General features: G+C 48.6%; 1 protein-coding gene and 1 long non-coding RNA gene across 2 annotated transcripts; both read left to right on the top strand.

Annotated features, from left to right (window-relative positions):
• The first annotated feature begins 20,845 nt into the window (after positions 1-20,845).
• On the top strand, positions 20,846-47,347 carry LOC126990585 (monocarboxylate transporter 3-like). Its single transcript, XM_050849222.1, has 3 exons — positions 20,846-21,286; positions 25,922-26,189; positions 46,626-47,347. The coding sequence occupies exons 1-3, from the start codon at positions 21,209-21,211 to the stop codon at positions 47,345-47,347; spliced, it is 1,068 nt and encodes a 355-aa protein (XP_050705179.1). The 5' UTR covers positions 20,846-21,208.
• Positions 47,348-48,014: 667 nt separating this feature from the next.
• LOC126990587 (uncharacterized) lies at positions 48,015-60,169 on the top strand. The gene is made up of 2 exons (XR_007744570.1): positions 48,015-48,122; positions 59,065-60,169. It is a non-coding gene; the product is annotated as an uncharacterized LOC126990587 (long non-coding RNA).
• The last annotated feature ends 11,728 nt before the right edge of the window (positions 60,170-71,897 follow it).

Below are 71,897 nucleotides of genomic sequence, written 5' to 3'. Positions count from 1 at the left end.
GGGTACGAAGGGGAGGAATTCTCCGGCGTTTGAGAGAAAACGAAAGATTACTAATATAGGAAAGTCATGACGGGAACAGTGTGAAACATTATTCAAACTGTCAAACATATTAATCACGCTTGTTCTCGTGTTGTCAAAGATAGAGGCAGCTCACAAAAGGTACCAGAACCTTCACACTCCCGCTAACCATGATCTTTACATTTCTGGCCGGAATCGTGCAAAATCTATTCTCCGACTTCCCCAAAACTCCTTCATTAATAGAAAATGCCAAAACCTTGCTTTTTCTAATTCTTCCCGGGACTTCTGGCATCTAGCCAAAAACATCTCCTCCAACTTCACTTCTCCATCTTTCCCTCCTCTCCTTTGTCCTGACGGCAACACCGCCGTCTCATCTATCTCTAAAGCTGAACTCTTCTCACAAACTTTCTCTAAAAATTCCACTCTGCACGATTCTGGGCCTATTCCTCCTACTCATCCCCCCTCTGACTCCTTTATGCCTGTTTTTAAGATTCTTAAGAATGATGTTTTCTATGCCCTCTCTGGCCTCAATCCTCAGAAGGCTTATGGACCTGATGGAGTGCCTCCTATTGTCCTTAAAAACTGTACTTCCGTGCTGACACCCTGCCTGGTTAAACCCTTTCGCCTCTGCCTGTCAACATCTACCTTTCCTTCCTGCTGGAAATACGCCTTCATACAGCCTGTGCCTGAGAAGGGTGACCGTTCCAATCCCTCAAACTACCGTCCTATAGCTTTACTTTCTTGTCTATCTAAAGCTTTTGAATCAATCCTTAACCGGAAGATTCAAAAGCACCTTCCACTTCTGACCTTCTATCTGATCGCCAGTATGGGTTCCGCAAGGGCGTTCTACTGGCGATCTTTTGCTCTCTTAACTGACTCTTGGTCATCCTCCCCAGTTTCGGTGAAACCTTTGCTATTGCGCTGGACATATCAAAAGCCTTTGATAGGGTCTGGCACAAATCTTTGCTTGCCAAACTACCTTCCTACGGTTTCTATCCTTCTCTCTGTACCTTTATCTCCAGTTTCCTTTCTGACCGTTATATTTCTGCTGTGGTAGACGGTCACTGTTCTGCTCTGCATCACTCAACTTCTTTTAATAGAAGACTCACCCAACAGGAACTAAACGATTCCAGGCTGGAGGCAGCAGAACGCTTAGCCTCAGACCTTACTACTATTTCCGATTGGGGCAAGAAGAACCTGGTGTCCTTCAACGCCTCAAAAACACAGTTTCTCCACCTATCCACGACATAATCTTCCAAACAACTATCCCCTATTCTCTGACAATACTCAGGTATCACCTTCTTCAACACTAAACATCCTCGGTCTATCCTTAACTCGAAACGTCATATCTCTTCTCTTACTAAATTAGCTTCTTCGAGGCTGGGCGTTTTGTACCGTCTCCGCCAGTTCTTTTCCCCCGCACAGTTGCTATCCATTTACAGGGGCTTTGTCCGCCCTCGTATGGAGTATGCATCTCATGTGTGTGGGGGGCTCCACTCACATAGCTCTCTTGGACAGAGTGGAGTCTAAGGCTCTTCGTCTCATCAGCTCTCCTCATACTGAAAGTTTATGCTGGGGTTACGTTTCATCGTCTGGGAACGAAGGTTTATTCAGCATTTAACAAGCCAAGACGTCAATGTTTTCTGGCTATAAATGAGCACCATTTGCCTCAGAGACAAGAAGATAGAACCGTCATGGACGGACTGAGTTCGTCCTCATTTTCTGGCTCACTCACCACTCTATACAACCCTCTGTAAACAATATAACCCTAGTCATAAGCCCCTGGTCGTATTACTCCCTCCTTTTATCTTAAAAGATTATAGTAGAACACATATATTTGTATATGACAACTCGATGCTTATGGAAAAATTACATACTTCCACTGAACAGACTGGTGAATACGACAAAGGAAAGTGGTAATTTTCACTTTCTTGTATCCGCATCCGGGGAGCCAGTGACGGGTGCAGGGCAAAGCCTATGGGACCCCTGCACCTCAAAGGAGGAAAGGCTCTCATCCCTTCCTTTTGTTTAGGGAGTGGCCGGGATGGTGCAGAGGCTGAGCCCGCCCGTAGAACCAGGTCCGGGGTTAACCTTCGGAGGGCTCTGGGTGTGGACTCCTGGAACGTCCGCAGCCTCTCGGATGATGATCGACTACCTTACCTATCAAATGAGGTCAAAAGACTGAGGGTGGACGTAGTGCGACTCTCGGAGACGAGGAGGCCTGCCAATTGCGAGATCAGTGAGGTGTGTGTAGGGGGTACATACTACTGGCTCGGCATGAGCAATGGCTTCCGTCTTAAGGGGTAGCTATGGGTATCTCCAGCCAACGGCAGCCATTTGTGATTCAGGTTACTCCGGTTGATGAACTTTTGATGCGAGTGAGACTGAAGCATTGGGCTGCATGTCATTTGTTACAGAGTAAGCTCCTGACGAGATATGTGAAATTAAAGAGAAGGAGATGTTCTACGCCAAACTCAACTCCGTATTAAACCAGTGCCCCCCACATTCATTGTCCTGGGCGACTTCAATGCTACGACTGACATTGATAAGGTTAGCTACGAGCTATGTGTTGATCACAATGGTTTTGGTACCAGAAACATCAACGTCTCTCTTCTCCAGAATTTTGCAAGATCCAGGGGGTTTAGAATTGCGGGCTCTTGGTGCCAGAGACCAGAGCTGCACCACTGGACTTGGAATAGCAATGCCGGCAGGAAGTACTCGTTAGAGGATTCTTCAGAACTGCAGGATTTTCCGGAGTGCTGAGTTGTTTTCAACTGAATATAGGCTTGTTATTGCAACACTCAAGCTTCATGTCAGGTCACGAAGAATCTCGAGATACAACAATACTTTGTTCCAGTTCGAGAGGCTGAAAGACCTAGCATGTGCTCAGGAGTATGCAGTGACAGTCTCAAATCAGTTCAGTGTGCTCAGCGCCCTTGAGGAAGCAATAGAACTGTGGGATACCTTCAAACGTGAGACTCTTCGAGTTGCCAAGGAGTGCATTGGAAAGCGCCTGAGATCTAAGCGTGGATTTGCCTCGGCAGAGACGCTAGAGAATATCGATGAGTCACGCTGCTTGACTTGCTGGGAATCGGTACCAATTTAATATAGGGCTTTGTCGCATAGGACTAGAGCTCTCCTGAGGAGAGGCAATGAGAGGTACGTCAGAGGTCTCGCTGAGGAAGTCGAGGGCAATTTAAATACAAATCACCTCCGACCTGCTTACCAAGCTCTGCTCCAAGTCTCCCTCTCAGGTGAGCGCTATCTAAACAACTGATGACTGCCTTGTGTCGGACATGGATAGGCAGAGGGCTCGTTAGGCTGAATACTTTGAGCAGTTGTACGCGCCGAACCCTCCAAGTGGGCAGATTTCAGTTACTGGGTTGCAGGTGGCGGATGCCGATCCACCCATCGACGAAAGCCCACCCTCTCTTGACGAGGTCACAGAGGCTTTGGCAAAGTTGAGGATTGGAAAGGCACCAGGTATCTGTAACACCAGTGCGGAGCTGCTCAAAGCTGGAGGTGAGGCCATGATCTACGGGTTGCATGCGGTCTTGACTGCCGTATGGCAATAGGCAATCATAGGCACCATAGCCGATCCAGGATTCAGTACGTTTCCTAACTAGTAGGCGATACTGTTATAACTGTATTTCGTAAAGAATCCTTATAACCAAAAACTAACGAAAATTATGAATATTTTTTTCTTGAACAAAATATTGAATAAACAACAGAACAATAATATAAATATACGTTCATATTTTATACGACAACTGGGGCCCGAGGTAGCAACGCACACCATTTTGCGGATATCAGATTCCATTAATAAGCATATTTTTACTGCGCAAAGCAGGTGATGTCACTTACTGTGACTTCGTGATCTTTCACATTTATCTATTTATATATATTTCATGGAAGAATAACTTACATAACCATTTTCAGTTTTACTAGTGACACGAATTTGTGACTGTTTATCACAATAGAATTTCACTCAATTAAGTGAATCAGACACCATAGAAATATTACCAGTGTGTGTATGAATGTATACAAAGATAAGCACATATATTAATTTAACTCTAGGATGTCTCGTGGATCATTTATACATAAAAATAAAAAATCCGGATAGGCTACTCTTTAGCTCACTACCGTTGCTCGAGGCACATAAACAGTCCCTCCACCAAGTTTGTACCCCACATTTGGTAATGTTACGTGCGCCTATTACCATTCCTCCTGAATGGAAGAGAGGTTTGGTCGTCCTTCTCTGGAGCGTCAGGACTGCAACAACTACCGTGGTATACACTGCTCAGTGTGCCAGGCATGGTGCTTGCCCACCTATTAGTGATGCGGATTCGCAGCCAACTGCTAAAGCTTCTGAGACCTGAGCAATCTGGGTTCAAGCCTGGTAAGTCAACAAGTGACCGTATCATAGCGCTTCGTGTACTGGTGGAGCGCCGACGTGAGTTTCGACAGGGTTGATTGATGCTTGCTGCCTATGTCGATCTCAAGAACGTGTTTGTCTCAGTGCATCGCGAGGCACTCTGGAATCTCCTGCGGCTCCGAGGGATTCCTGCAAGGTCTATTGGTTTGTTGACTGACCTGTATTACATAAGAACATAAGAACATAGGAGTCTGCAAGAGGCCGGTAGGCCTGTACAAGGCAGCTCCTATGAACCTAAGCTTCCGTGAATCTAACCCCACCTAATATCACTGTCCATGAATCTATCTAATCTATTTTTGAATGTGACAATTGTATTGGCACTCACCACATGGCTGCTCAGCTTATTCCTCTCATCCACCACTCTGTTAATAAACCAATTTTTGCCTATGTCCCTGTTGAATCTGAATTTATCCAGTTTGAACCCATTACTACGTGTCCTACCCGGTTCTCTTACCAACAAAACCTTATGAATATCCCCCTTATTAAAGCCCTTCATCCATTTATAAACCTCGATCATGTCTCCACGCACCCTTCGCCTTTCTAGAGAATGCAAGTTTAACTGTTTGAGTATTTCCTCGTATGGCAAGTTTCTTAACCCCTGAATCATCTTAGTCATTCTCCTCTGCACCGATTTTAACATTTTGATATCCATTCTATAGTAAGGTGACCAGAACTGAACCGCATAATCAATATGAGGTCTAACTAATGCTAAATATAGTTTGAGGAAGACTTCGGCGCTTCTGTTGCTTACGCTCCTTGAAATAAATCCCAGTACCCTGTTTGCTCGATTTCTAGCTTGAATGCATTGTGCCCTTGGACGGAGATCAGAGCTCACGAAGACCCCTAAATCCCTCTCGCACCCAGACCTGCTTATGAGAGTGTCATTTAAGCAATAGTTATGTGAGGGGTTGTTCCTACCTACACTCAGAATACTGCACTTCCCTACATTGAACTCCATCTGCCATTTATCCGCCCAGTCATACAATCTGTTTAGTTCATCCTGGAGAATACTAGCTTCCTGATCAGACTCAATTACTCTACCGATCTTGGTATCATCTGCAAACTTACTGACATCACTACTAATTCCTGTATCTAAGTCACTGATATAAATGATAAACAAAAGTGGACCTACTACCGAACCTTGTTGGACCCCACTCGTAATACAACCCCAGTCAGATCTTTTACCATTGATTTGCACGCTTTGCTTCCTATTGCTAAGCCACTCCTTGACCCAGTTCAAAACGTTACCCTCTACTCCGTGAGCCTGTAATTTAAGCAACAGTCGTTGGTGAGGAACTTTGTCAAACGCTTTACTAAAGTTAAGATAGATTACATCATAATTCTCATCTCTGTCTACCGCCTCAAATAATTCATTGTAGAAGGACAAGAGATTGGTGAGACATGACCTATCTTTCGTGAACCCATGATGCGAGTCGTGAATTAAGCTATGTTTCTCTAGATGCTCCCGAATGTTCCCGGCTGTTATGGACTCCAGCATCTTGCCTATAACCGATGTTAAGCTACTTGAGCGATAGTTTGCAGCAGCTCACCTGTCCCCCTTTTTTTAAAAACCGGCGTCATATTAGCTACTTTCCATAGGCTGGGCACATAACCAGTATTTACCGACATCTTAAAGATGTCGGTTAGTGGGTCACTGAGTACATCCCTGCATTCCTTTAATACCCTCGGAAATACCCCGTCAGGACCTGGCGACTTATTCTTCTTAAGCTTATCTATGATTATATCCCTCAATTTATCGCCATCCCCGCCCTCGTACACCCTGAACCCTTTCCGGAATAGTCGTTCGATCCTCTTGTGTGAATACTGAAAGGAAGTAGTCGTTCAACAATGTGCTCATATTTTCGTAATTTTCCACTAGCTCGCCTGTGATTGTTTTTAGCGGTCCAATTTTCTCCCTTGTTTTTTGTTCTATACATCTGAAAGAAGCCCTTAGGATTACTTTTCGCCTCATTTGCTACTTTAATCTCATATTTCCTTTTTGCTACCCTGGTGTTTTTCTTCATTAATCTAGATAGTTCGACATACCGACTGTGTTTCACCAATCTTTATTTTCTGATAAATTTCCTTCTTTAACCCTATCTCGTGTTTTAGTCCACGAGTCATCCACTTAGGGTCATAGTTTTCTTTTCTAAGTGTTCGCTGTGGTATATGCTGTCCTTGCCCCTCTACTATTACTCTAACGAAATTATTGTAAGACATTTCTACCTGGTTCTCCTGGCTCTCCAACCCACAGTTCTGGCCCTCATGAATCCCTAAATTTTCCCAGTTTACCCCCTCAAGATGTCTTCGAAGCCCCTCGTAATTTGCTCTTCTAAAATCTGGCACTAACACTGGGTTTGGTTCGCGGGTCGCGGGTTATCGCCCAATCTAAGCTAAAACGAATCGTTCTGTGGTCACTATTTCCTAACTCTCCGCCCACCTCCAACTCACGTAGCAAGTTTCCATTATTAGTTAGGACTAAGTCTAATATGTTATCTCCTCTGGTAGACTCAGTAACTACCTGCTTAAGGAAATTATCTTGTATAACTTCAAGAAAATCCTCGGCTTCCAGCTTGGCACACGGGAAACGTCGTTTCCGCCACAGCTGAGGAAGACAATGGGGTTCGATCCCTCGCTTGCCATACACGCCTCAATCATGTCTGATATATGGCCCACCCGTGCCCCTGGGAAACACACCCTCGTCCTGTTCTTATCCTTGGAGCAAAAATACCTGTCAACATGACGCACTAGGTCTTACCAGTCTATATTCTTATTATCAAAGTCCCCCATTACGCAGACATTTTTACTCGTACTCGCCCTGCCAATCTCTTGTAGTAGTATACTCGTGCCCTGCCTATTAAGGTTGGGTGGCCTATACAGAACCCCTAGAGATAGTTTTTCTTTCCCTTTGTAAAAGTCCACTCAAACTGATTCTGAATCCATGTTAGTTTTAACTGAACTGTTAACTAAACATTTAAGTGAGTTTTTAACATATAGCGCAACTCCACCTCCCCTTCTTCCCCTTCTGTCTTTGTGAAACAGCTGATAACCCGTTATTTCAAATTCCGATCTAAAATTTCTATTGGCAGTGTCTATCCATGTTTCAGTGATTGCTATCATGTCAAAATTTTCTACACAAGCTTCACCCCTTAGTATGTCTATCTTGTTTCTAAGCCTGCCGTTAGTATATATAAAGAAGATTCTTAGCCCGCCCTCTGTTACTTCCCTATAATCACTACTAAGCTGCCTGGTTGTATTTTGAGCTAGATGTCCTCTCCCATTACTCCTCCTCCCCTCGTCTACACTAAAAAATCCCTCAGGGTACTAAGTGCTCGCTCAAGGGAGTCTGAGAGAGCCTCAACATCCTTGAACGTCAAATGTATCCCGTCCCGGGCGTAGATGGCGTCGTTGCCAAAGAAGAGGTCCCAATTGTCAACGAACAGCCACCCATTGCGCTCGCAGTGTTCAGCAAGTCTGCTGTTCACTGCTATCGCCCTGGACAGCCATCCATCGCCAACGCCCCTCCTCGGCAGGACGCCACAAACTACTGACGACCCACCAGCGTCTCGTATCCTACCTAACAATTTTCTAAAACGCCGGAGAAGGTCCTCGCTTGGCACACGGGAAACGTTGTTTCCGCCACAGCTGAGGAAGACAATGGGGTTCGATCCCTCGCTTGCAGTACACGCCTCAATCCTGTCTGATATATGGCCCACCCCTGCCCCTGGGAAACACACCCTCGTCCTGTTCTTATCCTTGGAGCAAAAATACCTGTCAACATAACGCACCTGACTATCACTAACAACCAGCACCCGGCGGTCAGGAGAGGGACCAGAAGGAGGGGTGGGTGAAGGGGAGAGGGGAGAGCGGGAAAGGTGGGGAGGGACCCGCTGTGAAGAACGAGGAGAAATTGTGGAAGGTGTGATGGGTGGAGAGGAAGAAAGAGGAGAAGGAAGAGGGAGAGGAAGAGGAAGAGGGAGAGGAAGAGGAGGAGGTTGGGGATGAGGAGGAGGATGGGGTGGAGGAGGAGAAGGGGAGGAGAAGGAAGAGAACATAAGAACATAAGAACGTAAGGAGTCTGCAAGAAACCGGTTGGGATGAGGAGAAAGGGAGGGAGAGAGAGGGGAAAGGGAGAGAGGGGAAAGGGAGGGTGTGGGGGGAGAGGAGGGAGGGGAGGCTGAGGTGTGGGTGGGAGGAACGGACGAGGAGGCGGAGGACGAGGAGAAGGAGGAGGAGAGAGGGAAGGGGAAGGTGATGGACAGATGACCGAGGGCTGAGATGGGGGAAGACTGGAAAGGGAGGCTGAGAGATGAGGCTGAGGTAAGGGAGGGAGGGACGAACGAGGAGGAGGGGGGGTGGGAAGGGGGGAGAGGGGGGACGGAAGAGGAAGGGGGGGAGGAGGAGGAGGAGGATGGGAGGGGCTGCTGTGTGAGAGGAGAGAATACCAAAGCTGGTGATGGAGGGGAAGAGGACGAGAAGGAAGGGGAAGAGGAGAAGGCGGGGCCAGTTGCTGCTGTACTAAGTAATGAGTCTACCTGGGCGGCGAGAGTAGTAACCCTATTCTGTAACTCTATGATCCTCTGATCATCCTTTTGAGTCTTAACGCAAAATCTACCATAGTCCTTGAATAGAAAGTACTGCGGGGCCATGCGGAGGCCACACCCGGGACAACGCTTGAGTTGAGACGGCATGGTGATGATATGGGCGAGGCAAGACGAAAAAATTTGGCGCGACAAGACAATAACAAAGTCCGCAGCTGCGGTGAGGCCATCAGGTCCAATTTCTGGGGAAAAAATGTGTATTTAAGAAAAAGGGCGCGCTTTTTTCTACCTGCTAAGGCGAAACAAAACAATAGCAAAGTCAGCAGCTACTGTCAGATCGTCAGGTCGCAAACAGGTCAAATCCCATGGGAAAAAAAGGTGTGTCTTGATAAAAAAATAAGGCGTTGTTTTTTCTACCTACCAAGACGTAACACGTGCCTATATTATAATATTGAGAAATCACATACGTAAGTAAGATAATAACTGTGTTCACTAGGTTTGCGTGGAAAGGTGAATTATCTAGCGTTTTGTATGGAATCTAACACACACGACTTATAAATTAACGAAGCTAGGCGCGCCTGATTCACGTGTTCTGTTATCACAAAACAGTAAAGTATCCTAATACTAAAAGGAAAAGAAAACACAAAAACATCACAAAACCGTGTAGCACTGGGTTCGCGTGAAAGTGTTGAAATTAGTGTAGGTGTGGGAAGCTTAATACACGTGGACTAGAAGCAACTGTGGATCACTATCTAATTACGTAAATACTAAATCAGAACACTTAGCGGTCTGGAGTATGTAGGTAGTGGTAATCCTCCTGATTGTGTAGTCCTCCAGCAAGTACCCAGAAGCACAGAACACCTCAAAGCACACCACAAAAGCAGATGAAAAAGCAAGTTGGCACTACACAGCAGCGGAGCAAAGAAGTCCACCTCTTAACCAAAGGAAGGTCAGCGCGGGACTCAATGGAATATAGGTACTCTTTATAATATATCTATATATATATATATATATATATATATATATATATATATATATCTATATATATATATCTATATATCTATATATATATATATATATATATACAGTGGTGGGATTCATTTTTTTTTAAGAACAGGTTCTCTCACTCCAGGACTCGCTAACAACAGGACTTCTCACTATCACAGTCTCTATAAGCAAACCATGCTGGTTGGCCCGATGTAAGTGCAAAGATTGATCTTTGGGTTGCCACACGCTACAGTCTAGCAAGTCAAATTATTGATTTTAGTTATTTTTCCAACTTTAAAAAAAAAGTCCAAATAATGCTTAAAGCATAATTAATACTGAGCAGACAGTATATGCTTAATGACTATTAAAATGTTTGGGTAGTTGCAAATGTTATTCATTAGACTATTACCAGTTGTGATAATATTGTGCTAACATTTTTATAACAACTGTTTGCAATTATGAAATATATATTTTCTGTGCTTCAAATTTTTTATAATTAGTTTATTAGTAATGCTTTTTTTTTTTTTTTTTTTTTTCGCTGCATATTATTAAGCAACCTTTACTTGTGAGGGGTAATATCAGTTTATAGTTGACATGTGTTTGAATACTGCATTTACATTACATGTTACCTTTTTGAAAAGGAAAAATAATAAGGAAAATGCTTTAGCTTAATTAAGTCTTTTATTCGTGATCTTTCATTGTAAAAAATTCCAAATAGCCACTTGATTGTCATCATAGTCTTTAGCCTTTTTTTTCACCCTGTTGTCATCAGCACTGTTTTTTTTTTCTAAGCCATTTTTTGACAAAATGAAAGGCATCCCATGAATCTAATGGGAGACCAATAAGATTAATTGTCATCAAGTTTGCTACATTTTCCACTAAAAGGCGGCTTCTCCTATCTGTGTATATAATGTTCATTCTTGAAAAGTCACTTTCTGCCTCGGCAGAACTGACTGCAATAGTGTTGATAATATTTTTTGCCTTCTGTACAGTTTGCGGAATCACAGGATATTATTATTTGTAACACTATTATTATCATATATTGTTAAATCCATGCACATTCTATTTTCAATAAATATTTTGTTTTCGTCATGTCAGCCTTGCCTCTGCCACTTTTTATTCTATTTGACCCCATCCATCAGCACGACAATGTTTTCAATAACTACATGGTTGATCAGAATGCATCAAAAGTCTATTGGGCTTATTTTGTGTCTCGGCCCTATGCCTATATATGGCATATTTATAGATTCAAACGGTTATCAAAGTGATCTTGACATATTTAAGATCACCTTTCCATATATTGTGATGCGTGACTACAGAAAATAATAGCTACAGCATCAAAAAAAAAAAATCCTACCAGCTACAGTGGTGTCTGCAGAAATGTTGCTATTGTTGTTGTTGTTGTTGTTGTTGTTGTTGTCAGGGCCGCAAAGATCTGAAGATCATTATGAGCCCTGGGGAAGTCCTGTGAGATTATCAGAGGAAGACACAGGTGAGGGGGATGACAGCTGGTTGCCGTGAAGGGGAAGTAATTCAAGTAAACAAAACCAGCTGGCAGTGGTTGCTGTCGGTGTAGCCTTTGTAACGGTGCTCTCGTTCGAATCGGTGATGCCACTTTCGTCTTGAACCCGTGTTCGGCTTGACCCGACATCAAATTTGGTTTTAGTCGTGTTTTTTACTATCAAAAGCCAGTAACAGATTTATGGAGGGTTTACCAAAATAAGTGATAAGTAAAAGGTGTTCATGGGGGAAAAATTGAGTACCCCTGATTTAAGCTAACAGTAACAACCGGTTCTCGGGATTAAAGAAATTCCATGAACAGGTTCTCGCGAATCGGTGCGAACCGGCTGAATCCCATATCTATATATATATATATATATATATATATATATATATATATATATATATATATATATATATATATATATATATATATATATATATATATATTTTACACCACCGGCCCGCACACCACACTCCAAGCACGGGGAGGCGGTGTGCCTCAACCCCAGACCACCACACAACGGGCCGTGAACAACCCAGAACAGCAAGAAACACCACGCTGACACTCCACTGGGCCGCCAACACACCACGAGCGGGCAAGGCAGGGCAAAAAGGCTCACAGAGCGGGTTTTCCACTTTACTTAACAGCGCTGACACGTACAAAACACTGGTTTACAAGGCACAGTAACTCCCAGTACTCAGAGAGGGGCACGGACACAGCACAGGGCTCACAAAAGCGGGCAGAGCACGCAGGGGCACGGAGACAAGCGGCGCACGTCTCTCGTCTCTGGCAGTTGAGCTGTCTCATGCCCCGCGGCGCGGCCGGCGGCTCTCGGCCCGGCCGCCGCGATGCACCCCATGCCGCCGGCCATCACCAATCCTCTGCGCCCCAAACCAGCACCCCCCACACAAACAACACATACCCCAAAAAATATACCCCTGGCCTAACACTATCCCCCCCCCCTTAAAGAAGCAGTCGATCCGACTGCCCCAACATGCAACACACAAAAATACATGGAATACAAATAAATCAGTCCTCCACCACGGCCTCCACAGTCTCCTCTCGCGCCCCCAAGGGGCTCCGCCTGTCAGCCACGCCGTCGACCAGCCGCCAGTCCTCAGTGGGCTCTCCCACGCCGTCCGCTCCACGCAACTCTGGGGACAGTCGACACCGGCTCCTGGCCTCCACCCTAGGGGCAAGGTGCCCTCGCCCGGCCGTGACTACCGCCCCATGCAGCCAAGCTCGAAAACCTCCGGAAGCAAAGGGCACCTGTCCGGTCACCCTCTCCAGCTCCCGTCCGAGGCCACCACAAGCCTTGGCCTGCGTCAGGTAGTCAAGGCCCAGCAAGCAAGGCTCTTCCACGCCCGGCGACGTCCACCGGCAGCCGCTCCACCGCGCTGCTCACGCCGGCACAATCCTCCACTGGCCCCCCGAGCAGCACACACTACCCCGTGTCAGGCCGCGCCGAGGACTCCTCAGCCCCGGTGTCCACTGTCACGCGACGTGGCTACATCTGCTAATCCTCCCACTGGCAACGCGCTGGTCAGGCGGTGGCAGCTTACAAAAGGCGGGGCCCGAGGACGGGAGACGGCTGGAAATCGGCCCCCTTCTCCAGCCCGTCCACGTTTCCCGCCCGCGCCGCGTCCCTGGGCCTGGGGCAGGCGCTCGAGCGGTGGCCAGACTGGCCACAATCCTTACAGCGAGGCTGGAGGGCTTCGGAGCTCAGTCAGTCGAGGGAACGCGTCCCTCGCTCCCCCGGGCACCGACTACGCCTGTGCCTCTTCTCGCCACAGCCCCCGCACGAGCCATGGAGACCCTCCGAGCTCGCCTTCCTCGACGCTGCCTTCATCTTTACCTTCGCCATCCGGCCCCGGAGGTCATGGAAGGTCCAAACCACCCCCGCTGAACACTTCCGCGCACCCAGCCAGGGTGTGGCACACCTCCGTCTGTGCCTCCGTCAGGTGAGCGGCGCTCCGGTGCGCCAAATCCACCAGGAAGTCGGGTAGCGGCCTCACAGCGGCCGACTCCGTGCTCCCCGGCGCCTCCTCCTGTCGTTCCACCTCCTCACAGGTACACAGCTTGGCACCAGCGGGTACTTTCCGAGCCTCGTCGGAGTTAGCCACCAACACCGTGACTGACTCCTCCCCCGCTCCTTCGAGACTGTCCGGCTGCCACACCATCAGCCAGCTGCAGGCCCTCCGTGGACTCCACTGTGCCTTCCGCTGGCACCGCGCTCGACCGGCAACACCAGACCCTGGCCTCCATCCCCGGGGCAAGGTGCAGTCGCTCAGCCGCGACTACCTTTGCACAGCCAACCTCCAAAAGCAAAGGCGCCTGTCCGCGCAGCCTCTCCAGCTTCCGTTCAAGGTCGGCACCATCCTCGCCCTGCGTCAGGTAGTCGAGGCTCAACACGCACGGCTCGTCTCGATCGGCGACGTCCACCGGCCGGCGCTCCACAGCGCTGCCCACGCCGATACGAACCTCCACTGGGCCCTTGGACTGCACACAGTGCCCCGTGACGCCACACAGCCTCTGTTGCGCGTCCTGGAGTCGTGTGGCGCCCAGCATGTCAGGCCGCCCCAAGGTCCTTTCGGCGCCCACCGCCAAGCGGCCTGGCTCGTCCACTGAGCCCCGCAGCAGCGCCTCCTCAGCGTCGCCCCAGCCCTGGGCAGCAGCTGACATATCGAACTGGGCCTCCCATGCCAGCTTCCCGTCGTGCTCCGCTGGCTTAAGCCTCCCTGAGCGCCGGGAGACTGAGGGGCCGCAGGGGGGAGACGGCGGACCACGTGGGCTGCAAGCCGGCCAGCATGGCGGAGAGGGAGGCGGTGAGAGAGGCCACGAAGCGGGGTGAATGGGTCCGACTCCAGCACCAGCTGGACCCAAGGGAGCGGCTCCGATTGCTCCGCAGCCTCCTGCAGCCTCCACCGGCTCCGCCACGACGCCACCAGGCTTCAGGGGCCCTTGCCAGGAGCCCCGCCAGTTCGCCACCCCGGCACCCGCCGCCAGCACATGTGACGCTTCTTGTTCCTCCGCGCACGACGTTGCCACCTCTCGCCGCTGCCTCTCCGAACGGCGGGAAGCTAAGGGGCTGCATGGGGAAAGAGAGCGGACCACGTGGCCTGCGAGCCGGCTGGCATGAAGGAGAGGGAGGGGGTGAGGGAGGCCGCCAGGTGGGGTGAATGGGTCCGACTCCGGCGCCAGCTGGACCCAAGGAAGCGGCTCCGTTGGCTCCCCAACCTCCTGCGGCAGCCAGGGGTCCTTGACAGGGGCCCCAGATAGCCCCAGCTGGACTGCTGCCCCTGGCGTTTCCATATATATATATATATATATATATATATATATATATATATATATATATATATATATATATATATATATATATATATATATATATTGTTACGCCACCCCCCCTACCACACACCATCCACGGGCAGGCAGGTGGCGTAATCCCCACCAGAACAACCACACGGGCACCAGTCACTCACAGCGGCCCACACCGAACACCGAGGGGAGGAACGAGGCAGGGCACAAAGGATACACGTTCAACACTAAGTTCTAGTTTAATGACAGCTAGGTTCCTCACACAGTACAGCAACTTCCAAGGGCACAGAACAGTTAGTTAATCAGGCACAGTACAGGGGCACGGCAGACAGACACACCGGATGCACACAGCTCGCGAGCGGAGCAGCTCAACACTCTCTAAGCCCAGACACGCCACCCTCAACTACTCCTCAGCGCCTCTCCACTCTGCCGACTCAGCACTTCCTGCCCGGCGGCCGGAGGCCCCGGGCTCCCCTCTGTCTCTCTTGTCCCAACAAGTAGAGTTGCATCATACTGAGCTAACATTGCATCATGCTACAATTTCATCACATTACACATACAATCATTCACATACAGCACATTCGTAACACTATCTCCCCCTTCAGAAGGCAGTCGACCCGGCTGCCCCAACATTCAACAAACAAAACATGAAATTAATCAAACTAATCAGTCCCCTGGGACATCACTAAAGTCTCTTAACCATCCCGGCCGACGCCTCTCTCGCCGAGGGCGCCGCTGGGATGCGGGCGGTGGCACCCAGAGCCGCGTCGTCGGCCCCAAGTACTTGCTCAGGGTCGTCACTGACATCTGCCGCTTCGCCCGCACCGCCCCTGTTCTCGTTCGCCCCGTGGTCGACCTCTGACACGTCCCCTTCGCTGCTGCTGGGGCTCACGTCCCTCTTACGCCGGTCGTATGTCTCCTTCATTTCATGGCCTGGCCTGCCACCTTGAGCTTGCCCCACGGGCGTCGGTGCACCTCAGCCAGGCTTTCCTGCAGTGCCGCTGAGAAGCCAGAGGTGACGGTGGGCAAGCTCACGTCGGGGGGGCTGCCCCGTGGCCAAATCCACCGGTAGCCTGAGCTCCCGGCCGAACATTGAACACAGAAAAATACATGCAATACACATAAATCAGTCTGTCCTCCACCACGTCCTCCACAGTCTCTTCTCGCGCCCCCAAGGGGCTCCGCCTGTCAGCCACGCCGTCGACCACCCGCCAGTCCTCAGTGGGCTCTTCCACGCCATCCACTCCACGTGACGCTCGGGACAGTCGACACCGGCTCCTGGCCTCCACCCTCGGGGCAAGGTGCCCTCGCTCAGCCGTGACTACCTCCCCACGCAGCCATGCTCGAAAACCTCCTGGAAGCAAAGGGCACCATTCCGGTCACCCTCTCCAGCTCCCGTCCGAGGCCACCACGAGCCTTACTGGCCTGCGTCAGGTAGTCGAGGCCCAGCAAGCACGGCTCGTCTCGATCGGCGACGTCCATCGGCCGGCGCTCCACAGCGCTGCCTACGCCGATACGAGCCTCCACTGGCCCTTCCAGCAGCACACACTACCCCGGGTCAGGCCGCGCCGAGCACTCCTCAGCCCCCGGTGTCCACTGTCACGCGTCGTGGCTACAACTGCTAAGCCTCCCACTGGCAACACGCTGGTCGGGCGGCGGCAGCTTACACAAGGCGGGGCCCGAGGGCGGGAGACGGCTGGAGGTCGGCTCCCTTCTCCAGCCCGTCCGCGCTTCCCGCCCGCGCCGCGTCCCTGGGCCTGGGACAGGCACTCAAGCGGTGGCCTGACTGGCCACAGTCCTTACAGCGCGGCTGGAGGGCGTCGGGGCTCAGCCGGTCGAGGGAACGCGTCCTTCGCTCCCCCAGGCACCGACTGCACCTATGCCTCCTCTTGCCACAGCCCCCGTACGAGCCACGGAGACCCTCCGGGCTCGCCTTCATCGACGCTGCCTTCATCTTCACCTTCGCCATCCGGCCCCGGAGGTCATGGCAGGGCGGGGCGGCCGCCGCTAGGCCGCTGATTGTCGTCAATGCCCCGAACTCCAAGGCCCTCGTCAGCGCGTCGTCGGTCCACGGCAGGGGGTGAGAGTCCTCGCCAGTCTCGTCCCTCAGCGCCCGGCAGTCTGCACAGAAGTGCTGCGTGCCGTTCTTCTTCATATCCAGAACGACTGTTGAGGGCCACGGACTGTCTGTCCGCTCCATCACCCCCTGCGCCGCCAGCTCGTTGACGGCGCGCTGCAGTTCCTCCCGCCTGGCCGGCACGACACGTCGGGGCGGGCTCCTGGTGGGTGCACCATTTCCCGTGCTGATGTTGTGCTTCACCAACCCCGTGCAGCCCAGCAGGTCCACTCCACCCCCGCTGAACACGTCCGCGCACTGAGCCAGGGTGTGGCGCACCCTCGTCTGCGCCTCCGTCAGGTGAGCGGCGCTCCGGTGCGCCGAATCCTCCAGGAAGTCGGGCAGCGGCCTCACAGCGGCCGACTCCGCGCTCCCCGACGCTTCCTCTTGTTGTTCCACCTCTTCACAGGTGCCCAGCTTGGCACCAGCGGGTACTTTCCGAGCCTCGTCGGAGGAGTTAGCCACCAGCACCGTGACTGACTCCCCGCTCCTTCGAGACTCCGTCCGGCTGCCACACCATCAGGCAGCTGCAGGCCCTCCGTGGACTCCACCGTGCCTTCCGCTGGCATCGCATCCGACCGACAACACAGGACCCTGGCCTCCGTCCCCGGGGCAAGGTGCAGTTGCTCCGCCGCGACTACCTCTGCACAGCCGACCTTCGGGAGCAAAGGCGCCTGTCCGCGCAGCCTCTCCAGCTCCCGTCCAAGGTCGGCACAGGCCTCGTCCTGCGGCAGGTAGTCGAGGCCCAGCACGCACGGCTCGTCTCGATCGGCGACGTCCATCGGCCGGCGCTCCACAGCGCTGCCTACGCCGATACGAGCCTCCACTGGGCCCTCAGACTGCACGCAGTGCCCCGTGACGCCACACAGCCTCTGTGGCGCGTCCTGGAGTCGTGTAGCGGCCGGCATGTCAGGCCGCCCCAAGGTCCTCTCGGCGCTCCCCACCAAGCGGCCGGGCCCGTCCACTGAGCCCCGTAGCGCTGTTGTCAGCTGCAGCGCCTTCTCATCCTCGCCCCAGCCCTGGGCAGCAGCTGGCATCTTGAACTGGGCCTCCCATGCCAACTTCCCGTCGTGCCCCGCTGGCTTAAGCCTCCCTGAGCTCCGGGAGGATGAGGGGCTGCAGCGGGGAGCGGGCGGACCACGTGGGCTGCAAGCCGGCCGGCATGGCGGAGAGGGAGGCGGTGAGAGAGGCAACGAGGCAGGGTTAATGGCTCCGACTCCAGCACCAGCTGGACCCAAAGGAGCGGCTTCGACGGCTCCCCAGCCTCCTGCAGCCTCCACCGGCTCCGCCACGACGCCACCAGGCTTCAGGGGCCCTTGCCAGGGGCCCCACGCGGAGCCCCACCAGTCCGCCACCCGTGCACCCGCCGCCAGCACACGTGACCGTTCTTGTTCCTCCCCGCACCACATTGCCACCTCTCGCTGCTGCCATGGGAGAGAGAGCGGACTACGTGACCTGCGAGCCGGCTGGCATGGAGGAGAGGGTGGGGGTGAGGGAGGCAACGAGGCGGGGGCTCCCCAACCTCCTGCGGCAGCTACTGGTTCCTCCACGACGCTACCAGGCTCCAGGAGTCCTTGCCAGGAGCCCCAGATAGGCCCCTGCAGGACCGCCGCCCCGGCGCTTCCTGCCAGAGCTGAGCCTTCTTCCTCCGCGTGCGACGGTGCCACCTCTCGCAGCTGCCTCTCCGCCTCCCTCAGGCCTCGGACCTCGCCTTCCGGGGTCCGCAGTCCGCACCTCCTCCAGCCGTTCACTCCTCGCGCTGTCGCAGCCCTGGTCGGTGTACTGCTGGGTTTCCACCTTCAGCGACGAGAAACAGCTCTGGAGGACCTCGGCAAGATGGCGGGCCTGCTCGTCTGCCCTCTCTTCTGCCCTCAGAGCCTGCTCGCGTGCCCTCTCTTCTGCCCTCTGAGCCTGCGCGCGGGCCCTCTCTTCTGCCCTCTGAGCCTGCTCGCGTGCCCTCTCGTCTGCCCTCTGATCCAAATCCTGCCTCATACTGGCCAGCATGGCAGCGAACAATTCCATCTGGCCCGGCTTCACCTCACCCGGGTCAGCCTCGGCCTTGCCCGTCTCCTAACCCTCACGGCGACCATTGGGGGACGCCATGACACTCGGCGCGCTTCACTGTTCACTTATATCCACTGTTCACTTATATCCCACTCCTTTGACACCAAGTGTTACGCCACCCCCCCTACCACACACCATCCACGGGCAGGCAGGTGGCGTAATCCCCACCAGAACAACCACACGGGCACCAGTCACTCACAGCGGCCCACGCCGAACACCGAGGGGAGGCGGGAACGAGGCAGGGCACAAAGGATACACGTTCAACACTAAGTTCTAGTTTAATGACAGCTAGGTTCCTCACACAGTACAGCAACTTCCAAGGGCACAGAACAGTTAGTTAATCAGGCACAGTACAGGGGCACGGCAGACAGGCACACCGGATGCACACAGCTCGCGAGCGGAGCAGCTCAACACTCTCTAAGCCCAGACACGCCACCCTCAACTACTCCTCAGCGCCTCTCCACTCTGCCGACTCAGCACTTCCTGCCCGGCGGCCGGAGGCCCCGGGCTCCCCTCTGTCTCTCTTGTCCCAACAAGTAGAGTTGCATCATACTGAGCTAACATTGCATCATGCTACAATTTCATCACATTACACATACAATCATTCACATACAGCACATTCGTAACAATATATTATAAAGACTACCTATATATGCCTTTGAGCTTCATAAATGAAGTATTTAACATTGCATTTTTGACATAGAAAACACTTTTAGAAGCACAGATAACAATTATAGAATCTCACTGCCCAGAAACTGTCTCAAGAGGCCCAACTACTTCCTAAAAGAAAATTCCTCATTCACTTTACAAGTAATGTACAAACAAACATAGGATAACATTACTAGTTTTAGAATATGGACCTTAGTGTCCTGTGCCACGTGATTTAGCATGTGCAACATTGTTAAGAACATTTTGAGCCATGCTGCGGGGGCGCTTCGTGTTAGACACGACACCTGCGGGTCTTCGTCCTTTTAATAAAGCTGTAGCTCCTCTTGACACACCCGGTCCTCTTCTTGAGATGGAAATGGCTGGCATGGAATTCTTCCACGGCCACATCCACCTTTCTTTACATTTAGTACATTTAAGCAAAAAATCAAGCTGTTAAGCTGATTTGAAGTTTTCGTGGATTGGAGACGCTCCTTCAGCTTTTTTAGGGCCAAGATAGTTCTTTCATTGCCCAGAGTTTCTATTGCTTCTATCAGAATATGTGGCACAGACTGAGCCTCATTCTTTAAACTAACAGAAGATTCATTGCTCTGAGGAATATCAATCTCCATTGAGACTTCATTAAGTGATTCGCATTCTTGATGGCTACTTCTTGAAGAATCTGTTACTTCAATTTTCGTCTCCATATCTTCTCTTGGTTGATGTTCAGAGAATCTCATGCTCTGGATCACCCAGAGACTTCTTTCTTTTTTCATTGTCACCCACCATAATGTGTTTAATACTAGGCTACCCCGCATGATGCATACTATTGGACAACAATATTGCATGTCACATTCTTACTTGCATAAAGGGCGAGCCGCAGGTCATTATTGCAGTTCGTCATCCCTTCCGTTTTCTTGCTTTTAACCGTTTTCTCAAATGAACGTGGGAGGCTATTGTGCGGCGACGCATGTCGGAGTTTATGTACGTTTTAGTGTTGCTTCACTTGCTTGAGCTTGAATGTTATCTAGATGGAATGGTTAGGGTGAAATTTGTGAATGTGATCTATAATAAATGGTGTTCACAGTTGGCTTGCTTCTTGCATTCTTTCCCATGCCACTTTTTTGGTTGGAGATGGAATCTAGCTCGGCCTCTTGTGTAGTAATCACGGCGAATCTATCTCTCGATCTGGGAACGGTGACATTAGATACATAGATGTTGTTTTGGGAGAGGAGCATTTTAGTAGGCCATCTTTGGTCTTTCTTCGGTGGTTTTTTGGATGCTCTGTGCCTCTGTGGCATAAGATTGAAGTCTCCTCTAACTTTGTGCAGGGCGAGCGAAAGGTGTCCGTGCAACAAGGACACCCACGGGACAAGAGAGCCAATCACAAGGGACGGGGTCGGAGCGAGGGCGGCCGCTGGCTCGTGGAACGGCGCATTTATCTCGCTCTGAGGAGACTTTAATTTTATGCGTCCCGGACTGACCCCTGGACTTGGCGTCGTGGGGTGGGTGAGGCCATGTGCCCCCTACCGTATGCCCATACTGATTGATTGATTGATTGATTACAGATAAAGAAGATGGAGATGAAGAGAAGGGCCAGACAACCTGACGGAGGTTGGGGGTGGATGGTGATGGTTGGCTGTTTCTTTATCATGGTAAACACACACACACACACACACACACACTATAGGTATAATGTCTCATATTTGCTTCTGGTTATATTGAAACGGTCATATCAGTACAATTAACTCTTGATAAGTAACCACAGTATAGCTGTCCAAAGGCAGCCAGAGTTAAAAACCTCTTTTCAATTCATTGTTGTACCTGTGTTGATGATCATCTATTCATTATATTATCCTTCCTCCTTTACTCCCGGCTTGTTCAGTTTATCAGTTTTTTTTTCTTCCTTTTGTAGGTATTGTGTTTAATTTACTTATCTCTGTCTTCATTCATGTTTTACAAACATTTATCTTCTCTCTCTCTCTCTCTCTCTCTCTCTCTCTCTCTCTCTCTCTCTCTCTCTCTCTCTCTCTCTCTCTCAGAGGTGGTGGTGTCGCCCTTTACGTCAAAAGCTATTTGCAACCCACTGACAGGACACCAAGGGACAGTAACGTTGAACATTTGTGCGTGCGAGTAAATCTTATAAAAAATAATCTAAATATATCCGTCACCTACAGGCCTCCGCGGCAATCACTCGAAGATGATGTTGAAATGTCCTGTGTTTTAAGACAGTCACTTAATAATAGGGACTCATTTATATTAGGCGATTTTAATCTCCTTCATACTGACTGTCGGGTATAGAAGGCAAGTCACATAGTGATCGAATTTTTAGAAGGTAATTATCTAATCCAAATGGTTACTGAACCAACTCGACAAATTAACGTACTAGACCTTGTTATTGCGAACCAAGATAAACTAGTCAGTAATGTTACGGTAGGAGAACATTTCAATTCTTGCGATCATAGATTAGTGCGCGTCGACCTTAGAACTCAAACAACAGTGACTGAAAATAAAGTAATGGTGCCCAATTTCAAAAGAGCATATTTCGTAGAAATCCGACAAAAAACTAACAGAACTACAACTATCAGATGATTGAAACATGGAAACATGGAAACATGGACTAGCAAGCGGCAGAAAGCCTGTTGGCTCATTACTAGGCTGCCTGCGTTCAGTGATTTAATCAATCCGTTTGCCATAGGAGTGGCTTGCAGGGAAGGATTAAAGCACTTGTGTACCTACTCTTGGATACGTTCAGTTCACTCCCGTTGCAGCAAAGTGGCGATCAATGCGTTTCTTGAATGAGTTGATGCTCTCTGCGCTAACCACTTCTGCAGGGAGGCTGTTCCAGTGGCGAACAACCCTATTCGAGAAATAACTCCTGCCTATGTCGGTATGGCATCGCTTTGCTTGAATTGTTTTTCCGTTGTTTCTTGTTCTCAGGTTAGTTTGTAGCGTGAAGAGTTTTGAGTGATCAACGTTGCTGACCTTGTTCAGGTACTTAAAGACTTGTATCATGTCTCCCCGCAGTCGTCTCTTTTCCAACGTGAAGAGGTTGAGTCGCTCGAGTCGCTCTTCATAGGGCTTCGTCCTCAGTGATGGTATCATCTTCACGGCGCGGCGCTGTACTCTCTCAAGTAATTCAATGTCTTTCCTGTAATTTGGAGACCAGAATTGCACGGCGTATTCCAGGTGTGGCCTCACCAGCGAATTATACAAGGATAACATAACTCCCGGTGTCTTGTATTCGAAGTTCCTCGATATGAACCCAAGCATTGTATTGGCTTTCTTACAGGCGGACTTGCAGTGTTTTGTTTGTTTCAAGTCACTGCTGATGGTGACCCCGAGGTCTCTTTCCTCTTGCACTACATGCAGTGGTTCGCCACCCATGTGGTATGTGTGATTGTTGTTTCTGAATCCGATATGCATTACTTTACATTTGGTAGTGTTGAAGGACATCTGCCATTTTTCCGACCACCGAGTGATCAGGTCCAGGTCTCTTTGGATAATTTCGCAGTCTGCCGTCGTGAGGGCCTTCCCACCCACCTTTGTGTCGTCGGCAAATTTTGAAAGATTGGATTTTAATCCAAGCTCTAGGTCGTTGATATAATATGATGAAGAGTATGGGTCCCAGCACTGACCCCTGTGGCACTCCACTTGTGACCGGGAGCCACTCGGAGGCCTGTCCGTTGAGTACAACTCGTTGTTTTCTTCCAGTGAGCCAGTCTTTGATCCACGCTGTCAGGTTGTCGCCTAACCCCGCCGACTTGAGTTTCTTGAGGAGTCTTTCATGTGGCACTTTGTCAAAGGCTTTTTGAAAGTCTAGATATATAACATCACTGGGGATATGATTATACCAGTTTTCATAGATACCTTGGAAGAAGTCCAGTAAATTGGTTAAGCATGAGCGTTTGTTCCTGAAACCGTGCTGAGCATCGGAAATGATGTTGTCTTCAAGGAACCTAACGAGTTTGTCTCTGATGATCTTCTCGAGGATTTTTCCGGCCACTGAGGTCAAGCTGATTGGTCTGTAGTTTAGGGCCACGCTTTTGTCTCCCTTTTTGAAGATCGGTGTTACGTTCGCTTGTTTCCAGTCTTTCGGAACTTTGTTTTGTTGTAGTGACAGATTGTTGATGGCAGTGAGTGGCTTGAGGATTTGCTGCTTGAGTTCCTTGAGCAGCCTGGGTGACAAGTCGTCGGGTCCGGTGGACTTGTTTGTCTCGAGTTTGTCTAGGTACTTTTTCACATCCCGTTCGTCGATTGGGCCAATTTCTAGGGGAGTGATTCCCATCGGTGGGGTAGGGCTCTCGGGTACGGACTGGGTGTTCTCGACCGTGAACACAGACGCGAAGTTTCTGTTTAGGATTTCGACCATTTGTCTGCTGTCCTGTGTTAGTACGTCACTTTCATCTTTTAGGGGATCGATATTGCTTTTTGTCTTCATTTTGGTTCTTATATACGTGAAGAACTTTTTCGGGTTGGACTTGGCTTCGCGCGCAATCTGCTTTTCATAGTCGCGTTTACGCTGGCGTATGAGAGTTCTGCAAGCTCTGAGGCTTTGATGGTACTGTTCGCGAGCCTCGTCAGTGCTGTTGTCCTTTAGCAAGTTGTATTTTCTCTTCTTTAAATTAATCGCCTGTCGAACTTGGGTAGTCATCCATGGTGGGCTTGTGGCATTATTTGTTCTCCTAGTCTTCATGGGAACAGTTGTTCTCTCTACCTCTAGGAGTTTGTTCTTGAAACCGTTCCACGCGCCGTCCACAGGAGTGAGGTTCATGGGTTCCCAAGGTGTCTGGGTTAGCAGCTCACGAGCGAGATTAAAATTGGCTCTTTTGTAGTCTGGAATCCTGGACGTGTTTTCGGTGAGTTCATGGTCTGTTCTGATCTTTAGGCGAATTAGGTGATTGTCGCAACCATCCAGTTTTTCGCCGACTTGACATTCACGTGTGAGATCGGAATCACTCACGAGTACTAGGTCTAGTAAGTTATTTTCCCTTGTCGGTTGGGTAACAATCTGAGTTAGAAAAGTGTCCTCTAACATTTCGAGCAGTCTGTTACCCTCCCGATCTCCAATCATTGTGGTCCAGTCAATGTTGGAACAGTTAAAGTCCCCGATAATGACTGACTGTTTGTTTTGTGTTATGGTGTGAATTTCCTCGTATAACGCTTCGTCGTCCGCTGCTTGTTGTTTTGGAGGTCTATAAACGGTTCCAATCGTTATTTTGTTGCGCTTGCTAGTCTCCAGTTCAATATATACAGAGTCATATTTCTCTGAGTCCTCTTTGGATATTTTCACGGCCGGGTATTTGTTCTTGACGTAACATATAACACCTCCTCCTTTCTTGTGAAGTCTGTTTTTGTAGAAGCTCTCGTATCCCGGAATTGAGAATTCGGTCATTAGGTGGTCAGAGGTGGCCCACGTTTCGGTGATGGCAATCACGTCCGGTCTTTCTACGTCAACGTAGGCAAGTAACTCATCCCTTTTGGGTATTAAGTTCCGCGCGTTGGTGTATAGGACAGAAATGTCCTTCTTGTCTTCAGTGCTTCGAGGCACAGTATTCTGGTGTCTCCGTGTGTTTTCTGCGTAGATGAAGTAGAAACGTAGATGAAGCCTGGCTAAACTTTAAAAATCATTTACTCACTCAGCTAAACACATTTATCCCATCAGGTTGTCTGTGTAAGAGATAACCCTGAGTGAAGGAGGTCAAGGCGACCCCCACGGAGTTCGTGGCTTGAGCAAGTCGATAGATTCTGCGGGGAGGTACTCAGGATGGGAAGGGGACCTGCATGAGGACTTGCCCGAAGGAACCCCCGGACTTGACGATTTTAGGGTGGACGGGGCGATGCGCCTCCCCCCCCCACCCCCACCCCCTTTTGCCCCCATTGATTGATTGATTGATTGATACACTTACTCACTGAATATACAATTGAACATCTCAAACTGATAAAAAAAAATCACTGAATGATGGCAAATAGATTAAGCTCGGACTGACAATGACCATATGGAAAAACCCACCAGTGCCTTGAGGGCAGATCATGAGTGATACGGTACCAAAAAAGTGTGTAGGACATGGTCCGGGCCGGATAATGTGTGCTTTCAGTGGGTAACTTTAGAGGATTGGGAGGTGCTCCGGCCCTAAAAACTGAGATATTGAACATTGGCGGCCACCTTAAAAATAATTTGGGGGCAATATGGTAGACAATTCATAATTTTGGAATAGTTTTTTTTTCACCATAATAGCGTTGCTCTCTTGTTATTTCCGTTTTCTTGTCACCAAGTTTCTCCTTTACAGATGCCTCTCACCATGTTTTCCTTCGGCTACTCCATCCTCTTCTCTGATTTTCTCCTGTCCCGCGGCGCCTCCTCCACCACCATCGCTTGGATCTTCAACCTTCATATCTTTTTATGGAACGCCATCGGGGTGTTCACGGGGCCACTAACTAAGGAATTTGGCTTCAGGCGCGTCAGCTTGGTTGGCTGTGGCCTTGCGACTGTTTCCGCCCTCGCCCTTGTCTTTGTGGACTCCTTGTGGGCCCTGTCCGTGTTCTTCGCTCTCGTAGGTGAGATGTGTGTGTGTGTGTGTGTGTGTGTGTGTGTGTGTGTGTGTGTGTGTGTGTGTGTATTTCACCACGGCCTGATCACGAGTTGGACTCACAATCGCCAGCAAGTACCCTCCTGATTAAAACAAGGCTTATTAGTCGATCTTTGAGTACTGTCAGGACCTCACACACCACACACCCCATCCCCCTTGCTCATGGGGGAACAGTAATCACTCCTAGTTAGCGGAAAAAAATCGGCCTGAGCGGGGCTCGAACCTCTGCCTACCACGCCGCGAAGCCTGGCAGCGCAGCGCCTTAACCGACTTAGCTATCAGAGTGTGTGTGTGTGTGTGTGTGTAAGACACAAGCAAACAGCAGCAAACAAAAATAAAATCCTCTGAGCGCTGATCCTGTAAAGGTAAATAGAATTTTTTGATTGGCCAAAAGAGGGGGTCAATTTCGGGGCCTCATGGAAGAGTTCAAGTCGTAGGCAGGAAAAAAATACAGACGAAGGAAGGGTGTTTCAGATCATACCAACGACAGTGATGAAAGAATGAAGATGCTGGTCAACTCTTGCATAAGGGATTTGAATAATACAGGGATGACCGAGAGCATAAAGTCGTGCGCAGCGTGGCAGCGAAAGGGGTGGCGGCATGCAATTAACAATCTCAGAAGAGCAGTCAGCATGAAAATACCACTTGAAGATTTTTTATTTTATTTTATTTTATTTTATTCATTTAGTTTTTTTTTTTTTTTTTTTTTTTGCGTTTCTGCCTATGGCACTAGTATTTCTTTCTTTCTTTTCTTTTTTTTTTTTTTTTTACGTCGTGGCCTATTTCACCGGTAGGCTTCTTCCCGATGGATCCTGATGGTCGGCCCAAGGCTTCTTCCCGGTGGGGCCTGATGGTCGGCCCAACCCGTTCTGGCGCAGACGAGTGTTGATAGTGGCGCCATCTTGTGTTGGCTCATGCTGCCCCCCGGAACTCATCTTTGAGCCTCTCTTAGGAGAGGTTATCTAGAGCCCAGGTTGATGGGTGGTCTTCAGGCCAGCATGTGTGTAGTCTTAGGTCACTCGGCAGTGACTGGAAAACTTCAGCTGTGCGGCGGCCAGGATTCGAATCCGCGTCCCTCCTGGAGCTCCTGAACGCTGGACCATCACGCTAACCACTCAGCCTGATGATCGGCCCCAGTCCGTTATGGCGCAGGCAAGTGTTTATAGTGGCGCCATCTTGCTTAGCTCATGCTGCCCCCCGAGCACAATCATCTTTGAGCCTCTTTTTTAGAGAGAGAATCCGGGTTGGTAGGTGGTCTACAGGACAGCATGTGGGTAGTTTTAGGCCACTCGGCCGTGACTGAAAAATCCTAACTGTGGCGGCGGGTAGTACTCCAACTCGCGTCCAGGAAACCCGCGTCCTCCTGGACGCGGAGCCGTTACGCTAACCACTCAGCCACCGTCTCCCCAAAGAGAGGCAACAGTGCGGCAGAACTGAAAAAATCAAAGACTATCAGTAAGAGGAGGGGAGCTGGTGAGACGAAGAGCCTAGCTTTGACTGTCCGAAACGGATATATGTTTGCAGCCCCACCCCCTTAACACACACGAATATGCATATTTCATAGTAAATTCATACGAGGACGGACAAGACCCTTGTAGCATTATATGGATAGCATTTGAGAGGAGGAAAAATAAACTGGTCGAGACTATACAGAACGCCTTACCTCAATGAAACTGACTTAGCAAGAAATAAGATATGATGCAGTCCTATGTAAAATATTTTTAAATATTGGTCACTATATGATATCAATGTTCCATGATCCCCCCTACTCATTATTCCGTTGAGTAACAGTTTTACATGTCATTGTATTATATATGTATATTTGTTTCCCTTCCTTCTACCTCAGTCACATTTTCAGATAAGTCATTCATTAAATCCAGGCCGCTGCTTTGCGCCTTTGCGCCCTCGCGCTCAGTCTGCCTCAGTGCCACAGTGCAAGGAGACAGTGGTTCGATGTACAGGATGGTGCTGATGATTACGATGATGATAATGACGTCACTTGGTAGTCCTTGCGAGAAAACAGGATGATAAGGAGAACGAACCATTCAAAAGGGTGACAAGTGCGATAAAAACCCAAGTTAGACTCTCTCTCTCTCTCTCTCTCTCTCTCTCTCTCTCTCTCTCTCTCTCTCTCTCTCTCTCTCTATATCTATTATTATGTATATATTTTTATATATAAATATATATATTTATAAATATATATATATATATATATATATATATATATATATATCCGACAAAAACTAACAGAAATAAGCGAAATAACACTAATAAAAGCCCACCTTTGTTTAATAGCGAAATTAAACACTCAGTCAAGGAGATAAAATTTTCTTACAGGTTAAAGAAAGAATAAAGCACGCCCGAAAACATTAGACATTATAATGATGCTAGGCGACGAGTAAAAAGATTAGTATGTCAGGCAAAGCGTAGATATGAAGAAAATATTGCAGCCAACTGTAAAAATAATCCGAAATCTTTCTTCAGTTACATAAACAACAGAAAGGCGATCAGAAGTGGAATTAGACCTTTAACAAACAGCGACGGTGCACTAGTGACTGACAGCCAACACATTGCAAACCTCTGAAACAATTACTTTTCCTCGGTGTTTAATACTAATAGTCTTCCTCCCACTATCACCAACACCAGTACTAATGTAAATCTCGAGCATGCATTGCCTAATTTTGAAATAACAACCGATGAAGTCCTTAAAGCTCTCCAATCACTTAAAACAAATAAAAGTCCCGGACCCGATAAAGTAATATCCTATACTGCTTAAAGAAACAAAGAGCGAAATACTCTCCTCCCTCACAACCGTATTCAATATGTCCTTGCGACAAGGCATCGTCCCTTCGGATTGGAAAAAGGTTAACGTGACACCAATTTTTAAGGAAAGAGAAAAAAATACCAGGTAATTACAGACCCATTAGTCTAATTTCAGTTGTAGGTAAGCTACTTGAGAGCATTATTAGAGACAAAATTGTGAGTTACCTTGAAAGCCATTAATTTTTTTTTTTTTACAACAAAGGAGGCAGCTCAAGGGCACACAAAAAAGAAAACAATAATAAAAAAAAGCCCGCTAATCGCTGCTCCCATAAAAGAATCAGAAGAGGTGGCCAAAAGCAAGGTAAAATTCGGGAGGAGAGATGTCCTGATACCCTCCTCTTGAAAGTGTTCAAGTCGTAGGCAGGAGGAAATACAGATGAAGGAAGATTGTTCAAGAGTTTACCAGCGTGAGGGATGAAAGAGTGAAGATGCTGGTTAACTCTTGCATAAGGGGTTTGGACAGTATAGGGATGAGCATGAGTAGAAAGTCGTGTGCAGCGGGGCCGCGGGAGGGGGGGAGGCATGCAGTTAGCAAGTTCAGAAGAGCAGTCAGCGTGGAAATATCGATAGAAGATAGAAAGAGAGGCAACATCGCGGCGGAATTTAAGAGGTAGAAGACTATTAGTAGGACGAGGAGAGCTGATGAGACGAAGAGCCTTAGTCTCCACTCTGTCCAGAAGAGCTGTGTGGGTGGAGCCCCCCCACACGTGAGATGCGTACTCCATACGAGGGCGGACAAGGCCCCTGTATATGTATAGCAACTGCGCAGGGGAGAAGAACTGGCGGAGACGATACAGAACGCCCAACCTCGAGGAAGCTGATTTAGCAAGAGAGGAGATATGAAGTTTCCAGTTGAGATTTTGAGTTAAGGATAGACCGAGGATGTTTAGTGTTGAAGAAGGTGACAGATGAGTGTTGTCGAAGAATAGGGGATAGGTGTTTGGAAGATTGTGTCGAGTTGATAGGTGGAGAAATTAAGTTTTTGAGGCACTGAAGGACACAAGGTTCCTTCTGCCCCAATCGGAAATGATAGCAAGGTCTGAGGTTAAGCGTTCTGCAGCCTCCAGTCTGGAGTTGTGTACTTCCTGTTTTGATGGTCTTCTATTGAAAGAAGTTGAATAATGCAGAGTGGAGTCGTCGGCGTACGAGTGGACAAAACTGTTTGTTATGGAAAGAAGATCATTGATGAATAACAGGAAGAGAATGGGTGATAGGACAGAGCCCTGTGGAACATCACTGTTGATAGGTTTAGGGGAAGAGCAATGACCGTCTACCATCGCAGAGATAGAACGGCCGGAAAGGAAATTGGAGATAAAGGAACAGAGAGAAGGATAGAATCCGAAAGAGGGCAGTTTAGAAAGCAAAGACTGGTGCCAGACTCTATCGAAGGCTTTCGATATGTCTAGCGCAACAGAGAAAGTTTCACCGAAACTGCTAAGAGAGGATGACCAAGAGTCAGTTAAGAGAGCAAGAAGATCGCCAGTAGAACGCACCCTGCGGAATCCATACTGGCGATCAGATGGAAGATTAGGAGTGGAAAGGTGCTTTTGAATCTTCCGGTTAAGGATTGATTCAAAAGCTTTAGATAGACATGAAAGTAAAGCTATTGGGTGGTAGTTTGAGGGATTGGAGCGGTCACCCTTCTTAGGCACAGGCTGTACAAAGGCATACTTCCAGCAGGAAGGAAAGATAGATGTTGATAGGCAGAGACGAAAGAGTTTGACCAGGCAGGGTGTCAGCACAGAAGCACAGTTTTTAAGGACAATAGGAGGCACTCCATCAGGTCCATAAGCCTTCTGAGAGTTGAGGCCATTTTTTTTTTTTTTTTTTTTTTTACATTGCAGCCTATTGCGCCGGTAGGCTTCTTCCAGGTGGATCCTGATGGTCGGTCCAAGGCTTCTTTCCGGTAGGTCCTGATGGTCGGCCCAGCCCGTTCTGGCGCAGGCAAGTGTTTATAGTGGCGCCATCTTGCATTGGCTCATGCTGCCCTCCCAGAGCTCATCTTTGATCCTAGAATCTAGAGTCCGGGTTGATAGGTGGTCTTCTGGACAGCATGTGGGTAGTTTTAAGCCACTCGGCGTAGAAAACATCATTAGGAAGAATCTTAATAACAGGCATAAAGGAGTCAGAGGGGGGATGAGTAGGAGAAATATGCCCAGAATCGTCCAAGGTGGAGTTCTTACAGAAAGTTTGAGCGAAGAGTTCAGCCTTAGAGACAGATGAGACGGCAGTGCTGCCGTCAGGGTTAAGGAGAGGAGGGAAAGAGGAAGAAGTGAAATTGGAAGAGATATTTTTGGCTAGATGCCAGAAGTCACGGGAAGAATTAGAAGAAGCAAGGTGTTGACATTTTCTATTTATAAAAGAAGTTTTGGTGAGTCGGAGAATAGATTTGGCACGATTCCGGGCTGAAATGTATAGATCAAAGTTAGTGGAAGTTCGAAGGCTCTGAAACCTTTTGTGAGCTGCCTCTCTATCTTTAATAGCACGAGAACAAGCGTGATTAAACCAAGGCTTTTTAGCATGAGGAGTAGAGAAAGTACGTGGAATGTATGCCTCCATTCCAGCGACAATCACCTCTGTGATGCGCAGAGCACACACAGAGGGGTCTCTCTCCTGGAAGCAGTAATCATTCCACTGGAAATCGGAAAAGTACATCCTCAGGTCGTCCCACTGAGCTGAAGCAAAATGCCAGAAGCATCGCCTCCTCGGTGGGTCCAGAGGATGTATAGGAGCGATAGGACGGGATACAGAAATAAGGTTATGATCGGAGGAACCCAACGGAGAGAACAGTTTGACAGAGTAAGCAGAAGGATTAGAGGTAAGGAAGAGGTCTAGAATGTTGGGCCTGTCTCCAAGACGATCAGGAATACGAGTAGGGTGCTGAACCAACGGCTCTAGGTCGTTGAGGGGAGCAAAGTTGTAGGCTTGTTCACCAGGCTGGTCAGTGAAAGAGGATGAAAGCCAAAGCTGGTGGTGAACATTGAAATCTCCCAAGATGGAGATTTCAGCGAACGGAGAGTGGGTCAAGATGCGCTCCACTTTAGAGTTCAAATAGTCTAAGAGTTTTACATGTTAGTAGAGTTAGGTGAGAGATAAACAGCACAGATGTATTTAGTAATAGAATGACAATGAAGTCTTAGCCAGATGGTGGAAAATTCAGAAGAGTCAAGGTCGTGGGCACGAGAGCAAGTGATGTCGTTGCGCACGTAGGCGCAACATCCAGCTTTGGATTGAAATTTAGGATAGAGATAGTAGGAGGGAACAGAGTAGAGGTTGCTGTCAGTAGCCTCAGAAACCTGTGTTTCGGTGAGGAAGAGAAGGTGAGGTTTAGAGGAGGAGAGATGGTGTTCCAGAGAATGAAAATTAGAACGGAGACCGCAAATGTTGCAGAAATTGATAAGGAGGAGGTTCGAGGAGTTATCAGGACACCTCTCAAGTCGGCAGCCAGAAGGGAGTCCTCCTGGGGGAATTTATGGTCCCCATTAATTGGGGATTCACAACATGGCTTCCGTAACAAAAGATCCTGCCTATCAAACCTATTGACCTTTTATAACGACCTCTTCTCAGTTTATGACGTAACCAATCATTGGACGTAGTCTATCTTGATTTCCAGAAACCGTTTGATAAAGTCCCACAACATAAATTACTTTATAAATTAAAGCAAATAGGTATTGACGGTCAAGTAAACCAATGGATCGCGAATTGGTTGAGCAACAGACAACAAAGAGTGGTGATTGACGGATTTAACTCAGAGTGGGCACCGGTCACTAGTGGCGTCCCTCAGGGCTCGGTTCTTGGCCCAGTGCTCTTCATTATTTACATCAATGATGTGGATGTTGGACTCAATAATCGCATTAGTAAATTTGCAGACGACACAAAGATTGGTAACTCGGTTCTCACTAACGAAAACAGGCAAAGCCTCCAATAGGATTTGCACAAAATTTCAGCTTGGTCGGATAGATGGGAGATGCCCTTTAACGTAGACAAGTGCCAGGTCTTTCAAGTTGGAACAAGAAATAAGATGTTCGATTACGAAATGGGCGACGATAAACTCACAAGCGTTCAATGCGTTAAGGACTTGGGGGTCAAAATCGCGTCAAACCTCAAATTCTCACATCAATGCATCGATGCAGCAAATAAAGCGAACAGAATGTTGGGCTTCATTAAAAGAAACTTTTTATTCAAGAATAAAGATGTAATACTTCCGCTCCACAATAGTTTAGTCAGACCCCACTTGGAATATGCGGAACAGTATTGGTCTCCCCACCATGCAAAGGACACTGCTAAATTAGAAGATGTTCAGCGTCGGGCAACGAAAATGATCCCTTCCTTGCGCAACAAATCTTACGAAGAAAGGCTTTCCACCCTTAACATGTTCTCTCTTGAGAAACGTCGCCTCCGAGGAAAACTGATCGAATGTTTTAAAATACTTAATGGTTTCACGAATGTAGACAGAACAAAATTGTTTATGATCGATGACACTTTGCGAACGAGGAACAATGGCATAAAACTCAAATGTAGACAAGTAAATTCAGACTGCACCAAATTTTTCTTCACCAACGTTGTAGCGCGAGAATGGAATAAGCTCCCACCTTCAGTGGTCCAATGTAACACGATTGACTCCTTTAAAAACAAGCTCGACCGTCACTTCCTTGAACTTAATATTAACTAGAGTAGAAATGCAACGTTTTGGAGCCATCTGATTAATGTAGAATCACTTAGGTTTAAGGACAGGCTACCTAGTCTGGACCATGGGGTCTGCGTGGTCTGATTTTCTTTGTAAATCTTTGTAAATCTCTCTCTCTCTCTCTCTCTCTCTCTCTCTCTCTCTCTCTCTCTCTCTCTCTCTCTCTCTCTCTCTCTCTCTCTCTTTTGTGGCACTGATGTGTATGTCAGCTAATTTACAAAACTATCCGAAATTTTAGCAAAATTTGAATATTATCACGAAATTTATCAAGAAATACCTATGTGAAATACTCTACCGTAGAATTTAATTCACTTATCAATTATCAGACCCCTTTTCTTCCGAGGCCGGGGCTGCATGGGAGGGGGCTAGATCGGTAGTGGAGGCGTGGTGGTTGATAACTTGATATCCTCGTCGCCCTGCCTGGATTGCACCAAGGCCTCCTCTGGGGGGGGCTGGGGGATTGAGGGGCGGGGGCTGCCTGACCCATGCTGGCTTGGTGGGAAGCGGGGCGAGGATGACGCGGTGTTGCCGCGCCTGGCTACGACCTCGTGGCGCCTGACCTCGTTGCCGCTGTTGCTGGGAGCCACATGGCGCGGCCTGATGTTGCCGCTGCTCCTGCTGCTGCCGTGCCCCTGGCTGCTTGCGCCCCGTCCGCTGGCGAGGCACAGGCATCCTGCGGAGCCTCTCAGGGCACTGCGGGTTCCAAGCATGGTGCTTTTTTCCCACAGTTTGGGCACTTGGCGGTGGTGGGCTCCTTGGCCTTGTGGCGCCTAATGCAGTCTTCCGTTGGGTGGGGCTGGCTGCACACCCCACACCTGACGGTGTGCACACATCTTGCCTGGAGGTGCTTAAAGCGCTAGCACTTATAGCACCTCACAGGCTCACCCTGGTAGTGCCGCAGGGTGTATGCTCCCCATCAGCCCAGGTCCAGCACGGCCGGGGGCGGCCCCTGGTGGACAAGGAGCACCTGTCTGGTGGGCTGTTTGTCCCTCCTGGCTCGGAGCCGCGTGGCGGACAGCACGTCGGGGTGCGTCTCAACCGCCTCGAGGGGAAGGTCGACAGGATAGCGCTCCAGAACCACTTTGTGCCTCCTCACGCTGGGGTCGAGGAGGAGCACCCTGTTCCCCTCCTCGGCGAGGCGTCGGAGGAGAGCCGGCGATGCCTCATTTTTGGGTGTGAGGACATACTCTCCTTTGAGGTTGGACCTCACCTCCATCTTGAGCGACGGGTGCTCCTTCTCCAGGGCCGTGATGGCCCTGTAGGCGCTATCTTCATCACCCAGGCTGCCCAACTTGAACCTAGGCCTCGGTGAATGCTCGTCACTGGCTCGGGCGGCACGACCCTTCCTGCCCACCAGTGTCCATTCCTGGTGCTGCTGGGCGTCGTCCTGCCGGTCCTCGTCAATCACAAGGGGCGCACTTTCACTGTCGTCACTCGCGTCATCGTCACTAGGAGCTTCTTCGTCGTGGGAGAGCTCCCGGTCTGGGCTGCCGGGGGCCTTCTTGAGGGACGAGTGCTCTGCTGGGGGCGCCAGGGGAGAGTTGAAACGCATCCGCTTCGCTGATATCGTCGCGGGTGTGGCTGCAGGTGCCGACCCTGCCGCTGCCGGCGGCTGGAGAAACGACGTCATGGTACGGTGGGGAGAGGTCCCCATTGGCGTGGTAGGGACAAGGCACGGCGGGGAGGGAGGCCCACGTGGCCTGGGGCACGGGACGGGGGGAAGTGAAAGGGGAAGGAGTCACTGTGGAGTGGTGGGGTGGGAAAAAAGCAGTGGGGGGAGGAGGGAGACACGTGGCCTGGGCCTAGAACGGCGGAAAGGGGAAGGGGTCACGGTGATGTGGTTGGGTAAGGCACTGCTGGAGGAGGGAGACGCGTGGCCTGGGCTAAGGACGGCGGGAAGGGGGAGGGGTCACTGTGGGGTGGTGGGGACACAACACTGCGGGAGGAGGGACCCACGTGGCCTGGGTCAAGGACGGCGGCGAGAGGGCACACGTGGTGGGGACGGCGGGTGGGTAGGGACGCCCCACCCTTAACACAAGGGACCGACGCGCCGTTGATGAACGAGGTGTTGAGCGGGGGAGGCGAGGAGGTCAGGGACCTCCACACCCAGGGCGCCTGGATGCGCCGCCGGGCTGAAGCCTGTCTTGACCAAGCCCGTGGAGCGGAGCGGGATCGTACGTCCACTCACTCCAGGGTCGAGCGCGGGACTGATCATCTTGGGAAGGTTGTTGTTTAAGATTTACCCCTAGTATCACTAGGGGAACGGGCCCTTGTCCGAAGACAAGACCCTCATGTTATGAGGGAAAAGATTGCTCCCTCCCTGCACGGGGGAGCACGGGCCTGAGCCAAAGACGGCCCGTAGCAGAATGCCGACAGACCGACTCTATCGGCGATCGAAATTAGCCGACCAAGTCGGTCTGTCGACGAGGACTGGCGTGTCTCTGATGGGAAGGTTGTTTTGTTGTTAGAGATTTACCCCTAGTATCACTAGGGGAACGAGCCCTTGTCCGAAGAGAGTAAAAATGCTCCCTCCCTGCGCGGGGGAGCACGGGCTTAGCCTAATAGCGGCCCGTAGCAGGATGCCGACAGACCGACTCTATCGGCGATCGAAATCTAGCCGACCGAGTCGGTCTGTCGACGAGGACTGGCGTGTCTCTGATGGGATTTTTTTTTTGTTTTGTTTTGTTGAGGTTTGTTGTGCAGCTATACAACATTTATGATGCCCGTAATTTGCATCCATTACATGCACATACTTGGATACATAATTTACAAGGGACAATATGTTATAGTTGGACAAAGTGGACATCAGCCCTCCGCTGTCGGGGGTGTTCGGTGGCGGTGCAGGCTAGCAGCGTGGTGTCGTGGCGGCGCTGTTAGCGCGCCTCATGCCTTGGGGAGGTGGGGGTGCTCGCATTAGTTCACCTCGTCTGGCCACCCGTCGCCCGGCTGTGCGGGGTGCGGGCGTTGGTCAGCGTGGGGGAGGTGCCGCCCGTAGCACATCGAGGAGGACTTGTGTCGGGGTGTGTCGGACCGTGAGGGCGGCTTCACACCGCCTCAGGGGCCGGCCGTCTCCTGCAGGGTGGGTGGGGGTCGCTGGCGCTGGTCTGAGGCGCGCGGTGGCTGGGCAGGACAGGGGGTAGTGCACCTAGGGGCGGCGGGCGCGTCCTTCGCAGTGTTCGCATATCCGCCCATCGAAGCCGTCGTACAGCTCCTCCCTGGTGCAGTAGCCCAGTCTGAGGCGCTGTAGCAACGCGTCGTCTGCCCTGCGCTGCTGGTAGGCGGCGTCCAGTTTGGTGTAGGCGGTGGCTGCAGCATAACAGGCCGCCTGCTTCATTGTCCCCTCCAGTTCTCGGAGCTGCTGGTGGGCGTGGTGGGCTACTGCGTGTTTGCCCTGTGTTTTGGCCTGTTGCAGGCTTGGCCGCACAGGCTTGGTGACGGTGGGGCCTTGGGCTGCCCTCTTGGCGGCCTCGTCGGCGGCGTCGTTCCCTCTGACTCCCACGTGGCTGGGGATCCAGTTGAGCCGCACCCGCCTGCATTGCGCTGCAAGGCTTTGCATGATGCCCAGGATGGCGGTGATGAGGCCCACGTTGTCCTTGGGGTGGCCTTGTAGCGTCCCCGGGAGTCTGTGTGGAGCACGACGGTGGCCTCTTGGCGGTGCTGTGCGTGCTCGAGGGCGTGCAGGATTGCCACTAGCTTTGTTTGGAGGGTGGAGCAGTGGTCTGATGTCCTCCACGCCCGCTGCCCGTCCTCCCGCTGTCGGGGTCGACAGGGTCGACAGTGTAGTACACCGCAGCGCCCTGCTCAGTGACCTGCGCCATGGCTATCAAGGCGTGCTGACGCAGCTCCGCGGTAGTGCACTGCGCCTTGCTGGCGGGCAGCTGTGTGGCAGTGAACACTGGGGCAGAGGGCTCCCAGGGGGCAGAAGGACTGTAGGTGGGGTGCGTGCGGTCCGGCTCTCGCCACAGCCAGTTACCCGCGTGCCGGCTGGTGTTGGCAGCAATAGTGGTGCCGATTAGCCACCTGTTGTTGTGGAGGCACTCGACGCCCTGTGCCATAGCTAACCGGAGTCTTTCCGGCGCCACGCCATGATGCAGTCCACCCTGCAGGTGAAGGGCACCAGTCGGGTCTCGTTCTGCATCACGCAGGCGCTGGTCCACCTCGGTGCTCCCAACATGGTCCTCGTGGCGTTGTTTTGCACCACCTCCAGGCGCCGCTGCTGGTGCCGGGACAGGCCTACGAGGACAAGTGAGCTGTAATCCACCAGGGAGCGCACCGCCCGCAGGTAGTACAGTCGGAGAACGGAGAAAGTGGCGCCCGCCCACGGCCGCGTCATGGCCCTCATGACGTTGAGCCGAGCCAGCGTCCTTTCCCTCAGGTAGATGACCTGCTGTGTGAAGGACAGCTGCTGGTCTACCCACACCCCGAGGTACTGGTAGGAGGACGTCCAGGCCAGCCCGACTCCCTGGACGCGCAGCTGTGCGGCAGGCGTGGTGTCCCTGATGGCCATGGCCCGCGACTTCCCAGAGGAGATCTTGAGCCCTAGCTCCTCGCACTTGTCGGTGATGAGGTCAAGTGCCTCCTGCGCCCTGGCGTGCATGTTGCCCCTCCCGGTGACGACGAGGGCGAGGTCGTCGGCGTAGCTCAGAAGAGTGGTGCCCTCCCGAAAGGGCAGCGCCACCAGCTGCTCCATCAGGAGGTTGAACAAGCACGGGCTGAGTATGCCGCCCTGGGGGGTCCCGTTCTCGAAGCCCCTGTAGGAGGATTTCAAGCCCTGAAACTTGACCCTGGCCCGCCGTTGTTGGAGGTAGTCCTAGAGCCAGGCGAGTAGGCGTCCTCGGATCCCCTTTCTCACGAGGGCGGCGAGGATGGCGTGTGGGCTGGCTAGCTCGAAGGCTTTCTCGAGGTCGAGGAAGACCGTGATGGTGGGTCGGTTGTTGGCGTGGGCCAGCAGGGTGATGAGGCTGTCTGCTGTGCTCTTGCCCTTAGTGAAGCCAAACACGTTGGGATGAGGGCTTCCCATGCGCCACTGGAGGCGAGACAGCACCATCCTTTCGGCGGTTTTCCCTGTGCAGCTCAGGAGGGAGATGGGCCGGAAGCTGTTTGGCTCCCTGGGCTTGGGTATGGGCTGAATGTCAGCGTCCTTCCAGGCGGGCGGCAGGCGGCCCGCCAGCCACGAGGCGTTGAGCAAGGTCAGCAGCGCGGCGTCTCCGGCGGGCCCGGCGTGTGCCAGCATGGAGTAAGTCACGCCGTCCGCTCCCGCGGCCGTGTCTCTCCCTCTCATCGCTCTGGCCAGTTCCTGTGGCGTGAAGGGTTGATCCGTCACGTCAGCCACGTCACGCGCCTGCCTGACCTCCGCGTCGCGCTGCGGCCGTAGACGCTGCTGGAGTTGGTGGGTGTGGGGGGGGGGAGCTGGTTGCTGGAGCCCCTCGTGGTGAAGGTGTCGACCAACCTTTCTGCCTCCTGGCGTGGGTGAGGATGGGCGGCTGGGCGGGGCTGCGCCGCACCTGAGGCCCTTCTGAGGCTTCTCCACAGCTGGCCCAGGGAAGTGTGATGGTTAAAGGTGGCGCACCATTCCAGCCATTTTGCGTCTTTGGCCTTTAGGGACACCTGTCGCGCACGCGCCACCACGTCCTGCAGGAGCCTCTGGTTGGTGGCGTTAGGGCGCTTCCTGTACAGCTTCCTGTGCACGTTGACGCGGTGGTTGTGTTCCCGCACCTCCTCACTGTAGAACCACCAGTCGGGGCGTCAGCGGCGGCTCGAGGTGCTCCTGGGGATGGCCGCGTCTGCTGCGCTCTCTATGGCCGCCGTCAGGTCCCTCTCCTGCTAGTGTAGGTCTGCGGGCGGCTCGTAGGTGGACCACCATTCGTCGAGTGTGGCCTGAAACTTGCTCCAGTCGGCCCTCCTGACGTTCCACCGCGGGGGCGGGAGAGGAGGAATGGGTGGCGCCACGGCAAGGGTGGTGATGGTGCCGTAGTGGTCGCTGGTGAGTGTGGGGTGCACCTGCCAGGTGGCGCCGGGCAACAGGTCACTCGACACCAGGGTGAGGTCAAGCCGCCACCCGCGGATGTGGGTGGCCTCGCCGGTGTTGAGGAGGTGGATGTGAGGGACGTCCTCGAGGAGGACTGCCAGGTGTCGGCCTGTCGTGTTGGTGGGCGACACGGAGTGCAGCGTGGGGTGGTGGGCGTTGAAGTCTCCTGCTACGAGGAGGCTTGAGGAGAGGGGGGTAAAGAGCTCCCTGCTTCCATCACGTGTCGCTGGCTCCTGTATAGGTTGTAGACAGTGAGCGAGAGGGCCCCAGCTGGAGCTGTAACGCCAGGACCTCCACGCCGTCCCCTGCAGTGCACCGGGTCGGCAATCCGGCGATGCGGTATGGAGCTCCGCACTAGTGTTGCGCAGCCGCGCCCGCCTTCCTGGGCGGCCGGGAGCGCGTGGTAGGTGTATCCTGCCATGCGCCACTCAAAGCCGGCCGGCGCGAGGGTCTCTTGTAGGAGGACTATGTCGAGCTCTTCCTCGAAGACAGCCTGCAACACTTTGTGCTTCTTGGGTCGAAGGCCCTGCACGTTCCACTGGAGCACCTTCAGCCCGGGCGCCGCAGCTTGGGTCGTGGGGGGTTCGGCTTCAATGTGCTCCTCCATCTTGGTTCTGCACATCCGCTGGGTGGGGGGAGAGCTGTGTGGCCTCCCTCGGTGTTGGTGGTAGATGGGGAAGCTGGCTGTCACCCCCCGCGATGGCTGTGGTCACCTCGTCGCGGAGCAGGGCGTCCAGCTCCTCCTCGGTGGAGGGGTTGCTCCCCGGGCGGGCCAGCATCATCTTCACCACCTGCACCACACGCTCGAGGACGGTGTTGATTATGGCGCGGGTCTCCTCGCTGAGGCCCGTGCTGTCCCCTGAGGGTGCACGGCCATTCGAGTGTTGTGGCGGGGCAGTGGGTTGCGCTGCGGGCGGGGTGATGGGTTGCTGCGCTGCGGGCGGGGCGGTGGGTTGGGGGTCCCTGTGGTGTGCTCGCTGTCGTTGGCGGCGCCTGCCATTCCCTCTCCTCTGTGGTAGAGGCTGTTGGGAGTAGGGAAGGTGTGGCGGGGGATTAGCGGGATTAGCAGGGCTGGTGGTGGGGTTTCCTCCCCTCACTGCCGGCTGCTCGCCCTCCCTTAATCTGGCCTGACCTGAGGTGGCCTCTCCAGGTGCTGGGTCCCTGAGGTCCCTGGGGGGTGGTCGGGTGACCCACGCCGGCCGGGTTGGCAGTGGCGCGGGAACAAACCGGTGGTTGCCATGGCGACGTGGGTGCCCGCGTGGTTCCTGTTGCAGCTGCTGGGGTCCTCTTGCCTACGTCCTCCTGCGTCTCTCGGGGCACTGAGCGTGGTGCTTTTTGCTGCAGTTTGGGTACCTGGCGGTGGTGGCCTCTTTGGCCTTGTGGCGCCCGATGCATTCCTCCGTCGGGTGGGCCTGGCTGCACACGCCACACCTGACGGGGTACTTGCATGTTGCCTTGACGTGGCCGAAGCGGTGGCACTTGTAGCACCTCACAGGCTCTCCTTGGTCGGGGCGCAGGAAGTAGCGGCCCCAGCTGCCCAGGTCCAGCTTGGGCGGCGGTGGTCCCTCGTACACCAGTAGCACCTGCCTGGTGGGGATATTAACCCTGCCCGCCCGTAGCCTCTTGGCGGAGACCACATGGGGGTGGGCCTCTATCGCCTCGAGGGGGAGGCTGACGGGGTAGCGCTCTAATACAACCCTGTGCCTCCTCTCGCTCGGGTCGAGGAGGATCACCCTGTCGCCCTCCTCAGCGAGGCGGCGCAGGAGTGCCGCTGACTCGTCGTCCTTGGGGGTGAGAATGTACTCGCCGGCTAGCGTTGGCCTCACCTCTATCTTGAGGCTGGGGTGCTCGTCCTTGAGTGCAGTCACAGCCTGGTAAGCACTGGCTGCATCTCGCAGGTTTCCCAGCTTAAATTTTGGTCGGGCGCCACGCCGGTTCCTGGACTCCGTGATCCAGCCTCCGTCGTTCCCGTTGTCGTCCTCTCGCTGGTCCTCGCTCTTGACGCTCTCGTCGATGACGAGTCTACCTGGGACTCTACCACTCTCGTCATCATCAATAGGAGCCTCTTCGTCGAGAGAGAGCTCCCGGTCTGGGCTGCCGGGGGCCTTCCTGGGGGTCGAGTACCCTGCTGAGGGCGCCTGGGGGGAGTCGAACCGCATCCTCTTCGTCATGGTACGGTGGGCATGGTTCCCCTTGGCGTGGTAGGAACAAGGCACGGCGGGGTGGGAGGCCCACGTGGCCTGGGGCACAGGACGGCGGGAGGTGGAGAGGGGAAGGAAGGGGTCACTGTGGGGTGGTGGTAGAGCACTGCGGGAGGAGGGAGACACGTGGCCTGGGCCTCGGATGGCGGGAAGGGGAAGGGGAAGGGGTCACTGAGGCGTCACTGCGGGAGGAGGGAGACGCGTGGCCTGGGCCTCGGACGGCGGGAAGAGGAAGGGGGCACGGTGGCGTGGTGAGGACACAACACTGCAGGAGGAGGGAGACGCGTGGCCTGGGCCTCGGACGGCCGGAAGAGGAAGGGGTCACGGTGGCGTGGTGGGGACACAACACTGCGGGAGGAGGGAGACCCACGTAGCCTAGGCCAAGGACGGCGGGGAGAGGGCACACGTGGTGAGGGCGATGGGTGGGTAGGGACGCCCCACCCTTAACACAAGGGACCGACGCGCCGTAGCTGAACGAGGTGTTGGGCGGGGGAAGTCGAGGAGGCCGGGGGCCGCCACACCCAGGGCGCTTCGATGCGCCGCCGGGCTGAACCTGTTGACCAAGCCCGTGGAGCGGAGCGGGAACCTGCGTCCGCTCTCTCCGGGGTCGCCCGCGGAACTGTGAAGATGGGAAGGGGGGGGGGGGAAGATTGCTTTTGCCAAAGGTGGCCCGTAGCAGGGAGCCGACAGACCGACTCTATCGGCGATCGAAATGTAGCTGACCAAGTCGGTCTGTCGACGAGGACTGGCGTGTCTCTGATGGGAAGGGGGAGGGGGGAAGATTGCTCCCTCTTGCACGGGGAAAGGGGGGGGGCGAAGATTGCTCCCTCTTGCACGAGGGAGCACGGGCCTTTGCCAAAGGCGGCCCGTAGCAGGGAGCCGACAGACCGACTCTATCGGCGATCGAAATCTAGCCGACCAAGTCGGTCTGTCGACGAGGACTGGCGTGTCTCTGACGGGGAAGGTGGTGGTGGTGAAGGATTTACCCCCTGAAAAGGGGGAACGGGCCTTTGTCGGTGCGACGGCCCGTCGCAGGGGGGAACCCGCCGCTGGCGTGCGGCGGGTGTGGGGAAGCCTCCGCCGCCGCCACAGCCACGAGTAAGAGCCTGCGAGCAGCGACGGAGGCACGGGCTCTCTGGGCAGGCGCCCAGCAGACACCCGTAGCTGACACGTGCGAGCAGCCGACCGGTCAACTTGACCACGGAGGGGTGGCCCTAAGCGAGGATGACCCCACGGGTCCACCTCGCCTCCGTAGAAGGGCCACCCGGCTGCTCGCCCGAGGAGTGCTGGCGTTCCACTGACGACGGGGAAGGTTTATTGTGGAGACTATATATGTTCAGGGAATGGTGGATGAATTTGTTCAACGGTTGATATGTAGTAATATTTACAAGAGTGACTTTTCGGTGTTGCAGATTGAGCATATTAATTGTTATTATAATAGGAAAGATTATGTACATACATCTACGATGCAGTGACCCATAGCGATAGTGAAGAGATGTTTTGAAATGTGTTATGAAGTAAGGAAATGGAATAGTCTGTGTTGAGAGTGAGAAGAAAAAGAGAGCGTGGTGAGTTAGCTGACAGACTTAAGGAATTTAAGGTGAAGAAAACGGGAGTATTTTACAACAAGAGTACGTTAGGGAGAGGGGGGAAAGATCTTTGAGAAACTTTGAGCAGGTAAGGAGGGACTGTCTGGATAGAGAAAGTTGGAAGCTCTTCAGCCGTGGCCATCCCCTGGTGGGAGCTCCTAGGAGCAGGCGTCGATGAAATGATGATGATGAAGAAAACGGGATAATTTAGAGGGTCACTACACCCTTTAATGTAGATAAGTGCCAGGTTCTTCAAGTTGGATCGAAAAATATGAAGTTCAGTGTGTCAAGGACATGGGTGTCAAAATCGAGTCAAACCTCAGTTTCTCGCAGCAATGCACTGACGCAGTAAATAAAGGGAGCAGAATGCTGGGCTTCATTAACAGTAACTTTTTATTTATTTATTATTATTATTATTACTTTTATTTTTTACATCGAAGCCTGTAGCACCGGTAGGCTATCTTGAGGGGCCTGGTGGTTGGCCCTGTGCCCGTCTTGGTGCAGGCAATTGTTTATAGTGGCGCCATATTTTCTTGGCTCCTGCTGCCCCCCGGAGCACATTCTTGAATGACCTGGACGGTTCTCCTACAGTCCGAGTTGATTGGTGGTCTTCAGGACAGCATGTGGGTAGTCTTAGCCCACTCAGCGGTGACTGAAAAATCCCAGGTGGTAGCGGCAGATTCGAACCCGCGTCGATCGTCCAGGGCGCGGTGAACACGGGCCTGCACGCTAACCACTCGGCCACAGCCTCCCCATAAAGATGTCATATTTCCACTGTACAATAATTTAATCCTACCTCACTTGGAATGTGCGGCACAGTTTTGGTCTAACCACCCTGCGAAGGACGTTGCTAAATTTAGTGTCCAATGTAGGGCTACAAAGATGAGCTCTTTCTTTGGCAACGAATCGTGCGACTAAAGGCTCTCAACTCTTCACAGGTTCCCTCTTGAGAAAAATTGCCTTCAAGGTAAATTGATCGAATGTTTCAAAATACGCAATGGCTTTACGAATGTGGATAAATCGAAATTGTTTATAATCGATGACACGTTTTCAACGAGAAATAATGGCCCAAAACTTAAAGGTATACAACTGTGTTCAGACTGCAGCAAATTTTTCTTCACCAATGAATAAGAATGGAATAAGCTCCCACCTTCACTGGTTCAGTGCAACACGAGTGACTCGTTTAAACATAAGCTCGACCGACACGTCCTTGAATTTATATTTACTAAAGTGGAAATGCAGTCTTTGTGGCATTTGCTTAAGCCTCAAATACACTGCCGAATTTTGGTTCACGAATGTGCGCGAATATGCAAGTCATTCTGTGTCGTGGACAAGTTCGGCATCTTTCTTGCCTGTTCTTGGCCGTTCGGGGACATGTCTGCGTCCACCGCGCGACTTTTGACAGTTAGTCACGACCGCCACGAAAGTTTCATGTTGCATGAAAAATTCGCGGCCGTTCGCCGAATGTGCACGAATGCAAAATGGACGCCGAATTGTCGCCGAAATGTCGCCGACATGTCCCGGACAATTCGGCGTCCAATTCGCGGTGTTCGGCGAATTGTCGCCGAATTTTGACCGTTGAAATTTTTATTTTGTTGGCGAATTTCTCGCTGACATGTCGCCGACTATTCGGGGACATGTCGCCGAATGGCCAAGACTATTCGGGGACATGTTCCCGAATATTCGGCGAACATTCGGCGAATTAATCACGACACGGCAATCGGGTCGCGGTGGGAGGTGTACACGGGGGTCTCTCTCTTTTTATACAGGGCTTACAGAAGATTGTGCTAAAGTTGAAGGTTTTAAGCTTAATCTATCTATACCTATAGCTACATATCTCTCTCTCTCTATATATATATATATATATATATATATATATATATATATATATATATATATATATATATATATATATATATATATATATATATATATAAAATAGTAAACAAGAAAATATGATAAACAAGAAGAATCATGAATTTATAGCATAGGTATGATACTAACATTTTCATTTATTTCATAATTTATTTACTATTTATTACTTTATTTATTTCTTAATATCATTATTCTGCCATTATTTAACCTTTGTTTATTTTTTTTGTTTTTTAAATTTATTTCTTCTTTCAGTTACTGGTTTGTTTACTGATATTACATAAACATTCATTCATTCTAAAATATTTGTAGGAGGGCAAAACAAAAACAAGTCACATTAATGCACTTTATTACACATACTATCATACATATTACCACACATCACACACGGTATTTACTCGCCCACAATTCTGTCCTGCCAGGCCACTGCTCCCCGGGTGTTTTAGTAGTCCATGAGGTAGGCGCGGATATTCTTGGGGTCTACCATAGCCCTTGGGTTCCGCAAAGTGTCGAGTGGGACGAGTTGATCGCCCCCTCGCCATTCCCCTGGAACAAGTTGCGAGAGACGAGGTGGGCTCTTCAGCTGCCGGTGAAGAAGTGTCTTGCACCCCGGATTCCCGTGCTTTTATATGCCACATGGGTATCAGATGATTAGCTGTCAGAAATCTTGGCACTGTCGGAGAATGGTCCCCGACATGTCGCCGACACTTCGGGGACATACGAAGACAATTCGGAGACTTGTCGCCAATTATTCCGCGACAAAAAGAAAACGTTAAAATTTCAGATTTTGAACTCGGCGACATGGACGCCGAATAGTCGGCGACATGTCTCCGAATTGTCCCCGAATTGTCTTGAGAATTCGCCGACATGTCGCCGAATGGTCACGAACTGTAATAATCTTGGTCATGTCGGCGAACCGGTCGCTGAAATTTTTCACGAACTGATTCGGCGACAAGTTCGTGGCCAAAAATCGGCAGTGTATTGGGGGCTGTAATTTCACTTTGGTTTAAGGGCAGACCACCTGACCTGGACCGGAAGGTCCGTTTGGTCTGTATATCTATATGTTTATGTAAATCTAGTTTGTTCATTTAGTTTTACTATCATCTGGAAACCCATTTAAAACTGAACATTATAGGTATATGAAAGTGTAAGCGTTTTTCTTTTTTTCTTCTTTGTACTCTTTTTTTTATGTCATCTATTGCAGGGATGTTCGGGGGTCTCGGATTCAAGCCATGTTACCTTCTCCACCCAATCTACTTTGACCGCAAGAGAGGGCTAGCCAATATATTCCTGATGGCCGGTGTGTGCAGTGCACAGTTCATTGGTCCTCCGCTAATCCGTCACTTCCTGGTCGAGTATGGTCGCAAAGGGGCCACATTACTCCTCTGCGGTATAGTCCTACAGTGTATAGTGGGCGCCGCCTTGTTCCAGCCTGTCGAGTGGCATATAAAGGTTGATGCGGAGCAGGTTAACGACGAAGATGAGGGACAAGATAAGGAAAAGGTGCATGAAGGTGATTCAGGTGCTGCGGTGACGGATGAGATGAGGGCGAAGGAAGTTGGGAGACGCAAGATGCCGGGCGTGAGCCTGTCCAGACGACCCAGTGAGGTATCAATGCTCTCCTTAGCGGAGTCTGATATCGACCTATCTAGCATGCCTCCTAGGAGTCGCCGAATGTCCTATGACCTTGAAACTACCACAGGTAACAAGAACCTCTGCAAAAACATCAACGGCTCCTTTAGGAGCGTGCGAGGGCTGTTGCAGGTGTTTGGGAATGTGTTGAAATCGGTGATATTCGACATGAAGATCCTCAGGTCCCCTCGAGCCCTCATCATTGTGGTGGGCGGTATGCTCTCCATCAACGCCTATGTAAACTTCCTCATGACGGTGCCCTTCGCAATCCAGGGCGCCGGTCACTGCCTCTGACGCTGCCTGGTGTATGTCCCAGCGGCGGTGACCAACCCAGCAGCGCGTCTCATCGTCTCAGTCCTCTCCGACCAGCCGTGGTTCAACATCCGCATCGCATACGGCCGGCGCTGCCATCATTAGCCTCAGCAGCGCAGGTACGATACGCGTCCATTGGGCCTCTTACTGGTAATTCTTTCTTGATGAATGCTCTCTCTCTCTCATGTATCGCTATGGGTTGGTAACTACATCTGGTGAGTTTTATTTTTAGCAAAGAGCGCTTTATGCAGATTCTAGTTACTACAAAGCAGAGAAGAATCACAACTTAAAGAAAAGGGGGAGTCACTATATGTTTATCGATTTTTCTTTTTCACTTCTGAAATTGTTTGAATAGTAAAGTAAAAATCGATGAAAGAGAAACGCGCGGTGGACCATCTTCGTTGCCAAAGGAGTAACGTTTCCTTACTTGCAAGTGCAGTGTTATGATCTGCATGTCACTGATTAAATCCCTTACACGGGCAGCTTCTTCACAGTTAACAAGTTTTCTGTTGCTTTCTCTTTGGGGTTGCCATTAATCACTTACCCATTCTTCCTTCCTTTTTTTTAAAGTGTTCGGCTTCCTGCAGAGCCTCATACACATGCAGGTGTCCATGGCGGTGGGGCTGCGGAGGCATGAACGTGTCCCTTTGTATCCTGGTCATGCCTCACATCATGGGCATGGAGAAGATGTCATCCATATTTGGAGCCAATTCACTCATTCTTTCCATCTCCATGATCATATTCGGTCCTTTGTTCGGTAAGCATAAAGGAGATAAAACAATGAAAAGTTCATTATGATCAAAACAATTTCAGGTTTTCTTGTGTCCGCAACTTCAGAAAAAAAGTTGAGAACCAAGATTTGCTGAGTGGTATTAATTGTTCGAACAAGTGTACTATTATATTATCTTTTGATTGTAAGGGTAGGCAGGTAGACATCTGCCTAAACGTGCATAAGGCTGCAAGCCTATCAAAGACCCTCCTGTGTCCTCACTTGCCGTTTCCTTATTTTCTTATTAACTATTAACACCAGAGAGTACTTCAGCATGTCCTTTAAAGAAAAATTCTCTTACTTTCTACACCTAACTACATACACGGAATAAACACACCATTTCCTCAAAATTTATCTACACTCATTATGGCATTTAAAAATTCTGCCACGGAGTCCCAATCTGGGGAGGGGACCGTAAGTGTTCCCAAGTCGGACCCCACTTCTGAAAACGACCTAAAGGGGTGTCTTAATAGGCCTTCTAACCATTTCTTCATCAACTTCTGCAACATTCGTGGTTTTCGCTTTATTTTCCATTCTGTGGAACACCATCTCTTCTCTATACCTCATCTCTTCCTAACCGATTTGAACCACAAGTTTTGGAGACTACTGACAATAACCTCAACTCTTTTATTTTTTTTTTTAGGTGATGTCTTTGGTGCCGGCAGGCTTTTTTGAGAAGCGTCTTGGAAGACCCCAACCCGTTAGTGACACAGACGAATTTTATTTATAGTAGCTGCCATGACGTATGACTTGCTTGGCCCATGCTGCCTCCCAGTGCTCCTTTTGAATGAAATCGCTAAAGTTAGGGTTGATTGAATATTGGACAGCATGTGAGTAATCCGCCGAAAAAAAAAGCTTTGATTCAAGGGAACGTCGCCTACTTTACTCTTGTTTGAGAACATCAAAATTCAATCCATACTTTGGTTTATTTATGCAACAATCCTTTTGTAATGAAGTATCATTCCTGTGCTGGCTGAGTAAAACACGTAAATCCCGTTAATAATAACGCAAAAGTACGTAAAAATTGAACCATCACTTTACTTGAGCCGTTCTTTGAGAAGGGTTTGCTCGTTGTCTCTTGAAGGAGTAACTATTGTAGAACATTTACTGTGGACTCCTTTTTCACTAATCTGCATCTCTCCGTATAATATTTTACTTCCAAGTACTCTATAAAACTGTGAATTTGAGGGGAAAGGAATAATGAAAAATGTGTGAGACTAAATATATTTATTTCGCTCCACATAAAAAAAATAGAGAAAGGTTTCCTCTTTGTGCCAAAAAAAGATCACTCAAATCTATTGAGGCATACCAAAGTTATGTCCTTCAAATTGGCAAAAAAAAAAAAAAAAAAAAAAAAGTTTTGAGATATAGGGCATTTAAAGTTTTAGGCGTAGCTGAGTGCACCATTTAAAGTCATGTATTAGGGTTGCCTACGGTCGCAATATATTTATTTATTTTGCTAATAAAAACCCCTTTAGAAACAGGTTTTACCACGAAACTTTGAGAGACTATTGCCATCATCACAATCATATTTTAGAAACATATAACTAATTTTCGTCAAAGCTCAGAAATTATCGTACATATCAGTGCGACACCCCCTCAAGCACACTTGTTCTTATGCTGTCAAGGATAGAGAGGCAGCTCACAAAAAGTGCCTGAGCCTTCGAACTCCTGCCAATCATCATCTCTACATTTCTGCCTTGAATCTCGCCAAATCTATTCTTCGATCTATCAAAAAATAGTCCTTCATCAATAAAAAATGTCTTAACCATATTTTCTCTTAACTCTTTCAGAGACTTCCAGCATATAATTATAAACATCTCTACAATTTTACTTCTTCATCTTTCCTACCTCTCTTTAGTCCTGGTAACTCATAGGTGTCACATCTGTCTCTAAAGCTGAACTCCTCCCTCAAACTTTCTCTGAAAATTCTACACTAGATGATTCAGGGTACATTCCTCATAATCAACCCCCGCTTCTAACTCCAGTATGCCTGTTATAAATTTCTTAAGGAGGAAGTTTTCTATTCCCTCTTTGGTCTGAATCCTCAGAAGACTTATGGATCCGATAAAGTGCCTCCAATTTTCCTTAAAAACTGTGCTTCCGTGCTGACAGGCTGCTTGGTCAAACTTTTTGTCTCTGCCTTGCAACATTTACCTTTCCCTTCTGCTGGAAGTACGCCTACGTAAAATATGCATCTAAGGGTGATCGCTCTAATCCTTCAGACTACCGTCTGGCACAAATCTTTTCGTTCTAAACTACCTCCCACAGAGTCTCTCTCTCACACACACACACACACACACACACACACACACACACACGTACGCACGCACGCACGCACGCACGCACAAAAAAAAAAAAAAAACGTATTCAATATATCCTTGTGACAAGGAATCGTCCCTTCGGATTGGAAAAAGGCTAACGTGACACCGATTTTTAAGAAAGGAGACAAAAAATTACCAGGTAATTACAGGTCCATTAGTCTAACTTCAGTTGTAGGTAAGCTACTTGAGAGCATAATTAGAGACAAAATTGGGAGTTACCTTGAAAGCCACTCATTAATTGGGGATTCACAACATGGCTTCCGTAACAAAAGATCCTCCCTATCAAACCTATTGACCTTTTATAACGATCTCTTCTCAGTTTACGACGTAACCAAATCATTAGACATAGTCTATCTTGATTTCCAGAAAGCGTTTGATAAAGTCCCACATCATAAATTACATTACAAATTAAAGCAAATAGGTATTGACGGTCAAGTACACCAATAAATCGCAAATTGGTTGAGCAACAGACAACAAAGAGTGGTGATTGATGGATTTAACTCAGAGTGGACGCCAGTCACTAGTGGCGTCCCTCAGGCCTCTGTTCTTGGCCCAGTGCTCTTTATTATTTACATTAATGACGTGGATGTTGGACTCAATAATCGCATTAGTAAATTTGCAAACGACACAAAGATTGGTAACTCGGTTCTCACTGACGAAGACAGGCAAAACCTCCAAGAGGATTTGCACAAAGCTTCAGCTTGGTCGGAAAGATGGGAGATGCCCTTTAACGTAGACAAGTGCCAGGTCCTTCAAGTTGGAACAAGAAATAAGAAGTTCGATTACGAAATGCGCGGCGTTAAACTCAAAAGCGCTCAATGCGTTAAGGACCTGGGGGTCAAAATCGCGTCAAACCTCAAATTCTCACAGCAATGCATCGATGCAGCAAATAAAGCGAACTGAATGTTGGGCTTCATTAATAGAAACTTTTTATTCAAGAATAAAGATGTAATACTTCCGCTCTACAGTAGTTTAGTCAGACCCCACTTGGAATATGCGGTACAGTTTTGGTCTCCTCACCATGCAAAGGACATTGCTAAATTAGGCGTTCAGAGTCGGGCAACAAAAATGATCCTTTCCTTGCGCAACAAATCCTACGAAGAAAGGCTTTCCACCCATAACATACTTAATGGTTTTACGAATGTAGACAGATCAAAATTGTTTATGATCGATGACACTTTGCGAACGAGGAACAATGGCATAAAACTCAAATGTAGACAAGTAAATTCAGACTGCACCAAATTTTTCTTCACCAACGTTGTAGTGCGAGAATGGAATAAGCTCCCGCCTTCAGTGGTCCAGTGTAACACGATTGACTCCTTTAAAAACAAGCTCGACCGTCACTTCCTTCAATTTAATATTAACTAGAGTTGAAATGCAACGTTTTGGAGCCATCTGATTAGTGTATATAGAATCACTTAGGTTTAAGGACAGACCACCTAGTCTGGACCATGGGCTCTGTGTGGTCTGATCTTCTATGTAAATAACTCTCTCTCTCTCTCTCTCTCTCCTTTATCTTCAGTTTCCTCTCAGGTCGATCTTTCTCTGCTGTGGCAGACGGTTACTGTGCTACCCCTTAATCTATCAAGAGTGGTATTCTGCAAGGTTATGTTCCATCTTCCACTCTCTTTCTCTTATCTATTATTGGTCTTTCCAAAACAAACTGTTGTTTTTACATCTATGCCGATGACTCTACTCTGCATTACGCAACACCGTTGAACATGCAGAAGACCCTCCAAAGAGGAATTACAGGACTCAAGGCTGGACGCTGCAAAATGCTTAAACACTGGCCACGTTATATTTTCTGAATGGAGCAGAATCAACTTAGTATCCTTCAATGCTTCAAAAAATCAATTTATCCACCTGTCACCTCGACATTATATCTCAATATCTATTCCTTATTCTTCGATAACACTCAGCTCTCTCCTTCCTATCTCCTTCCACAATAGGCATTATCGGTCTATCCTAAACTCAAAATAACTGGAAACTTCCTATCTCACTCTATGCTACATCAGCTTCCTCGAGGTTAGGCGTTCTGTATCGACTCACCAGTTTTTCCGTTCTATCCATATACTGTGCAAGACCCTTGTACGTCCTCGTAAACATTTGAAACATTTAATAATTGCCGAAAAAATTTAGTTACATTAGTTTGCATCTTTGAAGGCCAACCTTTATAATAAGTATAGCTTTTCAGGCAAAGTGTAAATGAAATAGCATAATAAACAAATCATAAGAAGACATAATAGAATATGAAAAATAAATAATAATAGATAGAAACAAATAATTCAAAATACAAAAAAGTGCAAAATACAAATACACAAATACAAAAGTTGTAAGCAGGTGATAAACAATAGATAAGGTGAGCAATGTGTAGAAGAGAACAGTACATCACTTATGAGTTAGAAAATAATATTTTCTAACTCATAAGTGATGTACCTGTACCCCAAACGTTCACTTGAAAATCTACCCATATATTATATGGGTAGATTTTCAAGTGAACGTTTGGGGTACAGGTAGAACCTTTATAGAAGTATCAGTTTCAATGTTACAATGTTTTCCTTGAATCAGATGATACATGAGTATATACATTATAGACAAAATCCATATCCTGGGTTAAGTTTAAGTTGCATTGACGTGCTTTAAGGGTGAAAATTGCAAATCATAATTATGGCTATGTTCAATATGTATCCAAAATATTTTCTTATAGTTTTCTTTTGAAAATATTGAGAGAAGTTACATACAAAGGGGAGTGAGTTCCATATGGCGGGGTTGAGGTATGTGGTAGAATGGCGGAAAAGTGAAAGCCGGAAGTTTTCACGCAGTCGAGTGGAATATTGATGGAAACGAAGGGAAGTAATAATTTGGATTTGGATGGAACTTGTTGCTTCAATATTTTTGTACTTTTAAAAAGAGGACCAGTATATTCCATATAAGCGCTCTTTGTAATAATTCTAATCGTCTTTTTAGTTGTAAATTTAAACGATTTAAATGAGTAGCATAAGTAGTGCTCCAAATGGGGTTACAATACAAGAGATAGGGATAGATGTGGGCATAGTACATAACTTTAAAATTTCGGTTGGCATTAAAATCTTTAAGTTGATATAGCATGGCAGTGCCAATGAATCTATGCGGTATGCATCTAATGTGACGGGGCGGGCTCAAGGCTCTTCGTCTCATCAACTTCCCTCGTCTTTTTTAGCTTTTTCTGCCTCTTAAATTCCGCAGCAATGTTGCCTCACTTTCTATCTTCTGTCGATAACTAACTTCATGCTGACTGCTCTTCTGAACTTGTTTAATTGCATGCCTCCACCCCTCCCGCGACCCCGCTGCATAGGAATTTCTACTCTAGACCATCCCTATGCTATACAAATCCCTTGTGCAAAAGTAAACTGGCATCTTCAATTTTTCATCCCTTTCGTTGGCTAACTCTGGTACAGATTTCTTTCGTCACTAGTATTTCCTCATGCCCACGACTCGAACTTTTTAAAGACACATCTCCATCCTAAATTCACCCTCTCTACTTGTCACTTATTTATATTTTTGTGCACCTTTTTTTTTACAGCAAGGGCACAAAACAAAAAGTAAAAATAAAAAATAAAATAAAACGCTAGGCGCTGCTTAAATAAACGCAAATAGAATAAGATGCCAAAAGAAAGGTCAATTTTAGGAGAAGAGGTGTCTTGACATTCCTCTCTTGCAAGAGGTCGTGATAGGCAGGAGGAAATACAGACAAAGAAAGGTTGCTCCAGAGTTCACCAGCAGAAGGGATAAAAGAATGAAGATGCTGGTTTACTCTTGCATAAGGGATTTGGATAGTATAGGGATGAGCTAGAGTAGGTTAAGTGCAGTGGGGCTGAGGGAGGAGGGGGGGGGGACCATGCAGTTAGCAAATTCAGAAGGGCAATCAGCATGAAAATATCGATAGAAGAAAGAAAGAGATGCAACATGGCGGCGGAATTTAAAAGGTGGAAGACTATCAGTAAGAGCAGAGGAGTTGATGATACGAAGAGACATATTAGAGTCTACTCTATCCAAGAGAGCTGTGTGCGTGGAGCCCCCCCACACGTGAGATGCATACTCCATACGAGGGCGGACAAAGCCGTTGTATATGGACAGCATCTGTGTGGAGGAGAAGAACTGACGGAGACGATACAGAATGCCTAACCTCGAAACTGATTTAGTAAGAGAGCAGCTATGCAGTCTCCAGTTAAAATTTTGAGTTAAGGATAGACTGAGGATGTTTAGTGTAGAAGGTGACAGCTCAGTGTTTTCGAAGAATAGGGGATAGGTGTTTGGAAGATTGTGTCGAGGTGATAGGTGAAAAAATTCAGTTTTGAAGCGTTGAAGGACCCAGGTTCCTCCTACCCCAGCAAGAAATGAGAGCAAGGTCCGAGGTTAAGCGTTCTGCAGCCTCCAGTCTTGAGTCTTATAATTCCTGGGAGGGTCTTCTGTTGAAAGAAGTTGAATAATACAGAGTAGAGTCATTAGTGTAGGAGTGGACAGTTTCTTTTGGAAAGATCATTGACGAGTAATAGAGAAATTTAGTAGGAGTAGGTAAGAAGACACCTACCGAATGGGCGTAAGTTTCTCCCGGTGAGGATACGTATATGGGAAGCGAGGAGGATGCTGAAGCCCTTCAAAGACCCTTTCCATATCCTCACTAACCGTTTCCCTTTTGTCTCATCAACACCAGTAGTTCAGCATGCTCTCTAAAGACAGATCCTCTCTCTTTCTACACCACACTACATTCACACAACATACACACCTTTTCCCAAAAATAAAAATTCAAAATGGCACGTAAACGAACTGACTCGGAGTCTCCGCCTGCGGAGGGGGGGGACCAGAAATTCACCCAGGGAGGACTCCCCTTCAGGCTACCGACTTGAGAGGTGTCCTGATAACTCATGAAACCTCCTTCTTATCAGTTTCTGCAACATTCGCGGGCATAGTTCTGATTTCCACTCTGTGGAACACCATCTCTCCTCCTCTAAACCTCACCTTCTCTTCCTCACCGAAAAACAGGTTTTTGAGGCTACTGAACGCAATCTCTACTCTGTTCCCTCCTACTATATCTATCCTAAATTTCAATTCAAAGGTGGATGTTGCGCCTACGTGCGCAACGACATCACTTGCTCTCGTGCCCACGACCTTGACTCTTCTGAATTTTCCACCATCTGGCTAAGACTTCATTGTCATTCTATTACTAAATACATCTGTGCTGCTTATCTCTCACCTAACTCTACTAACTTTGTGAAATTCTTTGACTACTTGAACTCTAAAGTGGAGCACATCTTGACTCACTCTCCTTCGCTGAAATCTCCATCCTAGGAGATTTCGATGTTCACCAACAGCTTTGGCTTTCATCCTCTTTCACAGACCAGTCTAGTGAACAAGTCTACAACTTTTCTCTCCTCAAGATGGTTAAGCATCCTACACATATTCCCGACCGTCTTGAAGACAGCCCCAACATACTAGACCTCTTCCTTACCTCTGACCCATCTGCTTACTATGCCAAACTGTTATCTCCGTTGGGCTCCTCCGATCACAACCTTATTTCTGTATCCTGTCCTATCGCTCCTGTACATCCTCTGGACCCACCGAAGAGGCGATGTTTCTGGCGTTTTGCTTCAGCTCGGTGGGACGAATTGAGGATGTACTTTTCCGATTTCCCGTGGAATGATTACTGCTTCCAGGAGAGAGACCCCTCTGTGTGTGCCCAGCGCATCACAGAGGTGATTGTCTCTGGAATGGAGGCATACATTCCACGTTCTTTCTCTACTCCTCATGCTAAAAAGCCTTGGTTTAATCATGCTTGTTCTCGTGCTATTAAAGATAGAGAGGCAGCTCACAAAAGGTACCAGAGCCTTCGCACTCCTGCTAACCATGATCTTTATATTTCTGCCCGGAACCGTGCCAAATCTATTCTTCAACTTACTAAAAGCTCTTTCATAAATAGAAAATGTCAAAACCTTGCTTTTTCTAATTCTTCCCGTGACTTCTGGCACCTAGCCAAAAATATCTCCTCCAATTTCACTTCTTCCTCTTTCCCTCCTCTCCTTAACCCTGACGGCAGCACCGCCGTCTCATCTATCTCTAAGGCTGAACTCTTCGCTCAAACTTTCTGTAAGAACTCCACCCTGGACGATTCTGGGCATATTCCTCCTACTCATCCCCCCTCTGACTCCTTTATGCCTGTTATTAAGATTCTTCATAATGATGTTTTCTATGCCCTCTCTGGCCTCAACTCTCAGAAGGCTTATGGACCTGATGGAGTGCCTCCTATTGTCCTTAAAAACTGTGCTTCCGTGCTGACACCCTGCCTGGTCAAACTCTTTCGTCTCTGCCTATCAACATCTACCTTTCCTTCCTGCTGGAAGTACGCCTTCGTACAGCCTGTGCCTAAGAAGGGTGACCGTTCCAATCCCTCAAACTACCGCCCTATAGCTTTACTTTCCTGTCTATCTAAAGCTTTTGAATCCTTAACCGGAAGATTCAAGAGCACCTTTCCACTTCTAACCTTCTATCTGATCGCCAGTATGGGTTCCGCAAGGGGCGTTCTACCGGCGATCTTCTTGCTCTCTTAACTGACTCTTGGTCATCCTCTCTTAGCCGTTTCGGTGAAACTTTCTCTGTTGCGCTAGACATATCGAAAGCCTTTGATAAAGTTTCGCACAAGTCTTTTCTTTCTAAACTACCCTCTTTCTGACTCTATCACTCTCTCTGTTCCTTTATCTCCAGTTTCCTTCCGGCCGTTCTATCTCTGCGGTGGTAGACGGTCACTGTTCTTCTCCTAAACCTATTAACTGTGGTGTTCCACAGAGCTCTGTCCTATCACCCACTCTCTTCCTGTTATTCATCAATGATCTTCTTTCCATAACAAACTGTCCTGTCCACTCATACGCCGACGATTCCACTCTGCATTATTCAACTTCTTTCAATAGAAGACCATCCCAACAGGAAGTACATGACTACAGACTGGGGGCTGCAGAACGCTTAACCTCAGACCTTGCTATCATTTCCGATTGGGGTAGAAGGAACCTTGTGTCATTCAATGCCTTAAAAACTCAATTTCTCCACCTATCAACTCGACATAATCTTCCAAACACCCATCCCCTATTCTTCGACAACACTCAGCAGTCACCTTCTTCAACATTAAATATCCTCGATCTACCCTTAACTCAAAATCTTAACTGTAAACTTCACATCTCCTCTCCCACTAAATCAGCTTCCTCAAGGTTGGGCGTTCTGTATCGTCTCCACCAGTTCTTCTCCCCCGCACAGTTGCTATCCATATACAGGGGCCCTGTCCGCCCTCGTATGGAGTATGCATCTCACGTGTGGGGGTGCTCCACTCACACAGCTCTCTTGGACAGAGTGGAGTCTAACGCTCTTCGTCTCATCAGCTCTCCTCCTCATACTGATAGTCTTCTACCTCTTAAATTCCGCCGCCATGTTGCGACTCTTTCTATCTTCTATCGATATTTTCACGCTGACTGCTCTTCTGAACTTGCTAACTGCATGCTTCCCCCCCTCCCGCGGCCTCGCCTCACACGACTTTCTAATCAAGCTCATCCCTATACTGTCCAAACCCCTTATGCAAGAGTTAACCAGCATCTTAACTCTTTCATCCCTCACGCTGGTAAACTCTGGAACAATCTTCCTTCATCTGTAGTTCCTCCTGCCTACGACTTGAACTCTTTCAAGAGGAGGGTATCAGGACACCTCTCCTCCCGAAACCGACCTCTCTTTTTGGCCACTCCTCTGTACTCTATTCAGGAGCAGTAAGTAGCGGGCTTTTTTTTTCATTATTGTTTTCCTTTTTTTTCACGCTCTTGAACTGTCTCCTTTTCTGTAAAAAAAAAAAAAAAAAAAAAAGAGAGTGGGAGATGGGAGCCCTGCGGAACACCTCTGTTGATAGGCTTAAGGGAAGAACAGTGACATTACCACAGCAGAGATAGAACGGCCAGAAAGGAAACTGGAGATAAAGGTACAGAGAGAGGGACAGTTTAGGAGGGTAGTTTAGAAAGCAAAGAGCTGTGCCAGACCTTGTCGAATGCTCTCGAAATGTCTAGGGCAACAGTGAAAGTTTCACCGAAACGGCTAAGAGAGGATGACCAGTAGTCAGCTAGGATGGCAAGAAGATCACCGGTAGAACGCCCCTTGTGGAACTCAGACTGGCGATCAGAGAGAAGGTCAGAGGTTGATAGATGCTTATGAATCTTCTGGTTAATGATTGATTCAAAAGCTTTAGAAAGACAGGAAAGTAAAGCTATAGGACGGTAGTTTGAGGGATTGGAGCAGTCACCCTTGTTAGGCACAGGCTGTATGTAGGCATACTTCCAGCAGGAAGGAAAGGTAGATGTTGAGAGGCAGAGACGAAAGAGTTTGACCAGGCAGGGTGTCAGCACGGAAGCACAGTTTTAAGGACAATAGTTGGCCTACGTAACACCTAAGAGTTTTTTTTTCCTTTGAGCTGTTTCCTTTACTGTAAAAATATAATGGAAGGTTATTTTTTTATAAATAACCACAGTTTTTCTTAGGCGATATTTTTTTAAATAATTGAGATCATTCTGAAACTTGCTATCTAGTCATGTGTTCCATTGCAGGCTTTATCAGGGACGCCAGTAGGAGTTACGTCGCAAATATGCTGGCGATGGGCTGCTGTGGGGGTCTGAGCGTCCTGCTTTGGTGCTTCATGCCCGCCGCGATGGCCTACGACGAGAGGAAAGAGGCTGAGCAAAGGAGAGAAGAGGAGAGAGAGGAGCTGACTGAGGTGTGAAGGATAGATATATAGATAGATAGACAGAATGTATATAAGTAATAACAAAATTATGGATATACAATGCATCCATTGTGTTGACCCATACTTATAGTATCTGAGAGGTTTATTATCACTTCTTTTATAATGCTTATTATAATGCTACGAACATTTATTATTTCTTACTACCCATCACTGGAATCGAACCAATGCGCTGGCGTCATTGCCTTCGATCCTCGCCACCCTAAGGTCTATAAGAAATGAGACAAGTCACCCATATGCCTTCCTCCCCCAATCTGGCTCTGTATGGCGGTAGTTGTGACTTTATCAGACCAGAGTGCGTTACTTATATTAAGGCAGATTGCTTTCTACCCAGAACAAGAATCAAGGCAATGTATTGGCGTTGTTGCCCACCCCGCCATCCAGGACTCCATCAGGACCGAGGCAGGAGAAGGTAAATGAGGAAGAGGTGGAGGATGATGGAGAAGGGGAAGAATTGATAAGAGGAAAGCGTAGCAGAAAAAAAAGATACTGAGGTAACAGGAGGAACTGAAAATATGATACAGTCGTAGAGAGAAGAGGAAGAAAAGGAAAGGAGTAAGAAAGTTAACAAGAGGCATACAAGAGAATTATTATCATAACGCTCAAGAATATTTCAACAATGTCGATTTATAACCTCATTCTACGCCCTTCTCCATCATACAAACCCACTGTCCTCTCAATACCTGTATGATGGGACAGCACTCAGGACTCATTGTCTTGTTAGGTATTCCTCTCATCACCACCGACTCTTTGGTTACTTCTCCTCCTCCTTCTCTTCAGCCCAGAGGCACAGAGGAACAGCAGTCAACAGCTTCTCCCAAACCAGCGTGAGTTTATCTGTGGTCGAGAGAGAGAGAGAGAGAGAGAGAGAGAGAGAGAGAGAGAGAGAGAGAGAGAGAGAGAGAGAGAGAGAGAGAGAGAGAGAGAGAGAGAGAGAGAGAGAGAGAGAGAGAGAGAGAGAGATTTACATAGAAAATCAGACCACACAGACCCCATGGTCCAGACTAGGTGGTCTGTCCTTAAACCTAAGTGAATCTACACTAAACAGATGGCTCCAAAACGTTGCTTTTCTACTCTAGTTAATATTAAGTTCAAGGAAGTGACGGTCGAGCTTGTTTTTAAAGGAGTCAATCGTGTTACACTGGACCACTGACGGTGGGAGCTTATTCCATTCTCGCACTACAACGTTGGTGAAGAAAAATTTGGTGCAGTCTGAATGTACTTGTCTACATTTGAGTTTTATGCCATTGTTCCTCGTTCGCAAAGTGTCATCGATCATAAACAATTTTGTTCTGTCTACATTCGTGAAACCATTAAGAATTTTAAAACATTCGATCAGTTTTCCTCGGAGGCGACGTTTCTCAAGAGAGAACATGTTAAGGGTGGAAAGACTTTCTTCGTAGGATTTGTTGCGCAAGGAAGGGATCATTTTTGTTGCCCGACGCTGAACACCTAATTTAGCAATGTCCTTTGCATGGTGAGGAGACCAAAACTATACCGCATATTCCAAGTGGGGTCTGACTAAACTATTGTAGAGCGGGAGTATTACATCTTTATTCTTAAATAAAAAGTTTCTTTTAATGAAGCCCAACATTCTGTTCGCTTTATTTGCTGCATCGATGCATTGATGTGAGAATTTGAGGTCTGACGCGATTTTGACCCCCAGGTCCTTAACGCATTGAACGCTTGTGAGTTTAACGCCACGCATTTCGTATTCGAACTTCTTATTTCTTGTTCCAACTTGAAGGACCTGGCACTTGTCTACGTTAAAGGGCATCTCCCATCTATCCGACCAAGCTGAAATTTTGTGCAAATCCTCTTGGAGGCTTTGCCTGTCTTCGTCAGTGAGAACCGAGTTACCAATCTTTGTGTCGTCTGCAAATTTACTAATGCGATTATTGAGTCCAACATCCACGTCATTGATGTAAATAATGAAGAGCACTGGGCCAAGAACCGAGCCCTGAGGGACGCCACTAGTGACCGGCGCCCACTCTGAGTTAAATCCGTCAATCACCACACTTTGTTGTCTGTTGCTTAACCAATTCGTGATCCATTGGTTTACTTGACCGTCAATACCTATTTGCTTTAATTTATAAAGTAGTTTATGACGTGGGACTTTATCAAACGATTTCTGGAAATCAAGATAGACTACGTCCGATGATTTGGTTACGTCATAAACTGAGAAGATGTCGTTATAAAAGGTCAAAAGGTTTGATAAGCAGGATCTTTTGTTACGAAGCCATGTTGTGAATCCCCAATTAATGAGTGGCTTTCGAGGCAACTCACAATTTTGTCTCTAATTATGCTCTCAAGTAGCTTACCTACAATTGAAGTTAGACTAATGGGTCGGTAGTTACCTTCGTATTTTTTTGTCTCCTCTCTTAAAAATCGGTGTCACGTTAGCCTTTTTCCAATCCGAAGGGACGATGCCTTGTTTCAAGGACATATTGAATACGGTTGTGAGGAAGGATAGTATTTCGCTCTTTGTTTCTTTAAACAGTATAGGATATACTTTATCGGGTCCGGGACTTTTATTTGTTTTAAGTGAATGGAGAGCTTTAAGGACTTCATCGGTTGTTATTTCAAAATTAGGCAATGCATGCTCGAGATTTACATTAGTACTGGTGTTGGTGGTAGCGGGAGGAAGACTGTTAGTATTAAACACCGAGGAAAAGTAATTGTTTAAGAGGTTTGCAATGTGTTGGCTGTCAGTCACTAGTGCACCGTCGCTGTTTGTTAAAGGTCCAATTCCACTTCTGATCGCCTCTCTGTTGTTTCTGTAACTGAAGAAAGATTTCGGATTATTTTTACAGTTGGCTGCAATATTTTCTTCATATCTACGCTTTGCCTGACATACTAATCTTTTTACTCGTCGCCTGGCATCATTATAAAGTCTAATGTTTTCGGGCGTGCTTTGTTCTTTCTTTAACCTGTAAAACAATTTTCTCTCCTTGACTGAGTGTTTAATTTCGCTATTAAACCACGGTGGGCTTTTATTAGTGTTAATTCGCTTCTCGCACAAGGGGACGAATGTGTTCTGCTGAGTAAGTGATTTTTAAAGCCTAGCCAGGCTTTCTCTACATTGCCATCATCTGATAGTTGTATTTCTGTTAGTTTTTGTCGGATTTCTACGAAGTTAGCTCTTTTGAAATTGGGCACCTTTACTTTTTTTTTTCAGTCACTGATGTTTGAGCTCTAATGTCGACGCGCACTAATTTATGATCGCAAGAACCGAGGTGTTCTCCCACCGTGACATTACTGACTAGGTTATCTTGGGTCGTTATAACAAGGTCGAGTATGTTATTTTGTCGAGTTGGTTCAGAAACCATTTGGCTTAGATAATTTTCTTCTAGATATTCGATCATTCTATGTGACTCGCCTTCTGTACCTGACAGTGTCGCCCAGTCGATCTGTGGGAGGTTAAAGTCTCCTAATATCAGTGAGTCGTTGTTATTAAGTGACTGCCTTAAAACGCTGTACATTTCAAGGTCGTCATCGAGTGATTGCCCGGGAGGCCTGTAGGTGACAGATGTAGACAAAAAGGGCGACGCCACCGCCTCTACGGTTTACACGATCTTTGTTGAAGAGTCTGTAGCCATCTATGTTGTATTCGGAACTTAAATCAATATTTGTGGTGTCGATAAATGTTTCGGTTATAGCAATTACGTCAACATTTTCTGTTAGAGCAAGACATCTCAGTTCATCAAATTTGTTTCTTGGGCTACGCGCATTGAAACTAAGGATTTTTAAGTTATCTAGAGGCTTGGTAATAGTGGTGGTGGTACTTGCGGGATCACGGTTACGGGTTTGTTGCGATGCATGGCGTCTATTTACACAGGCGGGGTGGAGGGACGTGGCTGAGGTTGTTTTTTGTTCGGGTGTCACGTACTGCGTCGTTGAGGAGCCTTCCGAATCTAGCTGCCCCGATGGGAGACAGGTGTTTTCTGTCCCTGTGGAAGAGCTAACTTTGTCCGTAGAAATTGTCCCAGGCGTTGAAGAACTCCACGTCAAGCTCTCTGCAAAGAGTCTGTAAGCGGTTATTTAGGCTGAAGGCCTTACTGAAGAAGTCGCTCTCCGCCCACGTCCGTGGTAGAACTCCTGAAATCAAAATGTTAGGGGATTTAGACTTATACTGCTGGATGAGCCTACGGTACTTGTCCAGCAGTTCCTCAGACCGGGTCGTGGTGACGTCGTTGTGTGAATAACAAACAGTGAATCATTAGTAGCCTGGGGGAAGATCTCCTCAAGAGCAGCAGATATATCGTCGATCCCAGCACCAGGATAGCAACAGTTCCGTCTTCGACGAGGAGCTCTGCCGCAGAACTCAACGACCTGCTGGCGAATCATGGAGTCACCCACCAGGAAGGTGCTCTCCTGCTCGTCCTCCTCCTCCAGAATGGGAAACCTGTTGAAGCAATGAACAGGATAAATTGCTTGTCTGGCTGGTTTGGCTCCTCCATTCACGACGGTGAAGCCATCATGGGCGGTGCCACTACCACCCTCCAGCTGCGTGGTGTTGTCCGCTGGTGTCGACGGTACCGCAGAGGGCAAGGGGGCGGTGGGAGAAGGGTTTGGCAGCATGGCAACGTTAGCTTGGATGAATTCCTGCAAGGAGGCAACAGTAAGAGAAAGCTCTATTATTTTATTCTGACCTGCTTCCATCTTCTCTTCTTGGTCCTGCAGTCTTGTCTCGAGATGCAGCCTGGAGAGACACAGTCGACAGACAACAGAACGCCCTGTAAAAAAGTGAGCTGAGAAGCTACCGTTACAAGTACTGCACTTCTTAGGCGCCATCTTAGCTGAAAGTGATTAATGATTGCCTGAAATGAAAGAGATAAAAACATAGAGTGAAGGGGATTAGGAAAGGAGGTGAGGTGAGTAAGAGGGGGCTTAGGAAAGGAGGTAAAGTGAGAGAGAGGAGGAGTAGGAAGGGATGTGAGGTGAGTGAAGAGGGGGAAAGAGAGGAGGTGAGTGAGGTGTGTGAGATCAAGGAGGGTTAGGAAAGAGGTGAGGTGAGGTGGGTGAAGGGGTGGGTAAATATGATGTGAGGTGAGGTGAGCGAGGGAGGGGGGCTTAGAAATATGTGGAGGTGAGGGAGGGGTAGGAAGGGCTAATCCTCTAGGGGATTTGTAGTGAGGAGGAGCAGAAAGGAGGTGAGGTGAGCGAGGGTGGGGGGGCTTAGGTGAGGTGAGGGAAAGGGGGGTAGGAAGGGTTAATCCTCTAGGGGATTTAAAGAGGGTGTAGTGAGGAGGAGCAGATTGAATCCTCAGGGGAATTCAAAGGGAGAGGTGTCAGCAAGCACAACGCAAAAAACACTCGAGAAACACACGAGAAACTCACGCAAGAACACCCGACACACCTATATCACACGTGAAACAGTCAGAAACTCAAGCATAAGCACGATTCAACACCCCCAAGTCACTCGCAAAAACACCGGAAACACAACAACACACTCGAAACACTCTGATACCCACGTAGAACACTCGGAAACAGCCAAATCACACGCAAAAACACCGGAAACACAACACACTCGAAACACTCTGAAACCCACGTAGAACACTCGGAAACAGCCAAATCACACGCAAAAACACCGGAAACACAACAACACACTCGAAACACTCTGAAATACACATAGAACACTCGGAAACAGCCAAATCACACGCAAAAACACCGGAAACACAAATCACAGAGGCAACCACAGGCAGACACACTCACAGAAACCACAAACGAACACACACGAAACACGCGTCGGGAAATCACATGCAACACACAAAGTTCACAAGTAAGAACACACAAACACACGTGAAAGCAAACGCAAACCCAAAGAACACAACGAAAACACAGGGTCAACAAGGCGTGTAGCGCGGGTAAACTAGGCTGTGGTGGCCGCAGCGGGGAGGTCACGTCCATCTCTCAGGAGAGGTCAGGAGTGAATGAGAGGTCAGGAGTGAATGAAGAGGTCAGGAGAGAGAGAGAGAGAGAGAGAGAGAGAGAGAGAGAGAGAGAGAGAGAGAGAGAGAGAGAGGCGGGGGAGAGAAAGAGAAAGTGAGATCGAAATCAAGAAGAGGAAAAAAAGTAAGAGAAATGAGTAAAAAAAAGATTAACAAAATATACAAAAAAATAGACTCTGTCCAAAAGTAAATAGTAGCCTATCTATTATACAGACAAACACATAGGTAAGTTTCATTTCATCTGTCCACCAACAAAGCGGGAATTTTGATAGATGTGGCACCTGCGCATTTCTAGTTCGTGAATAGCTACGTGACAATCAACTGTTGTAATAGACATTCAAGCTTATTTTTCAATAATATATTTGCATGTTTTTGTATACAAAAAACAACTCAGTCGTTTGCATCGATAATCTAACTTACAAGCAGACGAAAATACAAGCTTGTATCAAATAACTTGGTCACATCATGCTAGAACGATCTTTTGTTTTTCAAATTCATTGATTGATAGCTCATTTCAGGTATATTAAAAGACATCTGGCTCTGCAAGTTTGAATAAAGGGTATCTTAATAATTTACTGCATGTAAATAACGATTAATAATCGAAACAACATGAAATAGTAAATAATAACTGTTAAATGCAATGCTAGGCTATTTCGTATGCCGCTGGGCGAATTAAAGCTATTATTATTATTATTATTATTATTATTATTATTATTATTATTATTATTATTATTATTATTATTACGTTCGCGAATGGACAGACGGAATGGAACGGACTTATACCCCAAAATATTAAAAATCTGCCATATGAAAGAAGTCATCTAAAATACTTTTGAGATTTGGAAAGGTCAAGTGATTATTGAAATAAATCTAATAATAGCAAGTGGTGTATAAACATATGCCTCCGTGATGCAGTGGTTAGCGTGCACAGCTACGAATCCGAAGGCAGTCGGCGTTCAGCCGACCAATCTGTTCATCTTTCCTTTCGGGTTGGTCAGTTGGTCGGTTACCCTGGGGTAACCTGAGGAGGGTACACTATGGTAATCCGGATGCCACACTGTCCAGGGGTTATAGGTTCTTACCCCGCACAGGCTTAAGGGTCAATGCGTCGGAGATGAGCACCGTGGTCACGCGCAGCCATAACGTATTCCCTGACATTACTTATTTTTGATAAATACTGTACGATATTTAAAAAGCCATTAAAAGGAAATAGAGAGCATAAGTGTTTAGTCGTAAAATCCAGCAACGCCTCATGAAGAAAACAAAACAGTATTTATTAAGTTGATAAATATTTAAGACAGCAAGTTTCATAGTTTGTTTCCTATGATGTATATATTATAGGAAAGCAAAATTGAAATTACAGAATAATGGTGATAGAAATCAGAAAAAAAACTGTTTACACAGTTATTTCCCAAAAGGATTTCAAATCCAAGAACATAAAGATTATTTTGTTACTTGAAAAAAAATGAAAGAGGCGGCTTTTAACCCGGTAGCAGCGAGGATTACGTTTCTTAATGGTTCCCCCAAGCGAGAAAAATGAGAAAAAATCACCCCTTACACAAACCATTTCTTAATATATATCAAGGCATTTGTGATCAGATTATGTATCATCTATTTTGGGGGGTTTAAATCATGGCACAAATTTTGCCTGTCGCTGCTACCGGGTTAAGAGTGTACAGGACGATTTAGAACAGGGCAGCTGAGGGAGAGAAAAAAAAAAAAAAAAAAGGTCAATTCTATCCCTTCCCCTAATGCAAAGGTCGGCAATCCATAATTCGAGAAGAGCCAGTTTCTTCTAACTTGGCAGTAAAGCAGTGCTGCTGGAGCTGCAGTGTAAATTATAAATGGAAATTACGAAACATTAAAGTTTCCCTCCTCCATTTAGGAGTTAGATAATATAGCCTACCCACAGACAAGACAAGACAGTAAATTAAACTAAAATAATAATAATAATAATAATAATAATAATAATAATAATAATAATAATAATAATAATAATAATAATAATAATAATAATTATAAAAGCAGCTGTCATCAAATAAATTATTATATATATGATGCCCCTCCATTAATTTCATATGATGTCACCAACATATTGTCAATCGTTTATAGTGTGTTACCACGACTGCACAAGTACTACATGCTTTTAAACAACATGCCAACTGTACTTAATATATCTGGTCACCATGCTGGGTTTAAACTTCAATGTGACCTGTTCCTGAGCTTCATTGGAGAGCTGCTCAGTGTCTGGAGCGTATGCTCTCATTTTCTACGATCATTTGGAAGTTTTTAAGTAGGTGGCAGGAGCCAGCGTTAACCTACTATTGGACACCCCACGCTCCCTATATCCAACACCCTGCCACTACCACTAACCCCAGCACTAACCACTAACCTCCTCCACCTCTAACCCTCACCAAACAGTTTACTGACCCAATTAACCTACTATTGGACACCCCACACTCCCCATATCCAACACCCTGCCACTACCACTAACCACGTACAGCACTAACCACTAACTTCCTCCACCTCTAAACCTCACCAAATAGTTTACTGACCCTATTTTCCTGTTACTGGACAACCCACACCCCCCATATCCGACACCCGGCCACTACCACTAACCAGTAACCACCACCATTACCCACTATAACCACCTAAATAACTGTGTGGTGAGGGTTAGAGCAGGTGGAGAGGGTTAGTGTTTAGCAGTGGGGAACTTAGTGGCAATAGGTTGGTGACGGATATGGGGCGTGTGTACAGCACCAGGAGCGTAGATTTACGTTATATTTTTAGAGTGTGACAGTTTTCTGTTACGTAAGAACACATTGAACAGATGAACTCGGCAGACGGAAGTTAGGTAGGTACTAGCGTGTATAATATAGATAAATGTAATGCCGGGATATGTAGGGAGGAGGAAAAACTTAGAAAAATAAGGAAAAAAACGTAGGTTAAGTCATTATAAGTGATTATAAGTAACTATAAGTGATTATAAGTGATTATAAGTAGTTATCAGTGATCATAAGTAGTCATACGTGATTATAAGTCATCATAGGTATGTAAGTAATTATAAGAAACTATCATTAATCACAATCTATAATACTAAGTATCGGAAGGCTTGGGTTGTCTCTGTAATGTATAACATAATAAGATTCCCCCCCCCCCCCCAAGCTACAATTACACAATATGGTGCAATACCTCACACCACTTTTCCGCGCCAAGATTGTCCCGCCATAATTCCGCGTCTGCCGTCCCTCCCTGCCCGCGCACGCATTCGAGCAGTTGCCACCCACCTTGCGTGTAAATGTCCTACCTGATAAAGTCATCCACCTTACATAGATTTTTTCGCTGCTTCAAAGGTAAATTTCGTCATCTTGCAAGTCAGGAAACCATAACCCATATGTAAACTATCCTAATTTTCCCTTTTTTTTTAAATTAAACCTTAATAGATCATAATCAGCTACTTGGCCCCCCTTTTCCCGCTCTTGCGGGACTCCGCCCTCGCCGCAGGCGAGTATAAAATCCTCGTAGCGTTCTTCCCCGGTGTGCAAGTTTTCCCCTCCCTGGGCATTCCTGTTCTTATGTATCTTGTTTATTGTAAATGTACACCCACGCAAGGGTAAGGTTTTTCGTAGAGGAATCAAAGAAAAAAAACATGTTCTGACCATCATTGTGAGAGGAGAAACTAGATTCTGTCGTGTGTCCATTCGCCCACTTCTGTCAGTTCGGGAAATCGTGCCTTTATTTAGCTATTAACTGTGGACCGTGTCATCAGGCATGACTATGTATACCTCCTAAACTAAGTACAACATGAATAAATGTGCCTAGCCTTGTTTATAGGTCTTTATTTTTTCTCTTCTCCCCGTCGTGAGTCCGTCCGGACGGCTGTGTAGTTAAGCCCCAGTCACACATTCACGACAATGGCTCCCGGCGCCCTCCCGACATCAGACCACGCGCTGCCAGTTTTGGAATGTCGCGCTGCCAGACGTACGTAACGACCGTCGTAAGTCCATCCCCTTGAGTGCCGACCATAGCCGATGTCGAAACAACGTTGTTACGACGTCGTTGAGATGGACATCCGACGGCCGTAGTTTATTCGCGACGGGTGACAGATATCGGGGAGGGCCCCGATTGTTTTGAAAATGTCCAAAACTGTCGGCGTGCGCCCCGACGGTGGAAGGCGTGGTCTGAGTCGGGAGAGCGCCGGGAGTCACTGTCGTGAATGTGTGACTGGGGCTTTAAGGTAACCTTTTACCGCCCCGAGCTTCCCCGCTCCCCACGTTAACTCTGTCCAAGGGATCAGAGTCTCGCTCTGGGTCACTTTAACCCCTAGTTAAGTCCTTAGTCTTTTTATAGACATATACTTTAAGGTTCCCAGTGAGCTAACGGTGACATAGTTCATCGGTAGATCTCTGGGTGGTGGCAGCAACACTGCCCCCCGGGGTGAGCCCCCCCCTTGATTCATCCCCAGATTCCCCATTAGTTGAATTTTCTTTTAACATCATTTAGTGCCCCGAATTTCCGGGCACGACACTGGTGGCTTAAGCGGTGGAATTTAACTAAGAACACAGCTGAAAGCACTTTCTCGCGACGGACAAAACCTATACTATGCTTAAAGTTTCCCTAGTTGGTCACAGTCAAATCCCCGTTCATCTAAACGTTCCAGAAGTTGAGATTAAAATATTCCAAGCTCCAGGAGGAAGAGTAGACTCATTCTTTTCCGATACCCGACTGAAAGAAGTGCTGGAATAGGAACACGACTTATGTATCCTCTGGATCGGGAGTAATGATATCGAGGTAGATACAGATCCAAGTGTACTCTGTAACAATATAAGAGAAATCCATTACGCTATCGAGGACGAGTGTGGGGCTACAGTTCATGTCATAAAGTTAGAACCCCGCTTCTACACGGGAGAATTTCCTGTCAATTCCCATCAGTATCATAAAATTCAAGGGGCTGTCAACAGGAAAATCCAACGTACAGTGACAAACAGAACCTCACATTTCAATTCACCTCAGTTCGTAGAATCCCTCTCAGGAGATGGGGTCCACTGGACAAGTGAGGGGAGAGAGAGAGTGGAGGAGAAATTAATTTCCATAATCACGAAACAGCTGGAAGAGGTGTAAGGATACCGCCTACAGCGAAGAGAAAACCGTGTGCGTTCCTGGAGCCAACGGAACACGGGGACCGAACCCCTACCTGTCGCCATAGGCCGTACCACTACACGACATGTCGTCTCCTAAGTTTCCCTACGTAGTAGTCAAAATGGAAGAGGAATCACTAGTGAGGGAGGACCCTAACCCATCTCCGACCACCCCGTCTCTCCTTACCCTCAGACGACCCAACCCTCAGGCGCTTCACGCCCCAAAATGTTCTTGACCAAGCCGCGGGACATTCCGATTCTTGACCTCCCGCAACTCCAGGGCCTTGACGCAACAGCCAGGTTACAAATGTTTTTTGAACTCGTAGAGCAGTGCTGTACCTCCGATGAAGCCAGAATCTAAGTCGCCAAAGGGAGAGTGAGCCCTGAACTGGCCATACTCATTCATAGTAACCAAAAGAACGGGAACATTCATTCCTGGCAATCCTCCCAAAGTTATTTCCGCTCGGAATTCACGGTTGAGGTTATGAGAGTTAACTAAACAAGCCATGCAACATGCCCATGAATTGTCAGGACACCTCGGTCAGAAGAAAACAATTAAGAAGGCCGAGGAAATGTTTTACTGGGCCAGTCTCAAGGTGGATGTATACAATTATGTCAAAGGATGTGTAACTTGTCAGAGGTTTAAAGGAGAGTCAGGACTACAACAACAATGGAAGGAACTGCCGCCCGTGTCAAAACCATTGGAAAGGGTAGGGATCGAGCTAACTGATATATTTGCAGGAAATCACGGTTTCCGTTACGCCTTCACAGTAGTAGACCATTATAGTAGGTTTGTTAGGTTCTTATCCCTTAAAACAAAACACACCACACACATCACACACGCACTATGGCAGTACCTGGCAAACTACGGGACCCCTCGTGGCATCGTGCTGGACAACGGAGGAGAATTCACCAGCAGAGAGTTCCAGCAGTTCTGCCACAAGCACCACATCACCCTGTTCTACACGACTCCCTACCACCCCCAAGGCAACGTCATCACGGAAAGGATGCATCGGACCCTCAAGGCGGTCCTCTCCGCCCTCTGCCAGGGCCACCCTCTTCGTTGGCCCCAACTACTTCAACCCTGCCAGATCTCCATGAAACAGGCGGTGCACACCTCCACGGGGCAACAGCCTTACTTTGCCTTCTTCTCTCGACATCCACCCAGGTTAGTAAGTGCGGCCCTCCCGTCGGTCGACGGCGGAGACGAGGAGATGGCGGAGGCACACGCCCTTATCCGCAGTACCCACCAGCGCATGACAAGACATTACCGCCAAGTCGCCAATCGAAGGCGGGTCAACCAAGCGGTGGAGGTGGGCTCACTGGTATGGGTGAAGAGGGAAACCACGATACCGGGCACCTGCCGGAATCTAAATCCCAGGTGGGATGGGGTTTACCGAGTGGTAGAAAAACTTTTGGATGGGAGCGTGTACGTGATGGAAAGCTTGTTCACAGGCAAAAAGGTGCAACGAGCTGCTGGACAAGTAAAGCCCTACATAGGGGAAGAGGAGTGGCTGGTCGAACCGCCTGACTGTACTTTTGAACCCGGG

Source organism: Eriocheir sinensis, unplaced genomic scaffold (assembly GCF_024679095.1).
Source record: "Eriocheir sinensis breed Jianghai 21 unplaced genomic scaffold, ASM2467909v1 Scaffold179, whole genome shotgun sequence".
NCBI lineage: Eukaryota > Metazoa > Arthropoda > Malacostraca > Decapoda > Varunidae > Eriocheir > Eriocheir sinensis.
The sequence above is the reverse complement of the archived record's forward strand: the minus strand, read 5'-3'. Positions and strand labels throughout refer to the sequence as shown.

Excerpts from the sequence above, each read along its gene's own strand:
- LOC126990585 (XM_050849222.1), top strand. The coding sequence starts at position 21,209 with ATGGAGATGAAGAGAAGGGCCAGACAACCTGACGGAGGTTGGGGGTGG. Across the intron at positions 21,287-25,921 it reads TTGGCTGTTTCTTTATCATG|ATGCCTCTCACCATGTTTTC; the intron begins GTAAACACACAC and ends TCTCCTTTACAG. Across the intron at positions 26,190-46,625 it reads CGTGTTCTTCGCTCTCGTAG|GGATGTTCGGGGGTCTCGGA; the intron begins GTGAGATGTGTG and ends CATCTATTGCAG.